Source organism: Solanum verrucosum, unplaced genomic scaffold (genome assembly GCF_900185275.1).
Source record: "Solanum verrucosum unplaced genomic scaffold, falcon-dt-bn FXZP01000063.1, whole genome shotgun sequence".
NCBI classification, from domain to species: Eukaryota; Viridiplantae; Streptophyta; class Magnoliopsida; order Solanales; family Solanaceae; genus Solanum; species Solanum verrucosum.
This window is the reverse complement of record NW_026020137.1, coordinates 460,299-532,387: the sequence shown is the minus strand read 5'-3', so window position 1 is coordinate 532,387 and position 72,089 is coordinate 460,299. Positions and strand designations below refer to the sequence as shown.

At 37.1% G+C, this 72,089-nt stretch overlaps 2 protein-coding genes across 2 annotated transcripts; one reads left to right on the top strand and one right to left on the bottom strand.

Annotated features, from left to right (window-relative positions):
* Positions 1-17,857: 17,857 nt before the first annotated feature.
* LOC125827509 (uncharacterized) lies at positions 17,858-52,776 on the top strand. The gene is made up of 11 exons (XM_049506805.1): positions 17,858-18,042; positions 18,635-18,711; positions 21,653-21,761; positions 27,492-27,559; positions 28,544-28,621; positions 33,536-33,600; positions 40,203-40,269; positions 40,402-40,584; positions 42,546-42,602; positions 43,068-43,163; positions 52,344-52,776. The coding sequence occupies exons 1-11, from the start codon at positions 17,886-17,888 to the stop codon at positions 52,476-52,478; spliced, it is 1,092 nt and encodes a 363-aa protein (XP_049362762.1). The 5' UTR covers positions 17,858-17,885; the 3' UTR covers positions 52,479-52,776.
* Positions 52,777-61,400: 8,624 nt separating this feature from the next.
* Positions 61,401-62,243, bottom strand: LOC125827504 (uncharacterized). The gene is made up of 2 exons (XM_049506802.1): positions 61,831-62,243; positions 61,401-61,521 (listed from the first exon to the last, which is right to left on the bottom strand). The coding sequence occupies exons 1-2, from the start codon at positions 62,241-62,243 to the stop codon at positions 61,401-61,403; spliced, it is 534 nt and encodes a 177-aa protein (XP_049362759.1).
* Positions 62,244-72,089: the final 9,846 nt, after the last annotated feature.

The window sequence follows — 72,089 nt, the reverse complement described above, 5'->3', positions numbered from 1 at the left end:
CCCGAATCAATCTGGAGCTCACCAATAGCCGTTGGATGTCCTGTTCACTTACTGGAGAGATCTACTCACTCCTATATCTGCAGTAAGAATTGTAGGTCCCCCAAGAGAGACGTCAGTACGGGAAAATGTATTGAGTATGTAAGGCATAAAGTACTGTACGTGAAATAAGAACTCAAATGAAATCATACACCAATGTAAGGATACAAGACCACCTTTTCTCATATTATGGAATCAGGTACTTTACATTCTTTTCTTTACCTTATCATTCTTTACTTTAGATTTTGTGCACAACACATAATACAAATGACCAGCAGATCAGTGGTAGACAAATAAATCGGGATCGACGCATGCTAGGCTTTTCTTTAACCCCTGGGATACCACTCGTAATATTGGGATCGATCCATGCTAGGTGATTCTTCCACCCTTGGGATACCACCCATTAATAAACAAATTTATTTAATATCTTTCCATTAAAATTTGAGATGATTCTTTTGGTGGTCATAGCATTTTGAGTTGTGGGACTATGTAGTCAACAAGTGACGTGTAATAATCATATAATGCAGGAACAACAACGTAGAGAGTAGTTACACAATTAATGAAATGCATAAGAGCTGAAATAATATATGGACCTTATTTAGTTAAAAGGAGAACTCATACAGGGTATTCAACGTATATGTACATATTTGACAATGAACATGTATTGGAACGTGCAGACATGTTAAATAGTGAGAACAAGGTCATAAGTCGTGTTGGAGCTGGTAGGCTGCCTCTATGTGTCGAGGACGAGGCTAGATTTCATGTCAATTAGTAGGAAATCGAAAAGTCTTACATACCTTGTTGTACCACCTTGTAGTTACCTTGAAGTACCTTCCTTTCTTTTCAAATACTTATCTACAATAGAGTAGGTGATAAACTAGTATTAGTAGTTACTAAACATGCTTAGGCAATCCAATCTCACTCAACAATAATGCTCGAGCAGAAAACCCGTAATTACCAAACTAAGGGTGTTTTTTCAATCCCCGTCTTCTTTTATTGCATTTGTACACTACACATCTATATTTCAATATCAACAATTTACACCCTTTCCGTACATCAACCAAGTTGTCCCCAATATGTTTACACATCAACCTGTCCCAAAACTATCCTAACAATCCAACATACAATAGATGACGTGAAACCATAGTTTCCCATTATTATCCCACGAGTTCTTATCAACAGTATACTTAAAATATCATACTTAGACTCGTGTTTAAGGAAGACAAAGTTAGGGCAGTCACTTTATCTTAATTATTATAATTCATTTTCTTTTAACTTTAACTCTTCAATAACTTGAGCTTCCCTTGCAAGGGCTTGGGTTTATCCAAGAACCTTAGGAAACTTGTGGCTACTGCTATGCTTTGAAAGAGAGAGGAGAAGCTTAGAGAGAAATCTGATTTTTTTTATCTATTCTTAAAAGTGAGGAAATGGCCAGCAACTTGGGGATTATAAAGGTCTTATTTTTCCCCACCTCTTAAGTTTTAATATCAGCCACTAATTTGTCAAAGTGGTCCAAGTAGGTGATCCATCTGCTTGGAATTATATATACACAAAATGGGCCATTTATGTACTCATCTTGGGCTGCAATCTTTCCCCTTTCTAGTATTAAGCCACGGGCTAGAATTATACCCTTAATTTGGGCCTTAATCTTTATTGGTCTCAAGTAGTTGGACTTGGACAAATTGGTGTGAGGCCTCATCTCCATTCCTTTTTCCTTTTTATTTAATTTGGGCCTCAAGTAAGCCCACTAATGCATGAACTAATCTTCCCCATCTACCTAACCCATTTGGGCTAAGAAAGTAGGTGACACCTACTAGCTTTATAAAGTCCAACAAGCACCTCAATTTTTTTATTCGTTTTCCAAGTGTAATCTCCTTAGTTTAACTCAAAACTTATATACACTTGATCACCATAACTTTTAGACTTACATATATCCCTTCGATCCAGAATTTAAATACTTCTAAAATTTAACGTTCACTCGATCGTGCAATATTGCAATGTACAGGAGTTACCCTTATAGCTTCTTTATTGTCACCATGCATCTAGGAAATCAAGTTCATTACTTATACCACCAAGCCAAATCAAGTTCCATATGTGTAGAACTTGTACAAGTAAAATACGGGGTGTTACATCCTCCCCCTTAGGAATATTCGTCCTCGAATGCTAGCATAATCAGATAGCTTAAATAAGTTCAAACCTTAGTTTCAATCAATTGTTAACCACATAATAAATACCCTTTCATGCGTACCTATTAATGCCCCCATTCTGCATCTTGGAGTTCCCCTTTAGGTTCAAATAAATAAGGTTACTTGGATTTCATCGCTTCCTCAGCTTCCCACGTTACTTCTTCTACCTGTTGGTTTCTCCAAAGCACCTTTACTGAAGCCATTTCTTTATTCCTTAGCCTTTTAACCTGACGATCCAGAATAGAAATAGGTACTTCTTCATAGGTGAGATCCCATGTAACTTGTACATCTTCAATAAGAGTGATATAGGATGGGTCACATACGGACTTCCGAAGCATTGAGACATGAAACACCGAATGAACTGTTGAAAGCTCCTGAGGTAGCTCTAACTCATATGCAACTTGGCCAACTCTTCAAATAATCTTATATGGCCCTATGTAGCGTGGACTCAACTTTCCCTTTTTACCAAATCTCATTACCCCTTTCATTGGCGATACTTTCAAGAACACCCAATCTCCTATAGAAAACTCTAATCCTATTCTTCTAACATCTACATATGATTTGTGTCAGCTTTGAGCTGTTGCTAGCCGTTGTTGTATCACCTTAACTTTTTCCATAACTTGAAGAACAAGGTCTGGTCCAAATAAAGCAGTTTCGCCTACTTCAAACCAACCAATTGGTGATCTGCACTTCCTTCCATATAAAGCTTCATAAGGTGCCATTTTGATACTAGAATGATCACTATTATTGTAGGCAAACTCAATAAGTGGCAAATGATCATCCCAGCTACCTTTGAAGTCTAAGACACAAGCTCGAATCATATCCTCAAGTGTTTGGATTGTGCGTTCTGCTTAACCATCCATTTGAGGGTGGAAGGTTGTACTTAAATTCACTTGTGTTCCCAAACTCTTTTGGAATGATTTCGAAAACTTTGCAGTGAATTGAGCTCCTCGATCAGATATAATAGAGATTGGAACCCCGTGTAGCCGAACTATCTCTTTAATATATAACCTTGCATACTCTTCAACTGTATAATCAGTCTTAATTGGCAAGAAATGTGCTGACTTGGTGAGTCTATCAACTATTACCCATATGGAGTCAAACTTACGAAACGAGCGAGGCAAACCAGTGACAAAATCCATGTTCATCATGTCCCACTTCCAAGTTGGAAGCTCCATACACTGCATATAACCTCCCGGCTTTTGGTGCTCTACTTTGACTCGCTGGTAGTTTGGACATTGAGCCACAAATTCTGCAATGTCCTTCTTCATGTCCCTCCACCAATACACTCCTTTCAAATTATGGTACATTTTAGTTGATCCCGAATGGATGGAATATCTTGAATGATGTGCTTCTGTCATTATCCTCCTTCTTAGCCCATTAACATTAGGTACACACAATCTGGTTTGACAACAAAGTACTCCATCTTGGTAAGCTCAAATCCCTTTGTTGTACCTTGATTTACCTTCTCCTGAGTCGTTGTAGATTAAGATCTTTGAACTGCTTCTCTTTCACCTCAACTACTAATGAAGATTCTGCCGCATTATGCACTACAATTCCTTCTTTTAGGGTTTCAAGAAGACGAACTCCCAAACTAGTTAGTTGACGTAGATCCTTCGCCATCCCTTCTTTTTCCACGGTCTATTCATAACTTGATATTGTTTTGCAACTGAAAACATCGGCTACTACGTTTGCTTTCCCTTTATGGTATAGTATATCAACGTCATAATCTTTTATTAACTCTAACCATCTTCGCTTCCTCAAATTCAGATACTTCTGCTTGAAGATGTATTGCACACTTTTATGATATGTATATATGTCAATGTGAACCCCATATAAATAGTGATGCCATATCATTAAAGCAAATACAGCCGCTGCTAGTTCAAGATCATGTGTTGGGTAATTTCGCTCATATGGTTGCAGTTGTCTTGAGGCATAAGCTATTACTTTACCATGCTGCATGAGTACACATCCTAAACCAACCCCTGAAGCATCAAAATATATTGTATACCCCTCTGTGCCTTCCGGAAGTACTAATACAGGTGCGGAAGTTGGCCTACTTTTCAACTCTTGTAAGCTTAATTCACATGCATCATTCCACTGAAACTTAGTTGCATTGTGTGTTAGCTTAGTTAAAGGTGTAGAAATAGAAGAAAATCCTTCAACGAACCTTTAATAATAACCTGCCAACCCTAGGAAGCTACGAACCTCTGTGGGTGTTGTTGGTCTTGGCCAATCTTTCACGGCCTCTATCTTTTGTGAATCAACCCTTATTCCTTCCTCAAATACAATATGACCCAAGAACGCCACTGATTTTAACCAAAATTCACACTTGGAGAACTTGGCATACAATCGTCAATCACGAAGAACTTGTAATACCTGTCGTAAGTGATTTGCATGGTCCTCTTCTGATCTTGAATACACCAAGATATCATCTATAAATACAATCACAAATACATCCAAGAATGGCTTGAACACCCTATTCATCAAATCCATAAAAATTGTCGGTGCATTTGTTAGCCCAAATGACATAACGAGAAATTCGAAATGACCATACCGTGTTCGAAAAGCTGTCTTGGGTATATCCTTCTTCTTCACCCTCACTTGGTGATAACCTGTTCTCAAGTCAATTTTTGAAAAACACTTGGCACCTTGTAACTGATCAAACAAATCATCAATTCTGGGGAGGGGGTATTTATTCTTAATTGTCACTCTATTCAATTGTCGGTAGTTAATACACATTCTCAATGTGTCGTCCTTCTTACGTACAAATAACACTGGTGCACCTCGGCCTTATAAACCCATTTTCTAACAAGTCATTTAATTGTTCCTTTAATTCACGTAATTCTGACGGGGCCATTCTATACGGAGGAATAGAGATAGGTTGAGTGCCTGGAATTAAATTGATACCAAACTCTACTTCTCGTTCTGGGGGTAAACCTGGAAGCTCTTCAGGAAACACATCAATAAATTCATTTACTACCGGAACAGATCGAAGAGTCGGTGGTTCTGCCTCCAAATCTCTCACTCTAACTAGATGACATATATACCCTTTTGACATCATCTTCCTTGCCTTCAAATAAGAAATAAACTTACCCCTTGGCGCTGCAACATTGCCTTCCCATTCAAGGACTGCCTCATTTGGAAAGTGAAAGTGCACTATCTTAGTTCGGCAATCCACCGTGGCATAACAAGAAGCAAACCAATCCATACCCATTATAACATCAAATTCAACCATTTCTAGTTCAATTAGGTCAGCTAATGTATCACGATAACAAACAGTTACTATGTAGTTACGATAGACCATTCTTGCTATAATAGACTCACTTGTTGGTGTAGACCCAGCAACTAGTGTAGTGATATACGATAGTGTGAAACCAGGATCAATTAACGCATATACATTATGTGAAAAGATGAACAATGTACATGTTACTACGTCAGGCGAAGCCTCCAAGTTCTGTTGACTCCCTAGAGCATATGTGCGATTTTGGACTCCACTAGAACTAGCTGCTCCTCTAACACCTCTACCACGACCTATAGGAACCTGTTGACCTCTACCTAAAGGAGGCACCGATGATGACGATGCAACAGCTGATCCAATAGGTTATGATATATCACTCATGCGCCTTTTAGGGCAATCTTTCATTAGGTGCCCTGGCATACCACACCAATAACAGGCATCTGTTCCAATATGACATATACCTAAATGACTCCTCCCACATTGTTTACAAGGTTGTCTAGGAGGCATTGATTGGCTTGTACTGCCCTGCTCTGGATATCCCAATGTCCGTGAACCTTGGCTCTCACTCTTTTGCCTAAACTGATTGCCTCTCGGCCATTGAAATTGGGGTGGAGTGCTAGCTGTAGAGTAGGCAAATGATGGCCTAGCTGGTCTATTAGAAAACCGAGGCTTAAACTCACCTTGGGGTGGTGCAAACTGCCCGGTAGACCTAGCCCTCTTGGACTAACCCCTTTCTGTCTCTTGTGCCCTTCTTCTCTACTTTTGATCCTCCAATTTATGTGCAAAGCTTGCATCCTTGCTATATCCATGTCTTTATTTAAAGAAGCAATAGTACAATCTCTAACCAGATACGAATCCAATCTATCCACATATCGATGAACTCTATCCTCTATAGTAGCAACTACATTGGGAGCATACCCTGACAAGGAATTAAATTGGAGACTGTACTCTCTCACACTCATACCCTTTTGGTGAAAATTTAAGAACTGATCTGCGCGGGCCTCTCGAATCTCCAATGGCAAATAATGATCAAGAAACGCCTTTTAAATTCTTTCTAAGTAGTTGGAGGTGCATCTGTACTCTTAGATTGCTTCCAAGTTTTATACCATAATATAGCCACACCCTTTAATCTATATGTTGGTAGCTCAACAGCTTCTTTACCACTCACGTGCATAACATCCAAAGTTCGTTGGGTTTGATCAATACAGTCTAGCGGATCTTCATTAGGATCTGACCCGGTGAATGATGGAGGGTCCAAATTAAGGAAATCACGTATCCGCGTGCTAGCTACCCTATCTGCACCACCAATACCCTCAACTGGGCCTTCTTGCCTTTGACCTTGGCCAGCAACTATACGAGTCAATAATTGAACCGCATTCCTCAAATCTTGCTCGGTAGCATTAATAGTGGGTTCTTGAGGTACAGCCTCCCTCCTTAGATCTTCTGGATAAGGAGGGGTCGGGAAGTCTGTGATAGAGACTCATCTTGAGCCTCACTTTGAACAGCTTGATTAAGTGGTGGTTGGTTGGTCCCTTCTTGGGTAGCCACATCTACTCGCTTACATGTACTTTTACTCCTCATAACTGGCATCTTTGCTATAATAAAGCACTTCAGAAGTTAGATAAGATTCTCCTACAACTTTGGTTCTATCGCACGATCTAAGAAATTAAAGAAAAGAAACAATTCTGACATGTCTCATAGCTTCCTGTTTATAAATGTGGTGCACAACACATCCATAAGAAAGACTCTACACAGACACGGCTTTATAGACTCCCTAGGATGACCTGCTCTGATACCACTTTTGTCACGCCCAAAATTCCATTAAGGCGAACCGGCACCCATTGCCGAGAAGGCTCGGGAGAACCAACCTGTAATCATGCTCTATCTATGAACATTTAAAGGTGTTGCCATAGTGGATAACATGTTTTCATGAAAGTAGACAGTATTAACAAGCCAAAAAAAAGTGCACATGACTTGGTCGTTGGGACCATGACGTCTAAGACACGAGGCACAACCACATTTCACTATACATGGTCTACAAAGCCTCTAAGTGATAAAACATTATGGGGTTAAGGTCGGGATAGGCCCCACCTTACACTCAGCTACTATACAATACCAAAATACATGTTATAGACTCAAAAAGCCCCGAATCAACCTAGAGCTCACCAATAGCTGTTGGATGTCCTGTTCTCTGACTAGAGAGATCTACTAGCTCCTATACCTGCAGCATGAATTGTAGGTCCCCCGAGAGAGAGGCCAGTACGGGAGAATGTACTGAGTATGTAAGGCATAAAGTATTGTATGTGAAATAAGAACTCAAATGAAATCATATACCAATGTAAGGATAAAAGACCACCTTTTCTCATATTATAGAATCAGGTACTTTACATTCTTTTCTTTACTTTATCATTTTTTACTTTACACTCTGTGCACAACATATAATACAAATGACCAGCTGATCAGTGGTAGACAAATAAATCGGGATCGACCCAAGCTAGGATTTCCTTTAACCCCTGGGATACCACCCATCAATATACAGAATCATTTAATAACTTTCCATTAACATTTGAGATGATTCTTTTGGTGGTCATAGCATTTTGAGTTGTGGGACTATGTAGTCAACAAGTGACGTGTAATAATCATATAATGCAGGAACAACAACGTAGAGAGTAGTTACACAATTAATGAAATGCATAGGAGCTGAAATAATATATGGACCTTATTTAGTTAAAAGGAGAACTCATACAGGGTATTCAACGTATATGTACAGATTTGACAATGAACATGTATTGGAACGTGCAGACATGTTAAAGAGTGAGAACAAGGTCATAAGTCGTGTTGGAGCTGGTAGGTTGCCTCTATGTGTCGAGGACGAGTCTAGATTTCATGTCAATTAGTCGGAAATCGAAAAGCTTTACATACCTTGCTATACCACCTTGTAGTTACCTTGAAGTACCTTCTTTTCTTTTCAAATACTTATCTACAATAGAGTAGGTGATAAACTAGTATTAGTAGCTACTAAACATGCTTAGGCAGTCCAATCTCACTCAATAATAATGCTCGGGCAGCAAACCCGTAATTACCAAAATAAGGGTGTTCTTTCAATCCCTGCCTTCTTTTATTGCATTTGTACACTACACATCTATATTTCAATATCAACAATTTACACCCTTTCGAGACAACAACCAAGTTGTCCCCAATATGTTTACACATCAACCTGTCCCAAAACAGTCCTAAAAATCCAACATACAATAGAGGACGTGTTTCCCATCATCATTCCACGAGTTCTTATCAACATTATACTTAAAATATCATACTTAGACTCGTGTTTAAGGAAGACAAAGATAGGGCAGTCACTTTACCTTAATTCTTATAACTCGTTTTCTTTTAACTTTAACTCTTCAATAACTTGAGCTTCCCTTGCAAGGGCTTGGGTTTATCCAAGAACCCTAGGAAACTTGTGGCTGCTGCTATGCTTTGAAAGAGAGAGGAGAAGCTTAGAGAGAAATCTGATTTTTTATCTATTCTTAAAAGTGAGGAAATGGCCAGCAACTTGGGGATTATAAAGGTCTTATTTTTTCCCACCTCTTAAGTTTTAATATCAGCCACTAATTTGTCAAAGTGGTCCAAGTAGGTGATGCATCTGCTTGGAATTATATATACACAAAATGGGCCTTTTATGTACTCATCTTGGGCTGCAATCTTTCCCCTTTCCAATATTAAGCCATGGGCAAGAATTATACCCTTAATTTGGGACTTAATCTTTATTGGGCTCAAGTAGTTGGACTTGGACAGATTGGTGTGAGGCCTCATCTCCATTCCCTTTTCCTTTTTATTTAATTTGGGCCTCAAGTGAGCCCACTAATGCATGAACTAATCTTCCCCATCTACCTAACCCATTTGAGCTAAGCAAGTAGGTGACACTTGCTAGCTTTATAAAGTCCAACAAGCACCTTAATTCTTTTATTCATTTTCCGAGTGTAATCTCCTTAGTTTAACTCAAAACTTATATACACTTGATCACCTTAACTTTTAGACTTACATATATCCCTTCGATCCAGAATTTAAATACTTCTAAAATTTTACGTTCACTCGATCGTGCAATATTGCAATGTACGGGAGTTACCCTTATAGCTTCTGTATTGTCACCATTCATCTAGGAAATCAAGTTCATTACTTATACCACCAAGCTAAATTAAGTTCCATATGTGTAGAACTTGTACACGTAAAATACGAGGAGTTACAATGGGTCAATGTTTGGAGAGCCGATCTAATCTCCACATTAGTCATAGTCCCTTCATCTTGAGGATCTTGGGGAGGAACTCCCTTATTAGCAATCTCCATTTCCACTCATCTTGCGGTCGCTCTTCTTGTAATCATATTCCTATATGCACAAGAAAAGGGTTAGGAAAGGACTTCGTAGAGATAAAACAATAAGGCACGACTAAAGAGTAATCAAAGAAGTGAGAGTTCTTAAACATCTTATAGCCCCTCATTCATAAGTATGGTTCATGAGACATCACCCTAAATATCATCTCATAACCTTATGCTCTAATACCAAGTATGTCACGACCCAGGGGTACCCCCTAGACGTAACATGGCGTACTTGACTCTGAAGGAGTCTCATACAAGCCCTTAGCATAATCATAACATAAAGACATGGTAATGATACGGAAAATTTAAAACTTTTACAATAGAAGTCAAGCTTCATTTTCATAAAGGAAAATCATAAGAGTCTAGACCTTGTCTCATTCCCCATCTAAAACATTTAGAATATAAAGTTTGGGACTTATCCCTTTACATCAATATACGAAATACAATAGAAACTAAGAAATGGATAATCCGTCCTCAAACTTGAGGACTCACCAAGCTTAGGGAATAGTCAACCCAAGCTTCACTTGAAATGAGATAGTGCCTCAATGACCGGAACCTACACTTATAAGAAAATGTAGAGAAAATGGGTTAGCACAATTAATTGTAGTAAGTATGGAAGCATGCATAAAATCCTTAAATCATGCAAAAAGGGTCATTTAGTTGAAATCATGCCTTTATCAAGTTAAAAGCCATTATGCACATTTAGAGTAACCACCAAGTCAAATAATACCATAAGCCACCTTAGGCTACCATAGTCATGCATAACTTACCTTAACCTCATCCAAGCCAACAATCATAGACAAGGAAAACATCATGTTCATAGATCATAATAAGAAAGTCATTCTTAACACCAACTCATATCATGCATACATGGATTCATACATATTCATGTCATAAGTAAACCACACCATAACCCCTTCATAGGTCTACTTGTGTAATGTACAAGTGAAGTCCCATACCCCCACTCATACTAAGCAAAGCCTACTAAGAAGTCATAGATATAGCTCATGTTCATGTTCATATTCATGGTTCATGTTCATATTCATGGTTCATGTCCATACATAGCATACATTAACTTCATAAAGCATCATGTTATCAAGCACATACCACAATCACTCTCCAAGCTCACTTGTGCAATGTATAAGTGAAGTCTCATACCCCCACTCATACTAAGTAAGACCCTCAAGCAATCATCGCACATGACTTATGTTTGTGCTTTTAGTTCATGTTCTTATTCATGTCATGTCATGGATCTTGGTCTTATCATGTAGGGAAGTATAGCCTTAACCGACATAGACCATATGAGCTACATGGAATTCAGTGTCATGAACCCACACTGAAAAAAGGTATTCTACTTGCCTAAGGTAGAACTAACATGCTTAGCTTATATGTGGATCCACTAGCTAAGAGACCAATGTGGGCACATAGTTATGAGATAGGGAGATTGCTACTAGAAACCCGGACTAACTGAGGTAAAAGGTTTCCATCTCTTGTTCCTATCCACTCGGTGCTAAGCCTAATTCCCCTTTAATAATCATGTTAAGTCTTTGCTTTATAATCATATTCATGGAAGAATGCCTAACACTCAACTATCATTGTATCATGGTAGCTCATAGATTCTTTAGGTGAGAATAACTTTTCACCCTTAGAACCCTTAGTATGTGAGTAAGTCTTTTACATCATGTTCATGAGAGTGCCCTTTTCAATCAACACAACATTAATATCATAATCATAGTCCTTTCATGCATATATAAGTGTAAGGGTGTAAGGAAGAGGGTCTTGCATCAATACCACCAATACACTATAACCATAAGATCATTCCTACATAGGTGAACCATAAGTTCATATACAATCTTCATCACCCTACACAAACCCTAGCAATTTACCCCCACTTAAGGGTCATGAATCATGTCTCACAATTACACCTAAATATACTACAATAGGCATGAATAAAACAAGATTCAATAACTAGATTAACATAGATACAATTCATAGTAATCATCTTGCATCAATACACCCATCACAATTCATGAAATTGGGGTCATGGGGGAGTACATGGGTTCATGGGGAATTTTACAATAAAAATCACCATTAAACATCAAATCATCCATAATATAAGACAATTAACATAATGAAATCGTTTTTAGGAATAACCCACAGCTAGAATGAAAACCCTAGTTTGATGAGTTTGAAATCAAAGAGTTGAAGGGATTCATGGAGAAAAGTGCTCCATGAATCAAGTCTCCCATACCTTGATTGATGATTTCCTCATGAATATTGAGTGAAAAGCATGGATCTTGAACCCCTATCTTGATCTTCTTCTTTGTTCTTCAATGGAGTCTAGAGAGAGAATATTTTGAGAGGGAAGTGGGTTTGAGTTTGGGTATTGTGAGTTATGAGGAGTTAAGTGAAATTAAATGACTTAAAACTATTTATATGGGTCTAAAATAACTTATAATAGCCGTCCCCCACCCTTACTTGATTAATTAGGATTTATTAAAAGAGTTGACCCTTGGCCGAGATTCCTTGACAACATTGCGGACCTCAACCACGAGCCCCCATCTATGGGGCGTAAAATGATCCACGGACCGTACTGGTCACTCGTGGATTGGTATGAGGCTGGTCTCTTGGCCTTGGTCTAGGACTGATCCACGAGGCCCCATCTACGGGGCGTGGTATGGTCCACAGACCGTATTGTGCAAACGTGGTTTGGGACTAAGACTAGGAGATTTTGGGGAGGTTTGGGGGAGCTAAGTCTTGACTCACGACTCCCATCTACGGGGCGTGAGTCAATCCACGCCTCGTGGTTCCCCTTTCGGGGATGAAACTGTTTTTGGACAGTTTTTGAGTAGCCCCTTGGCCCTTATCAAGGACCCTTGAAGGGTCCTTAGGGGGGGGGGCATGCCTTGACGTTTAGGGACAAAAACACTATTGCTATCCTAGGGAAGTCATTTTATGACTCTTATCTTGACGTTTACCCTTTTTAAGACTCTAGACTACATGTTAGGCTCTAGCTTAGGTCATTAGATTTCCGGGATGTTACAGTCCAACTTGGGCCAATGGAAAAATCACTCATTTCGATAAGATAATAAGATAATATATTTTCGAAAGACCCTTATATAAATATATGGTCCCATTAATATGATAAATTAATTATTCTTTAAGAGTACAAATATATCTAAGATAATTTAGTGAAATATGATTCTATTATGTTTTTTTTTTGTCAAAATTTAAATCTAGTTGAAGCTCATCCCTAACTTTTCTTATTGCATCGAAAAGTTTCAGTGTTGTCTTTTCGAACTGTACCATAAAATTGTGAAGAGTTCTAGATGTGATAAGTGCTTCTTTACGCGTAACTGGTTCCAAATGTATTGTATCATCTTCAACTTTATCATCAACATTGTTTTTTCCAGTGATATCCACAATTTGTTCTAAGTTGTGGACCTCTAAACATGTATCATTTTCACCATCCAATACGTTATTAATGTCCATTTCATTGCGGTAATCGAGATCATTAATCATGACCTCAAGTTCAATGATATTTTTACAAGTGGGTTCATTCAAATTCTTTGAGATTTCATCCCCGAATAAATTTTGTGGTGTCGAAACACTCTTAAAATTAATAAATATTAATTTATTTATCAAATAATACCTTTATAAAATAATAATATTTCATTATTCCACCTATATTAATTTAGTGAGGTTTTACTGTATTTAAATTGTCCATTAATTTGTATATTATATAATAATTGCTTGCAATTTTGTATTTTAATCAATTTATATAATTTTCATGTGATATAAATTTTATTTTATTTTTCAAAATTCTTTATTTTTCCAAATGACATATATTGCAATAAAATATTATATAAACATATTAATGGACAACTCAAATAAAAGTGAAATTATTAATAAAATACAATCATATAAACATTACATAAAACTCAACTTTTAAGATTATTACATTGCTTTTATAAATGCTCTATTAATGCGTTATGAAGTTCAAATGGAATTTTTTTTGCTCTCTTGTATTTAAATTATTATGTTATGTATTGCATTTTTAAATTAAAAATTTCATCTTATCATTTAAATTTTGTGCATTCTTCATAGTGAAATAATAATAATAATAATAATAATAATAATAATAATAATTATTATTATTATTATTATTATTTTAAATTATACAATTTAAAGTGATGAAATATTTTTAAAAATGGAAATATTATTAATTCGGAATAAAAGTAGTATATATTAAATTTTTTAAAATTTTATATTATATTAAAAAGAACTACGAATGTTAGAGATTTAATTAATGGTCTTATATGATTTATAATATGATAATTACAAATATTATATAATAGAAATAATAATGGTCTTATATGATTTATAATATGATAATTACAAATATTATATAATAGAAATGATAAAAAAGTGAAACATAAAGTATTAATAGTAGTTCATTAAATTTGGAAAAGTTTTATTCAAATGTGGAAAATAAAGAGTGAAATGAAGATGCCATTAACTATTTTAGTCTCGAAATATAGAGCATATAAACTAAAATAGAATGGCGTAAGGGGGAAAGAGAAAATATAGAGTTTAACAAATTAAATAATATTAAAAACATATATATTGGAAAGAAATGTAAGTAAATCAAAATCAGTGTTTTAAAAAACTTTGTTGGGACTCGCCTCGGGGCTCAGCCTAGGGCGGGGCTCTAGCAAAACGCCCCGAGACTCAAGTGTGTGGCTTAGTTCTGTAAGACTTATGCCCTAAGCGTCCAACTGTACGTCCTAAGCATGCCCAACGCTCGGGGCTCGTTTAACAGATCTTATACAAATTATGGGTGTGTTTGGTATGAAGGAAAATGTTTTCCTCGAAAACAAGTAGATTTTTTACTTATTTTCTCATGTTTGGTTGGTGAGTAGAAAATATTTTCCGAAATTTTTTTTTACTGTTTCATTTATAAATGAAAAATATTTTTGAGAAATATCTTTTATTTTTACTGGAGTAGAAAATAATTTTTGAAATTGAACATATTATTTAAAAACAAACTTAAATTTTTTTTTGGGGGGGGTGGAATAAAACTTTGAAGTTGAAAATATTTTTAAAAAACAAACTTAAATTTTTTTTTCGGGGGGGGGGGGGGGGGGGTTGGGGGGCTGGTAAGGGGTTGGGAGGGCTGGTTGGGGGGATCGAGGGTAAGGGTGAAAAAAAGGAAATTTTGAAGTTGAAAGTATTTTTCAAAAACAAACTCAAATTTTTTTGGTGGGTGGGGGTTGGCCGAGGGCTGGGGGGAGTCGAGGATCGGGGTGAAAAAATAAAATTTTGAAGTTGAAACTATTTTTAAAAAATAAACTTAGCTTTTTTTTTGGGAGGGTGGGGGGCTGGTAGGCGGTTGGCGGGGGATGTCGAGGGTAGGGGTGAAAAAATAAAAATTTGAAGTAGAAAATATTTTTTACAAACAAACTTAAATATTTCTTTGAAGGGGGTGGGGGGCTGATGGGGGGTGAGGTGGGGGTGGGTGGGTAAAAAAATAAAAAAATTGAAATTAGAAATATCTTTTAAAAACACCTTTTAATATTTTTTTGGAGGGGGTGGTGGTAGGGGGCTGGGGGTAGGGGTGAGGGTGGGGTAAAAAAATTGAAGTTAAAAACATTTTTTAAAAACAAGCTTTAAATTCTTTTTTTTCGGGGGGGGGGGGGAGGGGGTGGTTTGGGGGGCTGATTTGAGGGTAAGGACAAAATAAATTGATTTTTTCAACAAAGAAAAAATTGTAATTTGAAGTTGGAAGACATTTTTGGAAAATGTTTTCCTTAAGGTTTGTTTGGAAAGCCACCTGGTAATTGAAATTGGTGTAATTACTAGGGTAGTAATTACTGGCCTAGTAATTACACAATCTAGTAATTACACTGATCTGTTTGGTTGCCACGGTGTAATTACATTGTAATTACACATGTTATGTTTGAATGCACAATTGCAATCATAAAATTATATTAAATATTTTAAAAATAAAAATTAATTATTTAAAATTTATACTAGACAAATAATAAACTTTATAAATGATTTAAATTAAATATTTAAGATATATATTATTTTTTGAAAATATATTAATTAATAAACATACGTTCTTAACTAATATTATGAAAAACTAATTGATTTATATTTTTTAAAATTTATATATTTCAATTGAATTGATCATAAAAAACTAAAAGTATAAAATTTCTACGAACATCGTGAAATGCATATTTGATAAAAAAATTAATATATAAATAAAATGTCATAAGTTATTAAAACGTTTGACAAAAAAGATAATCTATCAAGTCTAATTAAAAGATGACTTGCAATGTAAATTCAATATTACTTAAACAAATGAAACGGAAAATATAAATAAGTTATCAGTTTCAAAAAGAAGTTTAAACATAATACTCATATCACAAATTTCAACATAGCATACATAAATATGATTTGTTTTTATTTTATTTTTAAAAAGAAAACACAAGTCTATAACCTTATTTAACAATAAATTCTATATTAATTTAAAAATTAGAATACTAATAAAATTATGCTAATGAGAAAATAAGCATGGCATAAAGAAATAGATAATACGAAAAATTGCATAGAATCACATGAAGTAAGATTGAGAATGAAAAGAAAATGAAATATAATAATAACAATTAAAAAATAGATAATTTTTAGAATAATAAAAAAAACTTAAACTAATAGAAGTAAAAAAAAATTAAAACATAAAAATAAAAATAGAAATAATAAAAAAGAAATTAAAAAGTAATCAACTGGTAATTACATCATGTAATTACCAGCAATTCACAACCCCTGCTTGTGAATTGGAGAGTGTAATTACCCCCGGTTAATTACACCAATTACATGCTGACCAAGTAATTACCTGTCCAACCAAACATGACAGACAATGTAATTACACCTAATTACACCAAATCCAATTACCAGGGTATCCTTCCAAACAGAACATAAGTTTTGAAGGGAAGTCATTTTCCTTAAATTTGAGGAAAATGAGTTGAGTTGGAAACATTTTCCAAAACATTTAACCCAACCAAACATGAGAAAATTGAAAAATATTTTCTGGAAAATGTTTTCCTTCATACCAAACACACCCTATGTGTTAAAATCTTTAGTTAGCATTGTAGACCCTCATAATTCTTAAATAAGTGAATGATACTTAATAGTTTTTTTAATGTATAGAGATACGAAGATTGAGAGTAACTCAAATAACAAGTTGTAGTTTCACATCTTTACTATTTTTTTTGATAAAAATGTGAATTATATATTACGTAACATTTCTTGTAAAAATACATGTGAAATTTTACTTTTCACTTATCATCATTGGTCTTCATGATTTTGTCTTATTTCTCAAAATTATCATATTTTATTTAGCTATTTGAAAGTAATTTTATTTTTATTCACGATGGAGTATTTTTTTTTTATAATACTAGTAAGTTTTATTAATTATTTTCTTTTAGAGGGTAAATTGTATCGTATGATAAAAAAATATTTTTAGAAATAATGATTTTCTTGTTAATAGAAAGTTAAGATATTAGATTATTTATATTTATATAATCATGTTAGAAATTTTATTTCATATGAGTTTTCTTAATCATGTTTATAATTATTTTAAAGTATTGATGTATTTTTATAATTTTGTGTTATTATATTGTATTATAAATTAAAATAAAAAATTGAAAGATCTATAGGCTACCCTTACGTCTCGAGGCACTGAGTAAACCCCGCCTGACGCCCCCCCTTTAAAACACGATCAAAATAGTGTGAAATGTTGAAGACGAAACCCGGTAGATAAATGGAAGGAGCCGCCATTTGTGTTTGTCGTCATCGTCATCGTCATCGTCATCGTCATCATCATCATCATCAGTAATATAAGTGTCAGCTTGAACCCTGTTGTAGCCAGACCTCTCCTCTTCCTCTCTGACACTTACTAGGGCATTTACTCTTAACATAACATATTTGTGTGTGTTTTCCCCATTAAACCCCCTTTCTGAAAATCTGTATTTGTGTTCAACAAGATGGAAACTGAGAACCCTGCCGCAGATCAGCTTCCAGAGGCAGAATCGTTGCCAGATGGTTTCAGCTCAACCACTGACCCACTGCCACCCCCACCTCACCACTTAAATGCATCTCACCATACCAACTCTAAGAAATTACATCCCAACATGGAGGACTGTAAGTATCTTTCTCTCTTATTTTCTGCGTTTACAGTTACATTATCTGTTATTAGAGTGTTACATGGAAACATTAAATCCATTCTTCACTTTAAAATGGATCATGTTTGTCAATATATATAGTTAATGGGATGGGAATTTGTTGAGATAAGACAGAAATGGAGAATTGGAAGGGAACATTTAGAAGCAGTTCAAAAACATTGGAAGATAATAAACCATTTGCTGTTCCGTTTGCTTGAATAATAAAACGCTGGAGCTTCAAAAGCATGTTATGTTTTTCAGAAATTATCCTTTCATATGTCAAGTAAACTGACCTGAACTTCATATGATCATATTAGTGTTAGGTTAAGTGGTAAATTCTATCTTCCAAAGAGATATACATTAGAAATGAAAAATGGCTGATAACATTTTAAATCATGATGTTCATTGCTTCAAAGAAATGTCTGATGCAGTTTCTTTTGTGGTTGTATATCTGAATGGCTATAGGCTTGCATGTAGCTCTTTACTTCTTCATGATGTTTCTACTTGCAGCATTGTTTCATCTTAGGTTATTTAAAATCAGCCTGCTCTAAGTAATACTTCTTTTCCCGCAGCTGGAGGAGACCCGAGCCAAACTAATTCAGCTCTCAAGGAGACATCATTACCAGGGAGTGTTGAAAACAAAAAAGTAGTCAGTAAACATCAATATCAATTTCCTTATGTTATATATGTTCGTTAGCTATCAATTTCCTGCTTTTTGATCTAATCTAGTCATGTTTCTGCATAAACATAGTAGACTCTTCATTTCTCAAATTGGATCCTTTGGTTTTTACAACATGGAATAAAATGGCTATTTCTCTCGTTTTGGGATATGTGCACTGCCAGTTCTATCCTCTTTTGTGACCACCTTTTTGACAAATTGATTCTCCTGCTATATTAATTCTCTTCCCCATGTTACAGCTTAATCTTTTGTATGCCTCTTAGTTTTTATGGTAGACCAGTTCCATCAGTTCTTTCTTTCCACTCTCTACAGGTCTGTTGTTCTTTCTTTCATTTCTGTCCTAATCTGCGCCAACGGACTCTGTGAACCACAATTTGATTTACAAAGTAACTTTTGCTTAGGTTATGTCAATGAGAGGAAATCCGTGTCAGTAATTTGTTTTGATCAGTTAACCATGTTTATGTGATCAACACAAAATGGAAATGAAAGGAAAACTTTCTCTTGGCAGAAACTAAATCATATGAATTAAGGGATAGGTAGTAATGTTTTAGGGAGGTATGTGTTAAAATTTTTTGATGAAGTAATAAGAAATTTCATTGCTGGCATCAAGAAGATGCAGAATAGTACAAAAGTTAGGAAGATGACAATTTCATTAGCTTAATTACAAAAAAGACTAAACTACTACCAGCGAGCTAACAAAGTTCAAAAAGTACTCAGGAGAATATATGGGTGAAAGATTATGCCAACTATATAGATACAAATGCTATCCCTAAGGGAGTGATATGGAGTTGATAAACCTTCAAAACACCCGTTGTTCTCTTCTGACCATACACACCAAATGATACTAGTAGATATCATCTTCCAGATTGGCTTGATGACCTTATCAACTCTCCAATTGGACCAGCATTCAAAGGCCTCTTTGGTGCTATGTGGCATTACCCAATTCATACCAAATTAAGACAAAACATACTCCATAAGTCAGTAGTGACTGTACAATGTAAAAATAGATAGTTGTTGGGATTTCAGGTATTGTAGTCGTATTAAGGTTGAGGAAGTGAAGCGTGCTATTAGTAGAATGGGTAACAAAAAAGCGGCAGGACCAAATGAGACCCCAATGGAGTTCTCAAAGAGCACGGATAGAGCAGGTTTGGAGTGGCTAAGATATGCGAGAAATGAAGGTGGAGTACAATGGTTCCGTTGTACAAGAACCAAGCTGATATACAAAATTGCAACAACTACAAGGGTATTAAGTTGTTAAGTCACACTATAAAAGTTTGGGAGAAAGTGGTGAAGATAAGAGTGAGAAGGGGTGTGTCTATTTTTGAGAATCAATTTGGATTCATGCCCTGGAGATCGACCACAAAATCTATCCATCTTGTGAGGAGACGGATGAAAAATATCGGGAAAGAAAGAGGGACTTATATATGGTGTCCATTAACCTTGAGAAGGCATTTGATAAAGTCTTGTGGCGATGCTAGACGACAAGAGGTGTATCGGTGGCCTACATTAGGGAGATAAAGGACATGTATGAAAGAGCTAAGGTAAGAATGGTGGGAGGAGACTTGGAGCACTTTCCTGTGGAGATGGGGTTACACCAGGGGTCAACTCTTAGCCCATTTTGTTTTGCCTTGGTGATGGATGTATTAACGTGAGACATTCAAGATGAGGTGCCATGGTGTTTGTTATTTGCGAATGACATAGTCCTGATTGATGAGACACGCAATGGAGTGAACGCTAAGTTGGAGGTGTGGAGACAAACTTTGGAGGTAATTTCTTCACATTGGCATAAGTTGGTGAATAGAGTTATTCGGTATCTGTGTTGGTGGCAAGTAGAAAGTATCCGGTGAAATAATCGAGTAGTGCACAAACTTACTTGGATACCATCGTCAAACAAAAAAGTAGTACAAACTCTCACTCTGGTGCTGCTATCAACACATTCCAGCATGAAAAACAGAAGAGATATCTAAAGCATGTTTGAATCAAGATCCTACTGCATCCTTGCTTATATTCAGGTAGAAGAATATCTTCAAAGGAGTAAGAACTTTGTAGAATCACTTTTAAGATTCAATATTCTTAAGTGTCTTGCAAGTGCCTCAGACTTGCATCCGAAAGGGAAAATATGCGGAAGATGGAGGACTGTAGAACTTACATTGTCCTATTATATTTTTCAAAACTTCAACATTCTGAGGTATGCTAGGATTGTTTCTATCAAAGGTAAGAAGGACGTCATGATCATTCCTGTAATCACGGAGGATGTGGGATGGGTTGATATTGCAAATAAAATTAAGAAATTCGTTGACAAAGCAAACTCAAATATCATCTATCGTAGTACTGATCAAAGAATATGTAACGATTCTCAAGTGAAGGAAATCAAGAGATGGTTCTTGGAGAATGTAGAAATGCTGCAGTAAGAGATGCTATAAATGAGATCTTAGTATACAAATAATCCTTCAAAAATCCAGAGTTCACTACTTAAACATGCATAATTAGTGTCACTATAGATAGTAATCATGTTCACTACTCTTATATTACATACTTACTATTTCAATATGTTGCAAGTATTAGTGTCACTATAGGCACCAGGCTTGCCTAGTGCGGGTTACCTCTCCTATGTGGTTTGCGAGCTATTGCATAGGAGCGAGGGTTTTACCCTGTGCGCATCCAAAGGGTAGCGGCTGCGGGTTTCCCTTGTCATAAAAAAAAGAAGTATTAGTGTCACTATAGGGTGCTTCTTTGTTGCTTTTTCTTTTTTATTTCCCCATTACTAACAAAAAAAATGAGGTTTGTGTTTTCTGTTTCTTTTCTTGCTATCAAATTTTAGGATGTTGTTTCTTATATCAAGCTATATGCAGGTTCCATTCTTTTCTGAATGTTTTGTAACTTCACTCTTTTGGTTATATTCATGTGTTAGGAAGCCTCTGAAACCAAACGGAAGACGGTAAAACGTACCTTTAAGTCTGAAAAAGAGTTTTTGGAATTCACTTTGAAGTATCAGCAGGTTCTTGCAGAAAGAGATTCAGGTGTCCTGTTATAATCCTAATTTTGCTATTTTTTCTGTTTCAGGCTTCCTGTCTTTCATAATTCGTTTTCCCCATTTCCTCTGGATATGGATAATTTTATATTTTTTTCACAAGCGATGATAATTTGTCAGGTTTTAATGTCACATGTTGAGGCTAAATGCACTCACAAGTATACATGGTCAACAATGATGAAATTATTGTCCCACAAAAACTTGTTATCAACTATTGTTTAAATTAAACTAATGCTAATTATTTTATTCAAGTGACTTCCCGGAAGTGATGTTGATTAACTAAAAAGACTAGGAAACTAGAAATGGGAAAGCATCAAATATGCCCCTGTACTGTTAGAATAGTTTAAATATACCTCTCGTTATACTTTTGAGCTAAATATACCCTCCTGTAATACTTTAGGTTCAAATATACCCTCGAGTTATACTTTTATACTAATTTCCCTTATTTTTGATAGAGACATGTGACGAGTTTAGAAACAAATGACCCATCCCCAATTTTAAATACTCGATTGACTTTACAAAACCACCCTTTAACTCATCCCCGACCCATTCTTTTCTATTTTTTGGAAACTGGTAACCTTTTGTATTCCTAAGCATTAATGGTTATGCGGATTACAAGAAAGGAAAAATACAAAAATACTTACAAAGATCCTATCAAGTCCACTAATTGGATCTCCTTTTCTATATCTTCTATATCCTATTCTTTACACCAAAAGCCTAGAATTGTAATTACTTTCCATTTGATCTTCTGTATTGTACACTCCTTTCCTTCAAAAATTCTTTGATTCCTTTCCTTCCATATAGTCCACCAAATACACGCTGGATTTTGTATTCATTCAGCATTAAGGCTATGCTGGCCACCTCTAAAAAGTTTACAAAAAAGAAAAGAGAGATACTTACAAAGAGCCTATAAAATCCACTAGTTGGATTTCCTCTTCTATACTCTGGTCTTTACACCAAAAACCTAGTGAAGTAATAACTTTCCACTTAATCTTCAAAATAAAGGATTCTTTTCCTTCAAAGATCCTCTGGTTCCTCTCCTTCCAAATGGTCCACCAGATGCAGGCTGGGACTGTCCTCCACCATCTTTTTTGGCTTTTGCTTCCTCCTCTTCTGATCCAACAGCTAAGCAAGTCTGCAGTATGTTCAGGCATGATCCAGTTGATTCCAGCAATGGAAGTGAACATAGCCCCAAACTTGTGTCGTTACTTTGCAATGCATGAAAAGGTGTTTGTTGGTTTCTAGTGCCTCCTTGCAGAGGAGGCATCTAGATGCTATGATGGACCCCCTTTTTTTGCAATGCCTCATGTGTCAAGCATGCTTTCCTAGCTACTAGCCAAGTGAAGCATTTCACTTTATTAGGAGCCACACTCTTCCATATAGTATTCCAAGGTCCAGTTGACCTGCCTGCAGCAACACTCAGTCCCCTTTTGTATACTCTGTTAACAGTGAAATTCCATCATTGTGGTGCCTCCAAATGAGTTTGTCTGAATCTGTATTAGTGCTCGGGAAGTTTCCTATTAGGTTTAGAAAATCTACTACCCATGGTATTTCCCAATCATTTAGGGGTCTTCTGAAAGTCAGGTTCCACCCTTGAGGGGACCACATTTCTTGTATACTGCATCCAGTATTCAAGCTTATTGAGAACAATCCAGGAAAAAGGGAGTGAAGTGTGCCATGACCACTCCAGTCCTCTTCCCAAAAAAGTATCTTGTCTCCCCTACCAACTCTAACTTTAGTGTTTAGTTTGAGAGTTATCTATAGATTCCTGATAGATTTCCAAACCCCGACCCCATATGTATTAGTCACTTTATTAGTGCACCACTACCCCTCCGGACCATACTTATGAAGGATAATATCCCTTCACAAGGACTGATTTTCTTGAGTAAATCTCCATAGCCATTTGATAAGTAAACTCTTATTATGAAGCTTTAGGTTCCTTACTCCTAGACCTCCAAAACTCTTGCTTTACTGAACTGTGCTCCATTTTACCAGGTTGAAACTTTTTTCAATCTTGCTTCCTTGCCATAAGAAATCCCTCCTCAACTTGTCTAAGATTTTCACCACCTCACCGGGGATGGGAAATAAAGACATTACATATGTTGGCAGAGAATCTAGGACTGCATTGATCAAAACAACTCTACCTCCCAGGGAAAGGTATTGTGATTTCCAAAGTGCTAGTCTTTTTTCTGTTTTCTCTATTATTCCATCCCATATATTCACAACTTTGTGATTAGCACCCAATGACATTCCCAAATAAATTGTGGGCAACTCCTCTATCCTGCACCTCAAAATATCTGCCAGAGACGGAATTTGCTGCACTTCTTTCACCGGAAAAATATTGCTTTCCTCCAGTTAATCTTCAACCCAGAGCAAGCTTCAAAGATCACTAGTATCACCCTTAGGTAGCAAATTTGTTCTTGTTCAGCTTCGCAGAAAACCAGAGTGTCATCAGCATATAATTAGTGAGTCACCTCCAGGATTTCATTGTTCCTGTTCATAATGCTGAAGCCTTTTATCCAGTTGTTTGTTGCAGCCCTTCTCTTCAGACTGCCTAGCCCTTCCATAGCTATAAGAAACAGGAAAGGGGACAAGGGATCCCCTTGTCTGAGACCTCTTTCAGCTGGAAAAGAACCTGCAGGTTCTCCATTATCAGAATGGAGAACCTGGTAGTTTTGATACAGAATTCTATCCACTTAATCCACCTTCTCCCGAATCCCATTTGCCTGAGAGTGTTCAACAAGAAACTCCAGTTCAAGTGGTCAAAGGCCTTTTCAATAACTAATTTGCACATAACTCCAGGCACATCTCCTCTAATCCTGGTGTCAATGCATTCACTAGCAATAAGAGCATCATCCATTATTTGTCTCCCTTTGATGAAAGCCATCTGATGAACGCTGGAAATGTTTTCCACCTTCTTTTCTGACTCTTATGACCTCCTCTTTTGATCCAACAACTTCAGAGGTCAGAAGTGTGTTCTGGCATAGTCCAGTATTCATTGACTATGCTAGTAAACAGATCCCACACCTGAGCAGTAACCTTACAGTGCATGAATATGTGCTTGTTAAGTCTCCAGAGCCTCTTTTCAAAGGAGGCGTCTAGATGCTATGTTGATGCCTCTCTTCTGCATTGCATCACGAGTCAGGCAACTCTTCCTAGCAACCAGCCAAGTGAAGCACTTCACCTTGGTAGGGGCCACTTGTTTCCATATTGTACGCCAAGGTCTTGTGGATCTTCCTGCACTTCCTCTAAGTCCCCAATTTTATAATCTGTTCACAGAAAACATCCCATCATTGTGATGTCTCCATGTTAATTTGTCTGGCTCTAGAGTAGTTCCATGTAATCCACCAATCAAAAGCTCACGAGCTCCACCACTCTATCAATCTCCCAATCATTAAACATCCTTTTGAATACTAGGTTCCAACCTTGTGGAGAGCACATCTCCTCTATCCTGCTATTAGGGTTTGTGCATATTGAGAGAAGACCAGGGAACAAGTCCCTTAGAATCCCATTGCCACACCAATCATCTGTCCAGAACTTAGTTTTATGTCCTCTGCCCACAATAATATTTAAGCTGCTTTTGAGAGTCATCCATAAGTTCCTGATGGTCCTCCACATCCTAACACCATAAGTGTCAATAACTTCACTAGTACACCAGTGATGCTGCTGCCCTATTTGTGATGTGTTTACTCTTTCCACAGACCTGGGTGCGGAGTCGCCTTTGTTAGGAGTGCTTTACCGCTCAATGTGGGACTTCCCAGCGCGAGTTCTGATTTAGTTGGGCTCCAATGTGGGTACCGGACACCGGGTGGGAAACCCAAAAAAAAATTTCTTTCCACAAAGCCCACTCTTCCTGAACATACCTCCACAACCATTTTGAAAGTAGGCTCTTGTTATGAAGCTTTAAGTTCCTAACTCCCAGTCCCCCACTTTTCCTACTTTGTTGTGCTTTAGGCCATTTAACCAAGTGCCCTTTTCTATCTTATTTCGTTCCCAAAGGAAATTTCTTCTTAGAGCATCTATAGACTTGACAACCTTACTAGGAATAGGGAAAAGGGACATCACATATGTGGGTAGAGAGTCCAGTACTGAGTTGATTTTTTTTTTTGAAACTGGTAAGGTTGAATTCTTCAGGATTAAGGGTATGCTGGCTACCTCCAAAAAGGGATAATCCAATACTGAGTTGATTAGTTTAACTTTTCCTCCTAGAGATAAATATTGAGACTTCCATATAGCCAATTTCTTCTCAGATTTCTCAATTTTGCCATCCCAAATTTTTCCTGCTTTGTGGTTGGAGCCCAAAGGCATGCCTAGGTAGACTGTAGGCAACTCTTCTGTCTTGCACTTCAAATATTTGCCAGAGTCGCAATCTGTTGCACCTCCTTTATTGGAAAAATATTACTCTTGAATGAATTAACTTTGAGTCCCGAGCAAGCTTCAAAAACCACCAAGATCACTCTTTAGTAGCAAATTTGTTCCTGCTCTGCTTCACAGAATACCACTGTGTCATCTGCATACAATAAATGTATCAGTTCCATTGTATCATTCACCCTGTTTTGATGGAGAAGCCCCTTATCCATTTATTCTGAGTAGCAACTCTCATTAAACTGTCCAGACCTTCCATAGCCAAGATAGAGAGGAAAGGGGACAGAGGGTCTCCTTATCTTAAGCCTCTCTCTCCCCAACCCATTCTGTTTACAAAGAAATTTGATAGCAACAAAGGTATGAATGACCAGAATTATATATGTGAAATTGTGAATGTAATTAAGCACATCACTAGGAGTAGTTATTAATGTTGCAGTACTCTTTTAATAAGAAGCAGCATTACAATATATCAAAGCATAAAAAAAGCTCCCAAGCACATCCCCCGCGACATTTCTCTCTCCTACTTCCTAGTAGGGGAATCATCCTTCTCCGGTGAAATTTCCCAGAGATTGTACCCATCTTTCTTCTTCACCTAGCTGTCACCTTCTGTGACAGCCACCTTTCCTTTTCTTAACCAGTTTTTGTGAAGTACCATATCAGACCAAGAATGAAGGAGAATATAATATATTTTAATGCTGGCTTGAAGTCATTCAATATCACTTGATGGCATCTGGGAATTCTGAATGGTATTAATGGGAAGAAGGAATCGTAGGATGATGAGAAGATCAACTATGCCCAGAAAGGTGATGGAATGGATTGCTAATTCTCGAAAAATATCTGGTTCCTTTCTGCCCAAATAGACCACCAAATACAATCCGTGACAATTTTCCATCTCTCCTCCTTCTTGGCTGAATTTCCATCTCTATTCCAGCATTTTAAGACATCTTTAATGCTTCTTGGCATTATTAATCTATTTTACCTTAGGTTGATAAAGATTTTCTACAGTTGATCTGCCCATTTACAATGTAATTAAAAATGGCTAATTGTCTCTGCCTGTTCACCACAGAGGTAACACAGGGAGCATAATTGATTCTTTCGTTCGTTTAATTTAGCTATCATGCAGATACATAGTCTGTAGACTAAAAGTTTTTTCTATTTTGCAATTCAATAGAAATCCTTTTTTTCTTGGTTTCACAATTTATGGTTTATTTCACATTTGGGAGGCTTGTTTGGTGCTCTAAAGTGAATATGTTTTGAAGAACATGTACCTTGTTGGAGGCAAAACCATCCCACCAAGGCGCCTGCTTATGAACTGGCATAAGAACTACTCACATCTTTCGTTCGTTTAATTCAGCTATTGCTGTTCGGGATAAATTGGAGTCATTGTGCCGTGAGTTGCAGCGCCAAAACAAAGTATTAATGGTAAGGTCTATTGCATATTTAATAAAGTTTCTGTATATTCTTAGGCGAGGAATTGCTGCACCCAAACCTCACGTCCAGCCTTAGTAGTACAAGAGGAATCTCTTCTTAGATGTCTATACACCATTTACTTGGTGGATCTTAGTTCTAGTAATTTAGTAATTGCCAAGAGCATCAATGACTTGCTCTTTTACTTGGCATATACAATTCCTTTGGCACATACTCTGACATTAGTTCGTCATCTTAAAGTCTCTGTTACCTTTTTTCTCCTTAACAACTTGCTGTCTAGAAGCCCAAGTCCAAAGAGATTTTCCAAGTTGTTATTTGTAACAGTGAATACTAGTAACTATACAGCCCAATGTCAGACTGCTTTCCTGAATTAGGTTGAGATGATAAATATAGTTCAACAGGGTTATTGTCATTAATTGATCGTCTCTCTTCTTGTCATAGTTAGTGTCCCCAATTTTCATTTAACAGTAAGTGCGCTAATTGACTGTTATCTAGATTATCATCATTTAATTATTAGATGACATTAGAGATGGCCAGTCCTTTTTTCATACTTTTTTTTTCAAAGTTTGTAACTTGTTTGATTTCCAGTTCTCAAGGTTGTTATCATTTACATTTTGAAATTCTTAAATGCTCATTATAACTCCCTTTTTCCATAAGGATGTCCTTTTTCTCAATTTTCATACTTTGATGGATAAAATCTGTGTCAAGTAGAGTGGCAGTTGTATTATCGTGCCATTTATTCTGGGATAAAGTCATGGCTTTTCGTGAGGCGTGCTTATTGGTTGTTTATATGTTTCATTGCTATGCCACCTACTTTACATACCAGGCTATTGCTATATTGTCTTTTTACACTTTTTGCTTCGATATAGGTGATCAATTAATAATATTTTGTTACTCTCCAGTTTATGTTGTTTCTGTGTATTGCCCTTGATTATAAGTTTCTATGACTTTAAGTTGTCTGTTTTCTGTAATTTGCAGGAAGAATGCAAACGGGTGTCATCCGAGGGTCAAAATCTGAGGCTGGATCTTTCGAACAAGTTTCAAGATGCAATTAAGGTCTGAAAATTTTACTGTTCTGAGATCTTCTGAAGGGTTGGCAAGTATTTGTAGATGTGTCCTTCGCTTTCAAGTCGACAGTGGTCATTTGCTCTTAGCCTTATCCTATGCATTATATTATTTTGTGTAATTTGTGGACACCAATGAAGAAAATCTGAGTAAATTTTGTATGTTTTAAGGATTTCCCTAGAAACACACAGAGTAAAAGGTTGAAAAGGCCTTGTCTTTTATCTATCATCGTCAGGCAATTTCCTCTAACTTTGTGTTTTTGGCTTGGTAGGAGATGTTAGGTTTCTCTTACAGAGTCTTCCTGTATTGTTTGATGAAGGTTCTATTGTTCTGCTTGTCACATAGTTCCTCTTCTAATGTTCTTCGTCTGCCTCCAGCTGGCTTAACTACTAGGTACCATCATAGCTTTTCTTTCATGTGAAAAGAAGACAATTATGATAGGATAAGCTGAAAATGCGACTAGATCTTTGATATAAAATCAAATATTCATGCAAAATTTTGCATTTAACCTCCCGTAGTGCATCTCTAAGTTGAATCGATGCAGATACAGATACAGGAGTTGTATTAGACATGTATATGGGAACACATATTAAACTTTCAAAGTTAGGTGGAGATTACGAATTGGACACAATTGCAAAAGATAACTTTAAACCAAAACACACATTCCACAAACCATAAGTACTAATAAAACATCCAAGATACTGTCAGATATCAAATGTCAACATAGCACCGCCTAAGCCAACATAATGTCTAACACCAAAATTTCTGCAAATCTATAACTATATTTTTTTGATAAGGTAAATAATTTTATTAATGAAGGGGAAACCTACAAGCTGTATGCCATAAAGTGGAGAACCTATACCAAAATATGGTTCTCCAACAAAGAAACTCAATGTTCTCCATATAAATGGGAACCTCATGGGTACGCCAAAAGAAACTAAAAACAAGAGGCTACTTTGCAAAATTACAAAATCCTAGACAACTTCTTCCAATGCTCCCCCATTTCTTTCTTTTCATCTCACTCACATGATAACTAATGAAGAAACACCCCATTCCATTTGACTTTCTTTCCCTCTTGTTAGAATAGAAATATGTATATACAATCCTACTTAGAATAGGACTAGGAATAGTAGTAGGAATAGAAATAGGAATATAATATATAGTTTCCTTACTTGTCAAGGAATGTATTGTAGTGACTGTAAATAAGGTCTCTATGTAAATATGTAGATACACAATTCAATAATATTCTTCTCTCATATTTCTCATATGGTATCAGAGCCTCTATGATCTTGTGTAAAGAATAAAAGAACTTCCAGTGTGGCTATTACGTATATATGCCGCCCGTCTGACCAATAATTATGTTAGCAAAAGTTCTTCATCAAAAAAATTATGTTAGCAAAAGTTCGGTCACCGTGTATCTTTTCGGTGACTATTTTCTCATATCTAATTTGGGTAGTATCTCACGCCATTTTTTCTCGGTGACTACTTTCTTATATTCGATTTGCATAGTACTCTCAAATTGCGTAGCACCGTGCATCTTTTCAATGACTACTTTCTCATATTTGATTTGCATAGCACCGTACATCTCCATGAGCTACTTCTCATATTTAATGTGCGGTACCGTTGATTTTTTCGAACTACTTTCTCATAACTGTGTTGCATAGCATCGTGTGCCTTTCCGGTGACTCCTCAAATTTGATTTGCGTAGTTCCATTCGTCTTTTTAATGACTCCTCAAATCTGATTTGCGTAAGGCCGTGCCATCATTCCGACCCTACCTGTATAATTTCTCCTTTTTAGTAGGGTTGTGTCGTCAATCCGGCTCTACTCATACTGGACACACTAGTTTGACGAGTGTCCATACGCCCATAATTTCCAACTCCATTGCAGAATGTAGCAGATGCTCTCTCTGAGTGCTAATATTCTCCATGTGGAATTGGGTATGCTGCCTGACTGCCTGAATGCAGGTGCATCAAGGAAACCATTTGTCCAGGTATTTAGGGTGTTAAAAGTTTCATTTAGTGGAAATCAGTCGGTACACAGGGAGAGATGGAAGATTGTCCCAGCCTTCATTTGGTGGACTATTTGGTTGGAAAGGAATCAGAGTTGTTTTGAGAACAAGAGCTGCTCTATGGAGAAGATGAAGCTGAATTGTTTAGCTCTTTTCTATTTTTGGTTTAAACATGAATATCCTCATGAACAGGAGGATACCCCTAGTATCTTAGACTTTTTAAGGAGTTCATAGGAAAAGAGCAACACTTCTATATTTCTGATTGTAAGTATTACTGGAATACGTCCTGCGTATTCCTTTGTTTATAATACAAGTTACCTTTTCTCAAAAACAAAGTTTCATTTAGCGTAAGGTCATCACTCTGAATAGTTTTCTGACCTTGCCGAGCAAATAGTTTGAGGCTAGTGCTTGGCTTTCTCTTTTGCCAGGTCCACCTTATTTAGGGTTTAGAATGGTGACATGCCCAGTCCAATAGGTTGCCTTGATTTTGTTGTGCATGCGGGCGTTGACATCCTATACTTGATCTGATTGAACAATCTTTTGGGACCAGGTGGGAAAAAAGGTGTGTTGATGTAGGGGAAGTGATAAGCAGTTCTACCTTCTTGCACCTGGATTTTGACTACTTGACATGTGTTTTCTCGCAAATAGTGATGAACTATCATGATTAAGAAGGTTAAACTTCTTAGATAGTAGCATCACTAACCTAGTTGTGAATTCCTGCTGAGTTTTCAGTTGAAGTGGTAATCTTTTTTTTTTTTTTTTGATGACCGAAAAGTGCTAATCTAATTGTAGAATTATATTCTTTAATGCCTTAAAGGCATTTTTGTGACTCACTTAAAAAGTGAAGTTGAGTGCAGCATAGGTTGGTAGCCTTACTTTGCTTATGCAGCACTTAAGTGCAGGCACAAGAAGCTAATGCATGGACCTAACTACTGTTTAAAAACAAAACTATATTAAATTATGAGGCCAGCACTCTTATCTGAATTTGGTGGCATCACATATGATATATAGATGGGAAACACTATATTAAATTATTAATCATTAAGATGATGTCATGGATGCATCTGTTAGTGTAGGAATTGATTAGATGGTATATAAAACCTAGTCACTAAATCTGAAACGGAAATTTGAAATTATGTTTTAATTTACGAATCAGAAATCCTAAATGTTTGTTTAAACTTGATCAACATGATTTTTACTTAAAAATTAAATTAGTTGTTCTTGCAGTTTAACGTGTTTTCTCCTTGATGACACTGTATAGAATGGCTTGGGTGTCATGTTCTTTTCTACCAAGTCTTGATGAACAGTTTGAGACTTTGAGGTCACAAGCCCTTCACTTTGGTGTTCTATATCATTGTTTTTTTGTGGGTTGGTGGCGGGAGGGGGAGGGGGAGGGGAGCAGTGAGCAGTGGTTTTATAGGCCAGGTTTCCGTTTTTGATTGATATAGTTACCTAGCCTATTAATAAAGCTCAGCTCTTATGTATGAACAAGGATTGATTTTACTTCTCCACCTAGCTACTCTAGGTTAACTTACTACCTTGGCCTCTCTTAAATGCTTTTCCCCAAACTGCCTTCATGATCCCACAATTTTTTCAAGAATAAAGTTGTATTTGACTTTTTAACCATTATCTAAATTTAGTCAAAAGTATTCTTTGAATCCCGTTTCAATTTGTTTGTCTTAGAGACCATTTGGATTGGCTTAAAAAAAGTTGCTTTTAAGTCATAAAAAGTCAAACTTAAATGAATTTCAAGTCAAAAATAAAAAGTAGGGGGAGACCTACTTTTGATTTTTGACTTATTTTAAGTCATTTTAAACTTATTTAAGTCATTTTTTACCTTGTCAAACACTTCCTAACTTATTTTAAGTTATTTTTTGTGTGTCAAACTCTTCCAGAAGTCAAAAACTGACTTAAAAGTAGGTTTGACCAACTTTTAAGCAAATCGAAACACCCTCTTACTTTGTAGTCATTCAAAGGAATGTTTCTTTTTTGACAACTCTTTAATTCTAACTTTCCATGTGACATGTTTAAGACCACAAGATTAGAGGACATTTTAGTACATTCTACATATCTTTAGCTTAAGATCACAAGATTCAAAAGTTTTCTTTACTTTTTTAAACTCCGTGGTTGAGCCAAGTCAAAACCAAATAAACAAATCGAAACAAAGGGAGTACTAGTTTGCAAAAATCTTATATTGTAAACTAATAATCATCTTCACAAGAACATGCAAATGCGCCACCACTGCTTGCTGATGGAAATTATTGCTTAGCTTTGTGTAAACACTTCGTTTTTCTTTTAGATGTTTTTGCCAATTTACGTTTGATGTTTGTCATAGTATTTCTCTCTTCATTGTTATTACGCTGACTAGTTAAGAAGTGACATCATGAGTCCTTTTTGCTAAGCTACTACTTTTGTAACTATTAGGCGTCTCCTTGATGCTAGCAGTGAAACCAATTACTTCACAAAAAAAGAAGAAGGTGACATCATGAGCATTGTGCAAACATCTGAGTTTTGGTTATCTTTGTGCACAGAGCCTCATTCTCTTCGTTATTCTGTTCTGATCTTTCTTGGAGTAATGTTGTGCTGCATACTGACAATGTCTTGTATTGTTTATCCCTCCTTGAATAAAAAAACATTTGTTTCTTTACCAACGCCATGCTTCCTACCCGTACACTGAATCCTAAAACAAGGAAGAAAAAGAAATTAGGGAACACAAAGATAAAGGCTGTTAGCTCATTTCATAAACAAGGATTGACCTTTGTATGATTAGCATGGCTTTGGAAAATATACACTTCTTGAAACTGAAATTCGTAATATGTTTGTTTTTTGCCTCTTAAGGGTGGATCAGCTTGAATTGTAGCATAACAGTTCTTTCCTCATTTTCTTCCTACTTAGGACGTAAGCAACAAGCTGGAAGAGCAAAAAGATGAATGTCTATTGCAGTTGAAGGAGAATGAGATGTAAGATTTCAGTATTTATTTATCATGTTGTAGTAACCCTTTAATGTCATGTTTTTGGTTATATCCTGCAATGATAAATATGAGGCACACCATAAAAAGAATGGTGCAGAATAAAGCATATGGCTCGACATGGATGGGGAATTAGAATAGTATTAGATTGTCTGATAGAAATTATGGATGATTTGATCATAAAGGGATTAGGACGGGTTGTAACTAAGGCATTTTGAGAGCATTTAATCAATTTAGATGCCATATTTAGTGGATTTGGAGGATGACTTGTAATTCAAAACTTAAAATTTAAAAGAAACCGTTGGAAGTTTGTGGATAGCCATGTAAGGCAATCATTTAAAGATTGGATGGATTGACGCACATATTTGGAGGGATAGGACAGTCGTGGGAGTGAGGATCTTTGGATTAACCTGGTTCGTCTTCCACAACCAAACGTCGACATATCCAAGTCCTGCTTTTTAAGTCTAAGTCAACTGAGAAATCACATTATGAAAGCGGGATATGTCATTTGTGTATACTGTATAGCTCACAAGCCTTTTCCCAAACTAAGAAGCAAGTTTGGAATGGTCGAAACAATGGCATCAAATTTGAATCAATAGATTTCCATAACAGACTACACAATTGAGCATCATCAATCTTCTCCCATTCGACCCTATCTTTTTTAGTATTATCTTTAGCCTGCGTAACCAAGCGATCCTGAACACCTTGTCCCTAGCACCATAACCAATGTTTTGGGAAGCGAGAAGCGGGAAAAAGTGACACGGGCTTGCTTCACAGAAGCGAGAAGTCTGAAGCGAAGCACAAACTTTTTTCAAATAAAGCGGTATTTAGTATAAAAATAAAAAATATTAAATAACTAAATAGAGGTAACATATTTCTAGATTAAAAGGTAAATTGGTAGTCAATACTCCTCACAAGTTATAACATATAAAGCAAATACATGGCCAAATCACAAAGGATCAAACTCCTATTCTTCATTGTGACATTGAATAAGAAAATACAACTTACTACAAGCAAAATAGAAGAGTAACTCAGTAACAGAGTACAATGGTTGAAACATGGAAACAAATATCCAGGGTACAATGGTTGAAACATGGAGACAAGAATACAAATTTTTTCCACAGAATCGCCACCTCTCATAAGAGGTTCAATACTATGGAACAACTTGATATAGAAGGTAACATTGTGAAAGATCCAGCTATGATCAAGGAGGCTGTCCAAAATTTCTACATAAATTTATACAAGGAAACTGAACACTGGAGGCCTGATCTGAACATTCAAGATGTTAATATGATAACTGGAGAGGAACAAGTATGGTTGCAAAGACCTTTTGAGGAAGAAGAAATCCTAGAAAGTATTAGGATGTGTGCTAAGGAGAAGGCTCCTGGACCGGATGGCTTACCAATGATTTTCTTCGAGACTTTTTGGGAGGTTTTGAAGAAGGACATAATTAACACTCTATCACATTTCCACTCCAATCAGAATTTTGAGAAAAGTTTCAATGCAACATTCATTGCTCTAATTCCTAAAAAGGCTGGATCTTCAGAATTAAAAGATTATAGGCCAATCAGTCTGATAGGAGGGGTCTACAAAATCATTGCTAAATTACTGGCAGAAAGACTTAAGAGGGTGGTGAGCAAATTGGTCAATAAAAATCAGATGGCTTTCATAAAAGGGAGACAGATCATGGATGCTGCATTGATAGCTAGTGAGTGCATAGATTCAAGGATGAAAGGTGGTGTTGCGGGTTTATTATGCAAGTTAGACATCCAGAAAGCATATGACCGCTCTTTTCCGGTGCAGATGAATAAACCGGTATTTTCTCTTTCAGTTGCTGCTCGGGGGAAAGAAGTTTAATTTGCTTTGGTAATGTAAATTGGGCATTTTTATTGAATGTTTTGAGACAAATGGGCTTTGGCAGTAAGTGGCTAAAATGGATAGAAGTGTGCATTAAAACAGTCAGGTTCTCAATACCAGTAAATGGTGAACCTGTTGACTTCTTTGCATCAGAAAGGGGGCTGCGACAAGGTGATCCACTGCTACCTTTTCTTTTTATTCTAGCAATGGAAGGTTTTGACAGTATGATGAGAATAGCTACACAGAACAGGTGGATCAAGAGTTTCCAAATAGGAGACAGAATAGGGAATGGAAAGGAGATTAGCCATTTGCTATACGCAGATGATACTACCATTCTTTGCGAGCCAGAAGCCGAACAGCTGAACTACATTAGATTGATTCTGATCTTATTTGAAGCAGTATCAGGGCTAAGGGTTAATTGGGGGAAAAGCAGCTTGATTGCAGTCAAGGAGGTGCCTCAGATTCAAGGATTGGCAAGCATTCTAGGGTGTAAAGTAGAGAAATTACCGACAACATACTTGGGAATGCCACTAGGGAACAAACATAAAGCTTTGGGGATATGGGATGGAATTCTGGAAAAAGCAGAAAAAAATTTATCAAGATGGAAGGCTCAATATCTATCCTTGGGGGGTAGAGTGATCTTGATAAACTCTGTTTTAGATTCATTGCCTACTTATGTTATGTCGTTATTTCCAATTCCTCCAATAGTTATCAAAAAGCTGGACAGACTGAGAAGAAACTTCCTCTGGAAAAAAGGCAAAGAGTGAGAAGGCAAGGGTTACTATTTAGTGAAATGGAACACTGTGATGCTAAGCAAAGAAAGAAGGGGATTGGGTATTAGAAATTTGAGAATCCAAAACAAGAGCCTTTTGATGAAGTGGTTGTGGAGATATACTAGTGAGGAAGGAACCCTATGGAAGGAGGTGATAGTGGCAAAGTATGGGGAATTGAACCCATGGTGTACAGAGATAGTGTCAGAACCCTATGGATGGGGAGTATGGAGGACAATCAGAGCTTTATGGAACTCTATGGAAGAAAATGTGTTTCTCAAAGTTGGAAATGGCAACAAGATCAAGTTTTGGAGAGATGGATGGATTGATCAAATTCCTCTAAGTGAGTCATTCCCAGATCTTTTCTCAATCTGCAACAATCCTAAAGCCAGAGTATGTGAATGCTGGACAACTCAATGCTGGGACCGATCTTTCAGAAGGCTATTGAATGATTGGGAAGTAGATAGAGTGGCTTCTTTCCTGGGAAAATTGGGGGGAACCAATCTAGTAACAATGCACCAGATAGAGTTATTTGGAAGCACAACAAGGATGGCAAATTCACAGTAAACAGTGCTTACAAGAAAGGCATACAAGTTGGGGTTAGAGGCTACCATCATCACTGGAAGAGTTTGGAGAGGACTGATCCCCACTAAAGTGAAATGCTTCACTTGGTTAGTCATCAAAAGAGCCTGCTTAACTCAAGAAGTGCTGCAGAAGAAAGGAAAGCAACTAGTCCCTAGGTATTTCCTATGCAATTTGACTGGGGAAACAAACAAACACCTATTTTTACATTGCAAATTCACTACACAGATCTGGGAGATGTTCCTCAACATCACATGCTATATGCCAGAACACACCTCTGATCTTTTTAAATGTTGGATCAGAAGGGGGGGTAGCAAGACTCAAAAGAAGTGGTGGAAGCTAATACCATCATGCATATGGTGGTCAGTGTGGAAGGAAAGAAATGGGAGATGTTTTGAAGATAAATCTAATTCCATTCACAAAGTAAAATGGAATTGTTGGGTATCTTTACTTTTTTGGTGTAAACAGCTCTGTATAGAAGATGTAGATCAAATTATAGAATTAATAGGGAGCTTGTAATTTTGGTTAGGGCTGTAATTTTTGAAGGTGGCCAGCATTTCCTTAATGCTGAAGAATACAACTTTACCAATGTTCAAAAAAAAAAACTCAGTAACAGAGTAGCAAAAAAACTAAGGAAAAGAAATATAGAGACAGAACAGAGCAGCAACGAGCAAAACAAAAAAAGAATGAAGACCAGAGGATACTATTACAAACAGAGCAACAGTAACTCGGTCACAGAACAACAATAAAACAAAGGAAAAAAAATATAGAGACAAAACATAGCAGCAACCAGCAAAACAAAAAAAAGAAAAAAACAGAGCAGCAGTGACCAAAGAGAAGAGAAAAAAACAGAGCAGCAGTCGACCAAAGAGAAGAAGAGAATTAACCTATAGAGTGGAGCAGCAGTCCCTCAAAGAGGGAAAATAATTGGAAAGATGTTGCCCAAGTATACTAAAAAAATTAAAGAAAAAAACTAACAGAAATTTTTGAAAAAACCCTAACTAGCGCTTATCTCATTTTTTTTTTTTCTTTTTGATAAAGGTAAAATTGTATTCCTCAGCAATGAGGGTACGCTGGCAACCATCAAAAAGATTTACATCAGTGACCCAAAAAAGACCAACTCAAGAAATTGCTACTAAACTTATAAAGAAGAGAAAATTTAAAATCTGTCCAGCATCCTCTATACTCTCCTCTTTACACCAAAAACAGAAAGTCTTCATACAACGCCATTTGATCTTTTGCACTGATTCTACAGTATTTTCCATACACCTCTTGTTTCTTTCTCTCCAAATAGTCCACCATATACAAGAGGGTATCATGCTCCACCATTTCTTCTGGCTCGTACTCCCCCCTCTTCTCACCCAACAACTATGAAGATCTGCAATATGTTCTGGCATTGTCCAGTTTGTGTATCTTGCTTAGAAAACTAGCCCATAATTGAGTAGTGACTTTGCAATAGAGGAATAGATGGCTATTAGTCTCATTTGTCTCATTACAGTAAACACCAGGAAGCTATTTCAAAGCCTCTTCTTTGTAGCTTCGCATGAGTTAGGCATGCCCTTTTAGCCACTAGCCATGAGAAACACCTCACTTTAGTTGGCACTTTATTTTTCCATACCTTACTACATGGTCCAGAGATTTCCCCGGGAAGTTCCTTCACTTTCCTATTGTACAATCTACTGACTGACAACATACCATCATAATTGTGTTTCCAAATCATTACATCAACTTCCAGATTTGTGCCCTTGAAATCATCTAGTGTTTGTAGCATCTCGACTACTCTCCCTATCTCCCAGTCATTTAGTAACCTTCTGAAGCTGAAACTCCACCCTTGTTCAGACCATACCTCATTTACCATTGCATCTGGAGAAGTGCTGAGGATATATATATCTGGATAGGAAGACATCAAGGAGTCCTGACAAATCCAGTGATATTTCCAAAAAAGAACCTTGGTCCCATTCCCCTCTTTGTATCTAATATTGTGTTGTAGTTGACTCCATAAATTTCTGATAGTTCTCCACACCGAGACACCATACGGGATATTCACCATATCGAAAACCCATGGGCTATTCTGGCCGTACTTGTTACTAATAACTTCCTTCCAAAGTGCTTGATCCTCTCTTCCGAACCTCCACAACCATTTTGCCAACAAGCACTTGTTTTGTACCCCCAAGTTTCTGATCCCTAACCCCCCTGAGCTTCTACTTAGCAAAACAGTTTGCCATTTGACAAGATGTATTCTTTTACCTTCCTTGATTCCCAACCAAAGAAAGTCCCTCCTTAATTTATCAAGTCTTTCTTCCACTTTGGCCAGCATAGGGAATAGGGACATCACATTGGTAGGTAAGGAGTCTAGTACAAAGTTTATCAGAATGGTTCTCCCAAAGAAGGATAGATATTGAGATTTCCAATTTGCAAGCTTCTTCTCAGTTTTTTCAATTATACCATCCCATATCACTAGCTCTTTATGGTTGTTTCCAAGTGGCATACCTAGGTAAACAGTTGGGAGTTTTTCAATTCTGCACCCCAAAATGTTTGTTAAGGCCTGGATCTGTGTAACCTCTTTGATGAGATATATACAATTCTTCCTCCAATTGACTGCCAAGCCTGAGACCGCCTCAAAGACTACCAATATCATTCTGACAATTCTAATTTGTTCCTCCTTAGCTTCACAAAATATGACAGTGTCGTCAGCATAAAGCAAGTGACAAATCTGCATATCGACCCCTGAGAAACTGCCTACTTTTAATCCTTGCAACAATGAGTTTTGCGTAGTCACCCTCATCATACTATCGAATCCTTCCATGCTATGATAAAAAGGAAAGGGGACAAAGGGTCTCCCTGAGGGAAAAAAACCAGTAGGTTCTCCATTTATCAGAATGGAGAACCTAATAGTTTTTATACATACCTCAATCCATCTCAACCATCTCTCCCCAAACCCCATTTGTTTTAACATATTGAGCAAAAATTCCAATTGACATGATCATATGCCTTTTCAATGTCTAGCTTGCACATAACTCTAGAGTCAGCCCCTCTAAGTCTAGTATCTACACATTTGCTAGCAATAAGGTTAGCATCCATGATCTGTCTGCCTTTTGTGAATGCCATCTGATGTTCTGTCATGAGTTGGCTTCTCAAGTCTAATGAGATTTCCCTGTCAAAACAAGGTGCTTTTATCCTGCTTTATTCATATATATTCCATCGCCACCCTCCTTTGGACTGGCCTGTGATACTTTCTGGCAAGAATTTTGCTGTTAGTTGGGATTAGTTGTGGAAATTAACCATTTTTTATGAATTGCTTGAACATAAAATTGGGGTCATTTTAGTGCAAGTTCATTTTAAGATTAGCTTTTGAATACTTTTGTTTTCCTTTAATAACTGCAGGTTAAAGAGCAAGTTGAATCAACTTGCAGATCAGTATACTCTCTCTGAACAGCAATTTGCAAACAAGGTGATTCACATTTGCTCTTATTCAATTTCCTAGTATTATTGAGATCATAAAACATCTTTGTGGATTTTAATATTTTTCTCCAAGGCTTTTCCTTTTTGATTAAGGGCCTGATGAATATCTTTCTCTTTGCAGATGAAGCAAAAGAGTCTTGAACTTCAGCTTGCTGATTTGAAAATTAAGCAACACGAGGAGAAATCACAGCAGGAACAGTCCCAAATGAAAATTTATGCTGACCAAGTGTCACAATTACTGGCAACGGAGAAGAACTTGCGGTTGCAATTGACAGCCGATGGAGAAAAGTTCCAGCAGTTCCAGGTTAGCCTGTTAGTCTTACTTACAATACTATGATGTGTCAAACTGAAAGTCACTACACCAAACATACAGTTGTGAGATAACTTTCACGAAGTTTGTGCTTGTGATATTGGTTTGCAGTTTCTATTGGTATAGGAATTCTTCAAGATAATTTGTACTGCCTCAAAGATTTTGCCTCTCTATAAAGAGGTTTTTGATAAGGCGAATGATCACATATCTCTGGTTGAATTGCTTAGATCATTAGCTTTAGATATTGATCTTGGTGAATTGTATAGGTGACAAAATATAAAGAAGTTCAAGAAACTTGAAGCAATCTAATATCTTCTTTATGTCATCACCACAAGTTTTCATTCCTAGTTATCTTACCTCTCAAGTGGAATTCACAACCTTTTAGTATAAGAGTAGATATGATACCAGAGAACTGCACACGTTAGTGAATAGCACTTCTGATATTTGGATCAGAGAAGTGGTCCTTTATTTTGTCTAATGTGATTGGATGGTATGCCCAGGATCATTGCTTCCTTTGTTTTGGTGGAGTTGAAAGTTAAGGATTTTAGGTAGCTTTCACTTCGGGACTTTTTCCTTTCTGTTTTGTTTAGTACTCTCCCTGTACTACTGGGAACTTTTCCTCTTTTATCTGTTGGAGAAAGATCAGTTCTTTCTCTACTTTGAGACTAGATAATTTTTACATTCCCATTGCAATTGACATGGCTTCTTGTTGTCCCCACAGGATACAAAACAAATTGTTCAGTATAATGGTAGTTCTGCCATTTAATAAAATATGTAGTTTATATGTCAGAAGTCTTTCTTACTTTCTTACAACACTGCATCCTATCAAACTATGCCAAATAAATTGGGACAAAGGGAGCAACTTATTGGGAAATGGTTGTCCTTTTCTATCAAGCATTTTAGACTTGTTTAGAGGAGTTGAAATGCATGAAAAAACTAACCCGATTTGGTAATATTATTATAGACAAGAAATTAATAGAAAATTTTGAATGAAATGCCTTCTTGACTTCTGATAGCCAATTGATCATAGGTAATAAACCTGAAGAAGATTTTTTTTTTACTATTTCCACATTCATCTTGAAGCCGCTTAAGTGAGGCTAGATGGTAGCACAATAGGCTGTGCCTTTGCCACAAACCTCAAGGATCTCCATGCTGTCCCTTTCCCATCCCTATGCCTCTTTGCTGAATTCCTTTTTTCTGTTGGATTTGCTAATGGGTTTTTACTCTTCCCTCACAAAACTTTGGTTCTAATGAATAAATGTTGGGGGCTTACGATGGCTTAGCATGGACTAAAAGTAGTGGTATGATTCCAGTCTGTCACAGTGTATGACTGTAGAGTTCTGCTGTCTGTCCTATGAACAGATGACGTATCAAAGCAAAAGCAAGTTGAATCTACGAATGACAATCATCTTTGGGGATTAAAAACTATTTGCTCTTGTTTATTTTAGGAGAAAACTTGTGTGAAAATTGCATTTTAAAGTTTTCCCTTTAATGTTCGTTTGTCAATCCTGAATCCTGTTGTGTGCATTCGTCGAGTCTTTCATTCCACGAGTTTCAGTGACCTGCTATTTTACTTATTAACCAAATTATGGTGAAATACCATTATCACACCTCCCCTCCCCGCTACCCACCCAAAGGAAAAAACACTTGTTTAGTTCCAGTCCTCTTAGGCTTCCTCTTTTCACCATTTCAAACACAAGGTCAGAGCAAGGTAATATGCACTTGCCTAGTGCTTGATAAAGCAGGAGCTTTGTTGTAATGCTTATTTACATGGTTCTTCTTAGAGGTATCAAATTACTGCAATAATGGGACAAAGCAATAATTCAAAATCAGGATGGGAAGGATCTTTTGTTTTATCTCATGTTATGTTTCTAAACTAGCTGCTTGTGGTTTTAGTGTCATGAAAAGTTGGAACATAAAACTTAAAAAATAATTCTTCTGTGCTATTCTTGCAGGAAGCTTTGCTGAAGAGCAATGAGGTTTTTGAAACGTTTAAGCAAGATATTGAGAAGGTTTACTTCCATTTATCTGTTAAACTTCTTTTTCCAATTTCCCAGTGTTCTGTACTCTGTCCTGGTAAACTAGATGTAGGTTAGCGTGCACAATTAGACTATTGTTTCAATCGATTAGTAGTGTTCAAGTTCCGTAGTGAAGTGATCAAAATATTGGTTAAAAATAAAAAATGAAGAAGTGGAATCATCAGGTAACATGTTAAATCAAAGTTGAGATTATGTAAAGTAGTATTAGTTTGTATTAGTTTATATTAGTCTGAAATGTTGAAGGAAGGGAAATTTTCCATTTTGGAAAAGAGATCAAATATTTTGAGATGGACCAAAGGGGAAAGGGGGTTAGGTTTATTGTGGCAGAAGGAGTAGTTCGCCTTCATGCTGTGGTTATTCTAACAAGTCAAGTACTATTTCTTTTAGACCTACACTCACAATGTTATCCTTTTTGATGTTACATGGTTCTGATTTTAGATGGCAAAATCAATAAAAGAACTCAAGAAGGAGAATGCTTTCTTGAAGGCCAAATGTGACAAGTCAGATGTTTCTCTTATAGAACTTGCTGAAGAGGTAATCCTGTCTCTAATCAATTTAACTCTTTGATGGAAGGAAATTATTCAATTTCTCTTTAGTTGCATATTCTCTTTTTAATTGTTTACTCGTGATGCCGCAAACAGGTGCCGCAGACAGATACACTGAACTGCAAAGAACATAAGACATGCAGGATAGACCAGATTTCCTATGAATATTAAGTTTTATACCAACTTAAGAAAATAAGCTGTTGTTGTCTTTCTATGTCACAATTCTGGTTATCAAACTCAATATTCCTTAACTTTAATGCTCCAAATAAAGCAATCTATGATAAGTTTCCTAAAATACACATGTTTTAATCAAAATACTTTAATAACTAAAGTAACATTCTGAAACATGGAAAAGTTTTATAGGAAAGTCATGATCAGGATATCGAACCAAAAGTAAAGACGACAGGGAGTCATTAAGGTTTGAGTTGTTGAGTTGAGGTCTGAGTTGTTGTTCTGCATATATCTGAATTTACTCCATATGCTTTGAAATTAAGTTCTGAATTGATGTTCTGAAGATATCTAATTTAATTGTATCCATGGATAGTACTTCTACCTTTGAGTGCTGCCCCCCCCCCCTCCCCCCTACCCCCAAAAAAAAAGAAGGTACTTAATGACTCTAATCAGTTATATTGTATTGCCTTCTTTAATTTCTTACTCGGAAAAGGGCCTAAAATACCCTCGAAATATTGAAAATGGTACACAACTACCCCTCATCCACCCATTGGCTCCAAAATACCCTTCCCATCCATCCATTGGCTCACAAATAGGCCCCATCCACCTTTGGGTCCAATTTTAGCCACTTCATTAACAGAGCACCATTTAAAATAATTAAATAATCCTTTTAATTACGTGGCGCTCAACCATTGGTTGCAATTTAATTATTTAATATAATTTTAAACCTACCCATTACCCACCCATTTTAACTAAACCCGCCCCAATACTTATTAAACCCACCCTAAAATATTGAGCATCAAGTCATGAATGAACATCAAAATGTATTTTTGATGTCATGACATTAGAAACATCTTTCTAATGTCATGAATGAGCGTCAAGAAATCTCCTAGAAGAGCAAATTCAATAAATAAGCTTAAGCTTTATTAATTAATATAAGTTATAAAAACATACATTATATACATGACAAAATATATTTTTTGGTTCCTGTGGAGTCAAATACGAGTTGCTAACATAATGTATGTACAGTTCACATTTGTTGATTATCTGGAATTATTTTTTTGTAATGGTGATACAATTGTAGTCATATAAATCAAACATGCAATCACTACGACATATGAAGAATTTAACGATAATAATAAAATTTTCGTTATATTATATTTTTTTACGGCAATAATATATGTATATTCATAGCCAACATTTTATATAAATAACGCTAAAGACTTTAGCAACTTTGAATGCAATAACATTAACTCAATTTCCACTAAAAAAAATCTATTGTCAGTAAAATATCTTTTTTTTTGTGGTGAACGAAGTCAGAGGTGAATTCAGCTAAACTCAATAGCTTTAGATTTACATTTCGAATTTTTAATATAAATTTCTAACTCAGTATCTATACAATTTGTCCCTCTAAAAGAATCTTGGATTTTCTTTGTGATCTGATTATTTTAGATTAATATAATGGTCACACTATGGTACATTTTAATACTTATTAAACCCGCCCGACCCAATACAAAAAGAACCCATGGGTTCGATCGAGCGGGAAGTGGGTGGGTTTAATATTATATTTTATGGCGGGATTAATAAGTATTGGGGCGGGTTTAGTTAAAAATGGGTGGGTAATGGGTGGGTTTAAAATTATATTAAATAATTAAATTGCAACCAATGGTTGAGCACCACGTAATTAAAAAGATTATTTAATTATTTTAAATGGTGCTCCATTAATGAAGTGGCTAAAATTGGACCCAAAGGTGGATGGGGAGGGTATTTGTGAGCCAATAGGTAGATGAGGAGGGTATTTTGGAGCCAATAGGTGGATGAGGGGTAGTTGTGTACCATTTTCAATACTTCGATGGTATTTTAGGCCCTTTTCCGTTTCTTATTTTATAAAGTAACATTTGTATATTGACCAAAACAGAACATAGGTTGTGCTGAAACCATTTTTACAAGGCATAAGGAAGAAAAACTGATCAAAACTTCTCAGAAACGACTCAGTATCTTCTATGAAGGTTTGTCTACACCAAAAATAGAGAAGTCTAATGCAAATCAATTTGATTTTCTGTACTGAACTGCTAGTGTCTTCAAAAGATCTGGAATTTCTTTCTTTCCAGATTGCCCACCATATACAAGCCGGAGACAATCCTCCATCTATTCTTTTTTTTTGAATAAGTAACATTTGTATTATAACTCAGCACTTAGGTAGAGCTAAACCCCTTTACAACAAGTCAAAGTATAGCAATATATCAAAGGACTCCCAATCCTAGCATGATTCTAACACATCTAGGATATTCTCTGCATCTATAGGGGAGTTCCTTGTACACCAAAAACACAAAAGCAAAATACAATCTGTTTTGATTTTTTGTACTGTTCTACTCCTATCTTCGAAACACCTAGCATTTCTCTCCTTCCAGATGGTCCACCATATACAAAATGGTATGGTTCTCTAGTAGCTCCTGTTTTTTGCTCCCTTCCCAGCTTCTTCCCAACTAGATAGAGTGTCAACAATCTTGCTAGGCATTGTCCATTGTATGCCTGTGAGATTAATGAAAATCTTCCATAGTTGGTCAGTGATTCTACAATGCAAAAACAAATGTCCCAGTCTCAGCTGCCTCACCACATAAACAACAGTGCATGACTAAGATAATGTTCCTCTTTCTTAGGTTTTCATGTGTCAAGACAACTTCTTTTGCTAGCAGCCATGAGAAACATGCCACCTTCAAAGGTGCTTTGGTTCTCCAGATTTGTTTCCATGGCCATATGGAGTTCTGTGCCACTGTCGAGTTCAGAAGTTTGTACCCTGAACTTACTTTGTATGCCCCTTTGTTGTGCCCATTCCACCATAGTCTGTCCACCCCATTCTTCAGACCTTGAAAAGCTTCAAGGATTTTGAAGAACTCAATCAGTCTAGGAATTTCCCAATCATTCAAGTTTCTTCTAAAATTTAAGTCCCAGCCTTGGAGCGCCCACATGTCAGCTATTGTTCTGTCCTGATGGATAGCTAAATCAAACAGATCAGGGAACTTCTCTGCAAGGCTCCAATTACCTAACCACCTATCTTTCCAGAAGGTGGTTTTATTACCATCACCTACACTAATGGTAGTTTGGTTACGTAAAATAGTCCACTAGTTTCTGATAGATCTCCAAACAGTGACCCATAAGGATTGTTTGCTTCTTCAGTCATCCACCCATCCAATTCTCCATACTTTGATGTAATCACCCTTTTCCATAGAGAGTGTGTCTCATGGGTATATCTCCATAACCACTTCATTTTCAAAGCTTTACTTTGGTTCTTCAGATTTTTGATACCAAGGCCCCCCTGTTTCTTGCTTGAGATTAGTTCCTTCCACTTGACTAAGTGATAACCTTTCTTGGTATTATTTCCTTGCCAAAAGAAGCTTCTCCTGATCTGGTCTAGCCTCTGTACTGCCCCTGGTTGGATGGGGAAAAGGGTAAGCATGTAGGTTGGGAGAGCATCTAACACAACATTAATCAAAGTGAGTCTACCCCAGACAAGTATTGGGATTTCCATCTTGATAATTTCCTCTCACATCTTTCCAGGACATTGTCCCAAATTCCCTTGGACCTTGATTGGGCCCCCAATGGCATCCCTAGATATATAGAGGGTAGGGTTCCGACTTCTCCTCCCAGAATTGAGGCCTAGAGGTTAATGTTTGGTACATTGTATATGGGATAAATGTGACTCTTCTCCCAATTAATGTGCAACTGACATGCCTTCAAAGAGTACTAGGATCACTCTCAAGTATCTTAATTGTTCCTCTTTTGCACCACAGAAAATCAATGTATCATCTGCGTATTGTAGATGTGTCACCTCTAGACTTTCTCCACTGTTTTTAGCCACTTCAAAACCAGATAACCAGCCATTGACCTTTGCTGTCTTAATCATATTATTGAGACCCTCCATGGCTAGGATGAACAGAAAAGGGGACAGAGGGTCCCCTTGTCTTATTCCCCTTTGGGCTGCAAAAAAAACCTTCCGGTGATCCATTTATCACTACTGAGAATTTTACAGTTGAGATGCAGAATCTGATCCACTTGATCCACTTCTCCCCAAATCCCATTCTCTTGAGTGTGTTGATTAGAAACCCCCAATTCACATGATCATAAACTTTTTCTATATCCAATTTGCATAGGATTCCAGGCATCTTTTGTGATATTCTTGAGTCTACTGCTTCATTAGCTATCAATACTGCATCCATAATTTGTCTGCCCTGAATGAAAGCCATTTGCTGTGAGTCTACCAATTTATCCATCACCTTTTTGATCCTTTCAGTCAACACTTTAGACAAAAGCTTGTAGAAACTGCCTACCAAGCTATTTGGTCTAAAATCTTTTAACTCCTTTGCCCCTTTCTTTTTGGGAATCAGTGCAATATATGTTGCATTGAAGCTCTTTTCAAATATCTCAAGTTCATAGAAGTTGTGGAAGCCATTCATAATGTCATGTTTTAGAACTTCCCAGTATATGATGAAAAAGCCCATTGTGTATCCATCAGGTCCAGGGGCCTTATCTATAGCACACTTTTTCAGGCAGCTGAGCACCTCCTCCTCCTCAAATTTGGCTTGTAATTGTACTTTTTCTGCTTCTGAGATTGTAGGACAATTTATCATGTTTCCTGCTGGTCTCCATCTCTCTGTTTCTGTGTACAACTTCTTATAGAACTGTATGATCTCCTTTTTCACTTTGTCTGGCTCCTTCACTGTCTCACCTTGTAATTCCAGTTGGTCAATACAGTTACTCCTTTTATGTGCATTGGCTGAATTGTGAAAGAACTTAGTGTTATTGTCACCTTCTTTTAGCCACAAAACTCTGAATCTTTGCCTCCATGCTGTCTCTTCGTTCCTGAGTAGTTCTTCATACTCCAGGAAAGTAGTTACCTTTAATGCAGCCTCTTCCTCTGTTAGTGCTCTATTATCAATAATGGAGTCCAGAGTTGCCATCTTGTTTAACAGGATGGATCTTTGCAAAAGCAAATTTCCTTTTTCTTCCTTACTCCACTCCTTGAGCTTACCCTTCAGTGCTTTCAATTTGCATGCTAAAATGTAGTCTGGTTTCCCTGTATATGCAAAAGAATTCCACCAAGACATCTATAAATCCCTCTGTGTTCAGCCACCAATTTTCAAACTTGAAATAAGATTTGTTCAGATCCCATGGTCCACAGTGTAAAGCTATAGGCACATGGTCTGATGTTAGTCTTTGTAGAGCAACCTGCTTCATTTTACTAAAATGTTCACTCCACTCGGTTGTGAATAGGATTCTACCTATCCTTGATGCAACATTGTTTGTATCTCCCCTGAACCAAGTATGTGTTCCTCCTTCAAGTGGCAAGTCAATAAGCTCCAGGTCTTCTATGAAGTCTGAGAATTCTACAATGGTTGTAGATCTCCTTTGACAGTTTCTCTTCTCTGTGGAGAACCTGCATACATTGAAGTCCCCACAAGTAACCCAAGGGCCCTCCATTAAACCAGAAATTAGTGAAGAGAGTGAGGAGATCAAAACTGAAATTCTCAGTTTCTACCAAGACATGTACACTGAAAATGAGAATTGGAGGCCCGGAGTATCTTTTGATGGTTTAGCCAGCATATCACTGATAGAGAAAGCTTGGTTAGAAAGACCATTTGAAGAGGAAGAGGTGTGAGCTGCTTTGATGTCTTGTGCACCGGGCAAAAGCCCCCCTGATGGATTTACTATGGCATTCTACCAAAAAGCATGGGAGATAATCAAACCTGACTTAATGGGGGCTATCTCTCATTTCCATCAACAATGTCACATGGTAAAGTCTTGCAATGCCTCTTTTATTGCCCTTATCCCAAAGAAGAAAGGTGCAATAGAACTCAAAGACTTCAGACCCATAAGTCCCATAGGTAGTATCTACAAGATTATTGCTAAAGTCCTAGCGGAGAGGCTGAAGACAGTCATGGGGAAGCTAGTATCAGGAGAACAAAATGCTTTCTTAAAAAACAGGCAAATTACTGATGCAGCCTTACTGATCCCAGAATTCCTCAATTTGTTGTTCTAGATTGGGTTGGGCTTGTGAGGTATTTAATTTTTGTTGGAGTGGTTTTTGGTTTTGGGCCGGCTCATGACTCAAATTATTCATCTCCTTCCTTGGAGACCTCACGTGTTCCTCACATGGAATTAAATTTGAATTATTTCCACTCCTCACGTGTGCCATCCAATCAACAACTGTCAATCTGGCTACTTGCTTGATGACTTCAAAAGATGCTTTTAATCTCTGGGTATTACCCGTCCTCTTCATTGGACATGCAGCAGACCTCCGTGCAAAGCCCTCATCTAGGGTTTCCCCAGTTTTCGCAGTCTCCGCCATGGAAATTTGATTTTCCATGTTTTTTCCCGATGCCTTCTCAAAGGTCATAACTTCCTCGATCCAGATCGGAATCCTGAAGGTGTATCCTTGTTTGGTTATGGCGACCTCTCTGGGTATTTTCTGCCCTTCATTCTTAACCTCAATACGGGCCCATCTGAGATGGTTTCTCAATTCTGTTTCCTCCGTTCTGTACCATCCTCCACATTTATCGCCTATTTCTTTAAAGACTTCTTTGGACCACAAGTGCAGGGGTACTCCTATTGCTCTGATCCAGATCTTTTCCTGTCTTTGCTGTGATGCTACGAGCCAACTAGTGGGTTCCACCATTCCAGTTTCACCTTCATGTTCTTCCAATTCCATTCTCCTTGCAGAATTTGCTCTGCCATGTGCTTGTTTGGGAATTCAAAAAGGAAGATGTGCCCTGCCATCTCATAGATGTTAACTCCAAATGCTTTCTTCCAGGTCGAGGAGGCCCATTTTCTTACATCAATCAGAGTGGGTCTCTCAGATCCTCCTAATAATCTCGTAATACTTCTCCCCAGTGGGCCTTCTATGCTAGCACTGGCTTCTTTGTGACTTTGTTGTTGCCATTTACTTCTCTCAACTACCCTAGCATACGAAATGGTTGGCTTTGAATGCTGTTTGACTATACATTGTGGAGTGGTGTTAATGAAGCCTTCAATCTTGAATGCTATGTTTCTCCATCCCGCATTAATGCCAAGTTCAGGAACAATAATAACTTCTCTGGTTTCTCCTATGAGGGCCAAAAGACTCATGTACCTTCCATGTACGTTGTACTTTCTGGTGCCGTAAAATTCTGAAATTTGTTCTTTTGTCCTCCATCTTCTAACCAGATTCTTATTGTCGTTGGAGGCTTCCTTGAGGATATAACAAATCCATTCCATTATCTTTCTGCTCAGCGTTATCCTTTGCATTCTTTTTCTACTTCTCTCTACCCAGTCAAACCAGGTTGTGTTGCCAGAACTCCATCTTGTGATGTCGAAGGACTTGAAGCCTGCGTTAAAATAGATTCTGTTGTCTGCCATAGTAAATACCTGATCTGTGGAGCGAACGAAAAAAGAAAAAAGGTTGAAGCAATTCTCACAGTGGGTGAGTATTGATTGGCTGAGAAAGAAAGGTCTGTTGATGGTGGTCTACACCGGCGTGAGCCTTCTGCTATCCTAGGAAGTAGGAGAGAGAAGGTCCTTGGTTACCGTGCCTGGGAGCATCAAATTCAAGCAATATTTTGGACCTTCCCTCCTCCATCTATTCTTGTCTGCAATTCCCGTTCCTGCCACAACCCAGCAAAAAAGAACCTCAGTTATCTTCCGGGGCATTGTCTATGCTATGACTCTGAGCTTGGTAGACATCCTCCATAGCTGATCTGTAACCTTGCAATGTAAGAATAGGTGGCTGACTGTCTTAATTTCTTTCCCACAAAGAAAACCATCTTGAACAAAGGGGGATCCTTCTCCTGCTAGATTATCTTGGGTCAAAACAGCTTCATGTGCTAATAACCACGTGAAACCAAGAAACCTTGAAGGGTATCTTCGCTTTCCAAAGAGCTATCTGTTAATGTAAGCTACGCTAACTTCAATGAGTTCCCTACTGTCTTCTTTCCAGCATAGACAATCTGCACCCTCCTGTTAACCTTTGAAATCTTCTAGCACTTTTAAAAGCTCAGTCAATGTATCCACTTTCCAGTCATTGAAATTCCTTCTGAGTTGTATGTTCCACCCCTGCGAGGACCATGCATATGCTACTATCATCTGATGTTGCATAGACAGTACATAAATACCAGGATATATATATCTTCCAGACACCCCCTACTTAACAGTTATCTTCCCAAAATGATGTTCTGTACCCATTGTTCACCTTTATGGAGCTGTGATTCCTCATAGAAGGCCACAATGCTCTTATAGACCACGCAGACCAACTCCATAAGGAGAGTGCAATTCATTAGTCATCCAACTGTTGTCTTCCCCATATTTTGCTATGATAATATCACTCAAATAGGATAAGGTCTCTTGTGAATATCTTTGTTAGAATCCTGTGAATATTCTATAGCATATGTAAATATAGTAGGTAGATTGATTTACTCCTATTTCAATTAGGTATTGATTTGTATTGATATCCTTAACTTTTTCTGGACATGTCTATGTTTCTGTTCTGGTACACATGGTATCAGAGTCTCGTTAAGGCCCCAAATATTTTTCTTGGCTGTCCGGAAAAATCTCTATTTTCAGAGGTGTTGATCAAACCAACACCACCGCGAGACTTGGACCACTGACGCGAGCAAAGCCCAGTCAGCTCTGCCACCACCAGCCAACCCATTTGCATATCATCATAAAATAATAACAAATATCATGACCTTTTTCTCTTTTGTAATATGCTTCTGACATCTATCTTCTGTCTATCTTATGTGGGTTGTGTGGCATCGAAACCATGAAGCTTGTCGTTGTTGCCCAGGTCGATATTTGTTGTAGCACTTTGTGCATTGGATAACTTGAATGATACTTTAGTTTCTCCAAAGCTTTTTCTTATAAATAAAGACTGTCTATGTTGTTTTATCGCTTGATGCTCAAGTTATGCTTGCGTAATAGGACTTGTTTTTCTCAATAGGAACCTTAAAATATGTTGTTTTCTCTGCAGCGTGAATTCTTGAAGAAACAGTTGGAGAAAACAAGGAACCAGAAAGAGAAGCTTGAAGCATTGTGTAGATCGCTTCAAGCAGAAAGGAAAGCACATTCAATAGCTTCCAGCAACTCAGATTCAGTTAAAACTTGAAGATTTCTGTATATTAAATCACAGCATGAAGGTTTTGGCTGCACATATTGAATCAAGAAACGATCCGTCAGATTCACTCTTTTGTTCTATTCTTGCTACTATTTCTATTTTTGTTGCAGGGAAGGAAGCATTTTCAATTTGTTACCACTAACTTGGTACCAAGTGACAATAGATTACCCAGAACCATCTTGTAGGGGAGAATGTTGTTTTCCTTGATTTACCAAGCGTATGTTGAATGAATCCATTTAATCTCTTTGCTCATTTCTTTTAATTTTCAAGTTTGAGCGATCCTATTATTCCTACCTTCTTTCCATTGTTCAATGCTCATGCGCCCCTTTCTTCTGCTCTTTTAAAGCTTTCAATAAAGCATTCTTAGCTGTGAAAAATTAGCAACAATCTGTTTGTTGGAAAGTTCCTACAAAAATAAGCTTTTCCGGGGATGTGATGTTCAACTCGAGTTTCTTTATTGTCCTTTCCTAGATATCCCTTTTAACTTTACTAATTTCCGGAGAAAGAAAGAAAAATTGAATGTCCTTTCAAGAGCCTAATCTTGTCGTCTCGGCATCCTCAATGGCAAAGCTAGACAGTTCAACATGAAGAATGGATGATATTGGGATTTCCTTGATCCATTCTCAAGATCATAGGCCCTTACCAACTTGCTCACACATAAGCATCGACTCATTTGAATAGGATGTAGTGTAACCACATAAAAACAAGTCATTATTGTGTTTTAGGTGGTGTTGAGTAAACTGCAAAAAATAATTACTGCCTGTTTCGATTGGTTTTAAAAAATAGTTATAATTAAAAAGTTAAATGACTTTTAAGTCAAAGTAGGGAGAGGTCTACTTTTGCTTTTTAACGTATTTTAAACTTTGTCAGATACTTTCTAACCTATTTTAAGTAATTTTGGACTTATTTGAAGTTATTTTAATGTTTGTCAAAAATTGGCTTAAAATTTGGTTTGACCAACTTTTAAGTCTATTCAAACAAATCACCGACAAAATATTGAGAGTCGAATGTAAATGATATGTATTATGTGAAGATTCAAAAGCGATTCTATACTTCTTGATTGAATGAACATGATATGAATGTTATTCTAGTAAAAATAGAGGCTAAAATACTCTTTGGAGAAGGCATCTGGATGAGAATATGTCTTTCTATAAGTTGATGAGATTTATTAAACCTATGGCGCTGGAATTTACTAGAGGGATATTTGGTGGACCTATAATTCAAACAAAAAATCTCATTTTGTTTTATTAAATAATTATGATTAATCAATGAAAAGAATGTTATTCGTGAAGCAGGATCCTATTAACCATCTTTAAAAAATTGTATATTTAAATTGGTAATGTTGTTTTATGCTGGACGGTAATGTTCAAATATCAATTTTGTTAGTAGTAGTATATATGTCTAAGAAATCACTTGATGTGACTTTTTTTATTTTAAGTATCTATTTCTACAATTTTTATTTGAAGTATTTATTTCTACAATCTTTACATGGGTCATGCTCATTAGGTGATCCACCTTTCTCGTTTGACGATCAACAATGTATAGTCTGCACTTCTTTTTGTATTTTTGGCCATTCTTTGAAACATCAATCCTTGCCTTGTCCATTTTCAAACATCAACAATGTATATCCTTTCATTTGATATCTTATGGGCCACCTAACTCATCTTGTACTGAAAGTTATTATCGTTTGAAGTCGACCCAAAATTTGTGGTTAGCATGACTTGCCAAAATTTCCAAATTTACTCTTTCAAAAAATAGTTCATTCTAATTCTAGCTCTTTCAAATACCGAGGTGTTACAATATTTCCCCCTTGGGAACATTCGTCCTCGAATAAGATTACTCTAAGTAGACTATGGGTGGTAAAATCAACACCCAACTCAAACACTTGATATGCAAAGTAACACAACATTTCAACTAAAATACGTGCCAAGAAAAATAATTAGTACCTTAATTTGGAATTTCTCCAGACTCAAAGAGATGTGGGTATCTCTTCTTCATATCCTCCTCAGCCTCCCAAGTAGCTTTCTCAACAAACTGATTTCTCCATAAGACCTTGAATGATGCTACCTCCTTGGTTCTCAATTTGCGAACCTGACGGTCTAGAATCTGAACGAGAATCTCCTTGTAAGATAAGCTATCATTAATACCAATATCTTCGGTAGGTATAATAAGTGAAGGATCGCCCATACACTTTTTTAACATTGAAATGTGAAACTATCACGACCCAGGGGTACCCCCTAGATGTAACATGGCGTATAGAACCCCAAAGGACTCTACAAGCCACTTATGATATCATAACATAAGCAATATAGAACAATAAGAGTAAAAAGGCATTTCAAGTCTAAAATTTTCATAAAAGCAAAAGCGGAAGTCTAGACTCTAAGTCTCAATATAGCCATCTATTACAATATTCGAAATGATAAAGGGACATAGCCCATACAATATAGTCCAAAAAGGGAATACAAGGAATGAACTACAATGAGATAATATCCGGCCTCGAATCATGGGGTCTCACCAACAAGCTAAGAGAATAAGCAAGTCCAAGCTTTAGCCACAACGATGATCACCTTGAGAACCGGACCCTACACTTGGGAAAAATGTAGGAAAAGTAGGCCTTAGTACAAAAATGCACGTAGTATGATAGCCATGGATAAAAACATTGAAAACATGCTAAAAGGGACATTTCATTTTAAAGCATGCAATTTACCAAGTTAAAACATCATTATGGAGATAGTGAAAAAGCATAAGTCATAAGCATAGTCAATACATTGATCATCATATCATAGGAGAAACACTTCATAAATACCCTCAAAGCATACTTGTGGAATGCATGAATAAGACCTCATAAATCTCACCCATGCTAAGTAAAGCTTCTTGAGTAACCATAGTTCATAATTCATATTCTTGTTCATATTGTTGTTGTGGGAATAAACCTTAACCGACATAGAGCATGTGAACTTAACATGAAATTTGGTGTTACCCACACCGAAAGGGGTTGTCCTACTTGCCTAAGGTAGAACCATACTTTTAGCTTAGATGGATCCAATAGCTAAATAACCTATGGGGGGACATAGTTTATGGGATAAAGGGGATTGCTACTAGAAATCCGGCCTCTACTATCGTGAGGGCTTCCATCCCAAAAGATTGCTCCTAGAAACACGACCTCAACTAACGTGAGGGATTCCATCACATATCAATATCCACTCGGTGCTAAGCATTAATTCCCACGGAGTACTTATTAAGTCTTGACTTGATTTCATATTTATGGAAGAATGTCTTACCACTCAATCGAACATAATTCATAGGATAGCTCTTAGATTATGAGTGAGAATAACCTTTCATTGTCCAAGTCTACATATAGATTCAATAGGTGAGAAAGCCTTTCAACCTTAGAATCATCATATTGTGAGAAAACCTTTCACATCATATCATATTCATGTATAAGTGTGTATATGAGAATTACCTTTCAACAACACAACGACTAGATCATAATCATAGACACTTCACTCTCAAAGTGTTCTTAAAGCATACACAAAGACTTCATAAACATGCATAATATCATAATTTTCCCTTTCAAGGATCAAAGATCATATCAAATCAACACATCTAGAATTCACTACATTAGACATGAATATTAACATAATTCAAGTAACTCAACTACTACAAGCATAATCTCATAATATTCTTCTTTCATCAACACACCCACATCACAAGATCATAATTTGGAAATATGGGGATTTCATGGGTTCTTAGGGATTTCAACATAAAAACCATAATAAATCATCAATTCAATCATAATATAAAGTAATTCAAGCATTAGAATCATATTTTTAAAGGAACCCATGACTTTGGAATCAAACCCTAGCGTTTAGGGATTTCTATCTTTGAAATTGGGGTTTTGAAGGGGCTCCATGGATGAATTCTATCCATGGATGAAGAGTACCACACCTTAGCAATGAAACCCAATGAATTTGAGTAGAAGACCTTGCTCCTTGAACCCTAGCTCCAATTCCTTCTTCTTCTTCTTCCTTGAAGTTCTAGAGAGAGAATATTTGGAGAGGAGATGGACTTTGGGAATTATTTGGGTGTTTGGAAAATATGACTTAATTTAGGTGAATTTGACTTAAAAATGACTTATATAGTGACCCTAAACTCACCCAAAACGACTTCACTTTAATTGTCTCAAACCAGAATTTCCCAAAACACTCCTCACTTTAAGTGAGCTGCCCAGGTGCCACGAGGGGCTCCACGAGCCGTGGTCATGACCACGAGCCGTGTTCCCCTTCGTGGATTTGAGGCAGTGGCTAGGCAACTTGTGCCTTTAGCCCACAAGCCCAAGGCAACTTCACGAGGGGCTCCACGAGCTGTGGTGCTTGCCACGAGCCGTGGTCCCTCTCGTGGGCCATGAGGCAATGGCTTGACACTTATTTTCCACCCTCACACAGACAAATCTCCTCCACGAGCCTTCCCATGAGCTGTGGTCTTCACAACGAGCCGTGAAGTGGCTCGTGAAGAGGAGCTTGCTTTTGGGCAGATTTTGGGGAGCTTACTACCTAGTCCACCACGAACCATACCGTGTGCCATGGTCCCTACCACGAGTCGTGGTCACTAGGGGAGTGTCTAGGGGAGAGTGGACTGCCTTAGTCCTCTCCCTTGGCCCTTGCTAACTTCTTTGACTCTAACCCTCACGTTTTAGCTCTAGTTTAGCCTACTAGTTTCCGGGGTGTTACAATATCTCCCCCTTGGGAACATTCGTCCTCGCATGATGATCTAGACACCTTACAGAAGTAAAGACTAGCAGCCCATCATGTATGAAACATCAAAACAATGCACCATTCAAAGGAGGAAACATCAACTGCATCTCAAACATAATGAATGCATCACAATGAAGAAGGAACTATATCTAACAACCCATTATGCATGTAAACTCAACATTTCTCATATTCATAGGAGGAACTACCTTCTCCAAGCTTTAAAGCATGCTCAACACAATCTTATGAAACCATTAGGCCATTTACTCAAGAAAAACATATACATATAGAGCATGTTCATCAATTCATCTCATGAAGTCAAATATGCAGCTCATACTCAATGCACAACAACATGAGGAAAATCAATCATAAAACTCACTTTCTTACTAAACATGAATTTCTTAAGAACATGCATAGTATAAGGAAATCATGGAAAAACACATATAACACTCATGACTTCCAAAACAAGGAAAAGTCAAGAGGAACTACTTACTTCAAGCTTGAATAAGAGTAGTAGGAAAGAAATAAGGATATCGGGACTTCATATAGACCTTGGCCTCCCAAGTATCACCCTCAACTAAGTGTTTTATCCACAAAACCTTTACGAAAGCTATTTCCTTATTTCTCAACCTCTTAACTTGCCGATCTAGAATCTCTACCGGAACTTCCTCATATGAAAGATTTTTGTCAACTCCCAACCCTTCTAAGTGGATAATGGATGCCGGATATCCAATACACTTCTTAAGCATGGATACATGAAACACCGGGTGAATCGGAGCCAACTCATTTGGCAAATCCAACTCATAGGAAACCTTCCCAATACATTTCAAAATTTGGTATGGGCCTACATACCGGGGACTAAGTTTTCCTTTCTTGCCAAATCTCATCACACCCTTCATGGGTGAGATTTTAAAATAGACCCAATCATTAACTTCAAATTCTAGATCCCTTCTTCTCATTTGGCATAAGACTTTTGTCTACTTTGAGTCGTTCTCAACCTCTCTCTAATGAGCCGAACTTTCTCAATGGCTTCATAAACTAGCTCAGGACCTATCAAAGAAACTTCACCCACCTCAAACCAACCAACTGGAGACCTACATCTCCTACCATAAAAGGCTTCAAAAGGAGCCATACCGATACTTGAGTGATAACTATTATAGTAGGCAAACTCTATTAATGGTAAGTGATCATCCCAATTACCCTTGAAATTTATAACACATGCCCTTAACATATCTTCTAATGTTTGGATGGTACGCTCCGCTTGCCCATCTGTTTGGGGATGAAAAGCCGCGCTAAGCTTAACCTTAGTGCCAAGACCTTTTTGGAATGACTTCCAAAAGTGTGAAGTGAATTGGGTACCACGATCGGAAATAATAGATAAAGGAACCCCATGAAACTTCACTATCTCTCTTATGTATATCTTGGCATAGTCTTGTACCGAAAAAGAAACCTTGATGGGAATAAAGTGAGCTGATTTTGTTATCCAATCTACAATGACCGAAATAGAATCATGTTATCTCCGGGTGGGTAAACCAGAAATAAAGTCCATGTTTACATCTTCCCACTTCCAAGTGGGAATACCTATGTCTTGGGATAAGCCTCTCGGCCTTTGATGCTCAACCTTAACTTGTTGACAATTAGGATATTTGGCCATAAATCCCGCAATATCTTTCTTCATCCCATTCCACCAATAGACTTCCCGTAGATCACGGTACATCTTGGTGGCTCCCGGGTGAATAGAATACCGAGAACTATCAGCTTCCTCTAAAATTTGTTCCCTCAAACCATCAACATTCGAAACACATAACCGACCTTAGTACATAAGTACCCCATCTCCCCCTTGGGAGAAAACCTCAATGGACTTCTTACGTACCACCTCTTTCAACTCAACTAATATAGGATCGAGACCTTGTGTAGACTTCACATCCATCACAAAGGACGATTTGGAACCATTATGGACCGTGACACCACCCGTGGTGGAATCCACTAGTTGAACACCCAGTCGGGCCAACCTATGCACATCACAAACCAATTCTTTCTTTTCATCCTCTACATGAGCCACAATACCCATGGACAATCTACTAAGAGCATCCACTACCACATTAGCTTTACCGAGGGTGATAAAATACACTCATATCATAATCCTTCAAGAGTTCTAGCCACTTTCTTTGGTGAAGATTCAAGTCCTTTTGACTAAACTCATATTGGAGACTCTTATGATCGGTGAAAACATCCACATGACCCCATACAAATAATGCCTCCATATTGTTTTAAGGCAAACACAACCGCCGCTAACTCAAGGTCATGGGTAGGATAATTCTTCTCTTGGATCTTAAGTTACCTTACCATTTTGCATAAGCACACATCCCAACCCAAATCTAGAGGCATCACAATACACCACAAAACCATCTATACCTTCCGGTAAGGTCAACACCATAGCGGAGGTAAGTCTGTCTTTCAACTCTGGAAACTTTTCTCACGATCTTTCGACCACACAAACTTAGCCTTCTTTTGAGTCAAAGCCGTCAAAGGAGAAAGAATGGAAGAAATCCCTCCACAAACCTTCTATAGTAACCGGCCAAACCCAAAAAGATTCTAATGTCGGAAGGAGTTAGAGGTCTAGGCCAACTCTTGACCGCATCCGTCTTCTTAGGATCTACCTCAATCCCCTTGCTTAACACAATATGACCAAGGAAAGCTATGGACCTTAACCAAAATTCACATTAGCTAAACTTTGGAAAAAGTTTTTGGTCCTTATGAACTTGCAACACAATTCTCAAATGGCCCACATGTTCATTCTCACTCTTTGAATAGATCAAAATATCATCGATAAATACAATCACAAACATATCAAGGTATTGTCCAAACACCCTATTCATCAAGTCCATAAACGCCACCGGAGCATTAGTCAAACCAAACAACATCACTAGGAATTCATAATGACCATACCGAGCTCGAAAAGCCGTCTTGGGAATATTAACCCCTCTCACCCTCAATTGGTGATAACCCGGACGAAGATCAATCTTGGAGAAATAACTAGTCCCTCGAAGTTGATCAAACAAGTCATCAATTCTTGGAAGAGGATACTTGTTCTTAATGGTCACTTTATTCAATTGACAATAATCAATGCACATTCTAAGGGACCCATCCTTCTTTCTAACAAACAACATGGGAGCACCCCATGGAGAGATACTCGTTCGGATGAAACCCTTATCTAACAAATCCTTTAGTTGCTCTTTAAACTCTTTTAACTCTGCTGGAGCCATTCTATAAGGATGAATTGAGATAGGTTGCGTATTTGGTAAAAGGTCAATACCAAAATCTATTTCCCGCTCGGGAGGAATATCGGGTAAATCATCGGGAAAAACTTTTGGGAATTCATTAACTATCGAAACCTACTCTAGAGAAGGGGTTTGGGAATCCATATCTCTTACATTTAAGACAAGAGACAAATTGACCTCTAGCCATTTAATTTCCCCTTTTCCACTCTAGGATAGGCTCATTCGGAAATTAGAATCTAACCACCCGAGTTCTATAATTGATATAGGCATAACATGCATGCAACCAATCCATACCAAGAATCACATCAAAGTCTAACATGTCAAGCTCTACCAAGTCAACAAGAGTAACTCTATGGGACAACAAAACAAAACATCTTAGACACCACATAATCACCAATCGGGGTAGAGACTGAAAAAGGTTCTAATAACACTTAGGGGAGCATATAAAACTTCATGGACACATAAGGTGTCACAGAGGACAAAGCAGCACCGGGATCTACAAGGAAAAACTTTAAACATACCTGTCACTATATCTGGGGAGCTCTCTTAGTCAACTCGGGTTTGGAGAGCATAGAAGCAGTTTTGCTTAGGAGCGTTGGAGTTTGAACTTCTAAGCGGAGCTTGCTTGACTTCCCTCCCCTTGACCATGAGCATCGGGCAATCTCTCATCTTGTGACAAATCTTTCCACAACCAAAGCAACTATCCGTGCCAACTAGGCACTTACCATCATGTTTCCTTCCACACTTTGCACAAATAGGCAGTCACATAAGAGCCACTACTATTACCTCCTTGAGGTTTAGGGTTATAAAAACCTATCCTTGTTTACCCTTGGGGGAGAACTAGAGGAATCTTGGTTGGAAAACCTTTGTCTAAACCTTGGTCAACCTTGTCCATCAGATCTAGCATTGGAGAAGTTCCCATCACCGGTTCTAGCTCTTTCCACCTTCCTATTCTTTTCCTTGAGTTTTGAATCCTCAATTTGTTGAGCGTACACTATAAGCCTTGAGATAGATGTCATGATGGAGCATTGTCGTATGACATTCTTTTTCTACCAAGTCAGACACGCCCGTCAAAAACCTACTCATCTCATCCCTCAAATCCACCACCATAGTTGGAGCATACTTGGACAATTGAGTGAAATTTAGGACATACTCCTTCACGCTCATACTTACTTGATGAAGGTTAATGAACTTTTCTACCTTAGCTTCCCTCAACTCTCGGGGAAAAATCTATCAAGAAACTCTGATTTAAACACTTCCCACTCTATGGGATTCGCTCCTACCGGCCTACTCTTCTTCCATTGATTATACCACACTTGAGAAACACCTTCCAATTGGTAAGCGGCTAATTCCACCTTTTCTACCGAAGTTACCCCCATAATAAGAAGTACCTTATAGACCTCTTCGATAAATTCTTGAGGATCTTCCTCAACTTTGGAGCCATAAAATTTTGAGGGGTTCATTCTTCCAAAATCTCTCACTCTTGAAGCCTCCGAATTCACATTAGGATGCATGGGAGCTACAACCTCTCTATTGGCTTGGACGTCACCAGCTTGGGCTTGAGCCGTCACATCTTGAGCCAAAACTTGAAGAATCTCCCTAAACTCCACATGAGTAACATTCTCGATCATAGGATCAACTGGAGCTTGTTCAGCTTGAGGAGGAGCTCCTTGTTCCACATTGTCACCCTCCGTCCTTCTAGCATTAGCCCTTATAGTATTCATTTCTTGAATAACATAGGGCAAGGATTAAGGGAGAGACTTTATAGAGTTAAACTCTACGGCACGACTTAGAGTAATGAATGAAGTTTAGTTTCCTAATCATCTTGTAGCCTCTCATTCATAAATGTGACATGCTTCACACTTATGAACAAGACTCCACTAGACATGGCTTATGAGACATCATCCTAGAATCATTCTAAACCTTGTGCTCTGATACCAAGTTTGTCACGACCCAGGGGTACCTCCTAGATGTAACATGACATATAGAACCCCGAAGGACTCCATACAAGCCACTTAGCATATCATAACATAAGCAATAGAATAATAAGAGTAAAAACGCATTTCAAGTCTAAAATTTTCATAAAAGCAAAAGCGGAAGTCTAGACTCTAAGTCTCAACATAGCCATCTATTACAATATTCAAAATGAGAATGGGACATAGCCCATACAACATAGTCCAAAAAGGGAATACAAGGAATGAACTACAATGAGATAACTGATGTTAGGCCAAAAATACATATTTTAATCATTATTTGCCTCACATTTAATATTTATATTTGTCCATTTTGAGCATAAATTTAATGTTTTGTGCTAAATAGTGTATTTTATTTGTAGGAGTAAATTGGTGTAAAGTTGAAGAAGTTTGGAGCTAAAACAAATTAAAGATGGAAGATTATAGAAGGAAATGAAGCAGACATCTTAATGAATTAAATTGAATATAATAATATATAAATATATGAAGTGCGAAAGGAAGAATTACAATTTCAATTGAACCTTACCTGGATTACTACCACGTGGCAGCATGAAGGCATCTCCAAGTGGCGGAAGTCAAAGCGCAAGGCGATTACTATTCACACGTACAACTTATAAAATTCAATTCCTTTTTGGTTTCCCGGTTTGTTTTGGATTCAGTTATTTTATTTAGGGTTTTTACATCTATAAATAGTCCATGGAAATAATTATTGGAGAACATCAATTATTGGGGGGAATTATAGGGCATCAAGTAGAAAGTCGTCAATATTTTTTAGGTTCTTTTCTTTTCTTCCTTTCTTAGAGATTAGTGGCAAAGCGCCATTGATTTGGGGTTGTAGCTATGAATATAATGTTGAATATTTAAGGTTTATGAATTAAATCTTGGTTGTCATCATAAGTTACTTCTATATTCTTGTTTTAGTATTTTATGCTTGCGCACCATAAAATAAATCTATTGTCTATTCTTAAAATCGAGAGAGGAGAGAGGGTAGATAGACCAGAGAATATAGAAAGCTCAATCATCCATTACAAGTTGATTTGTGTTTAGGAGTGATTCCCGGATGAACAACTTGCTTGGTTACGAAACATGATGATGTAGTTAGACATCTAACTAGAGTAGGTGACTAGAGGTCGAGAGACCCGACTCATACAATTAACCTTATAAACCAGTAACTTGATAACTGAAATTAGTCCATTGCCTGAAATACGATACATGAAATTCGATATATGTTGCAACCCTGGTCCAAATCACTATAAGTAATTTTATTATGTTATTCCTGCATTCTTTTCTTTTGGCACTCTTAAATAAAGAATTAGACCAGTATAATTTAGTAAAAATAGTCAATTGACAAGTCCTTTGGGTTTGATAATCTGGTTCTTTTAAGAGTCACTATATTACTTACGCGACCACGTACACTTGTGTGTGCAATTAGGAGCAACAAGTTTTTGGCGCCGCTGTCGGGGACTTAGAAATTAACTATTCTTCTAGGTTATATTTTTTCTTTTCATTTATTTATTTTTTTTGCTTTTTTTAATTAGTTGTTTTTCCAACAATCAATTTTTTTTCTTTCTTTGAATAATTTGGTGCTCTTATTAATATGGATGATTGGGATAAATCGTGGTTAGTGATGAATGTCCTTTATGTCATATATGTGGTCGTCAATATATTCATTGGAATGGTTATGCAAAATCTTATTCCCTTCCCCCAACCCCCTATTATGATTCTTCTGTTATTTGTGATGTTGGCAGGGGCGATGAATTGGAGAATGCAAAAAAAGAGGCGCACAATATGAATTCACTTATGAAATGTACAGACATGTTGGACAAAGTAAATTCAAAATTCATGGAACAAATATTTGAATACGGGGAAGAGCACAAAAAAGTCATGAAACTACTGGATGAGCTTGATGCTATTCAATTAGAAATTATAGTCCAAACTGAATTAGAAGAGATTGAAGCCCAACAAGGAGAAAGTTATGGCGAAACAGAGATAGTGAGCCAATTTTGGATACAAGGAGAAACTCAACTTCTAAAGCTTGAAGGGTTTATCCGTGATGGTCTCACATACATGACAACTCAACTGATTGAAGGAAGAGTTGAGCTCACACAAGAAATAGATCATTTTGGCTCAGATATTCATGACTTAGAGGCGTCTGAAGTTCAATTACCAATTGTCGTGGATGATGACAAACTAGTGGAGTAAAAAGAGGAATTCCAACAATTCAACTACACCTTATTCCTTAATATCGATGTTGAGAAATAGTACAAAAGTGAGAATGGTGTAAAAAATGTTGCTTTGGAGTTGAGGCAACTTGTATCTCATTCAAAACACTTTTCTATAAAATATGAACTAATGGATGAGGGTATAGATGAGGAACAAGGCCCCTACATTCTAAAGTTTTTTAGTCCACGTAGACAAAACGATGTTCCTCACCTAAGGGCCAAGAAGTGCAAGATGCGACATATATTACTTGGTTCCTTTATCTTTATACCACCCCCACCCCCCGAGAGGAGAAGAAAAATAGATGCAAAGTTAGGGGTACCATTCATAAGTTCAAAGTGGAAAGAAAAGTAGAGAATTTACTTGTGTAGTGCCGCGATGTTAAATTAGGCGCTTATTGGGAGGCAACCCAATTTATAGTGTAACTTCTTATTTTTTTAAAATCTTGTCATTTTTTGTGTTGTTTTTACAAGTTTAGGAGAAGTCTGAGTAGCTGAAATTTGGAGCTAAGGAGCACGTTTGAGCTTAAGTGTGGGGTGATGACCCTTGATGAAAATTGGGAGAACATGTTACTAGCTAGGCCTAAAGGCATCGAGGAGTTTTTCTAACCCTTATTTTAAATTTTATTTGATGCTTTGGGGACATAACATATTTCTAAGTGTGGGGTGGAGGAATGAATTCCTAGTTTTTACTGTTTATTGAGTCTTTTCTTTTTTAGGATGGGTTCCTTGGCTTTTGTTTTCGGTTCTTTTCCGAGGATAGTCCCTTTGAACCGAGTGTCTTTTATTTTTTTAGGAATAATTTTTGTTTTAATTTTTTTTTAGAGAAAAGAAAAGACCCTTTTGAGTGGTGTGATACTTACTATTTAGGCCTAATTTTTGAGTAGTACTTTCTTATAACTGCTTGATTGATAAGGAAATTGTAGACTCTTTAACAAATAAGCTCATGGTTGTGACTTCGTATATAACTTATTTTATTTTGTAGTTTGTTATGATCTTGTCTCTCTTAGAAGTAGAATTGATCCATCTTGATTGATACTTGTGCCATGTGTGGTGAGAATTTGTTTATTCCATGTTTCACATCTTAGTCTAGAACTTGCTCTGCATGTTATTGAAGCGAAATAAAAAATGTTGCTTTGTTTAGGAGATGATAATAGGATTTCTTTGATTTGTCTAGTAATTTTAGCCTTTTCAGATATTATATCACTAGTTTGCCCTTTTGAGCTTGTAGCCTTTTGTTGGTAGCCATATTTTTCCCTTGACTATTTTGTTGAATTCCTAGTTTTTGCACCTTGGTTCCTTGAGCATTATAGCATAGACTTATTCTAACTTATTCTAATTATCAATTTTGAAAAAAGGGATGGTTGAGTAAAAAGGTAATCAATGATAGCTACAAAAGGCTTATAAAGCCCTCTTTGAAAGAATGTGATGTGAAAAAAAAGAGATCAATAAAAGAATGTGACATGAAAAAAAAGATCTTTTGAATTAAAAAAATAGAGAGAAAGAAAATGATTGACACATTCTTGAGATGATGAGAATTACTTGTGAAATAATTGTTGAAGAGAGAGGTGAAAATAAAAAGAAGAAAATAATGGGTAATGAAGTCTAAAAAGTGCAAAGTGCTTAAGGAAGTGTAAGTCACTATTACATAGTTTTCCTACGCGTCCCCTAGACTACATTACAACCCGTTAAAGTCCTATTTAATTCTATTCAAGCATGCTTAATTAGTGGAGATGTACATAATGGGCAAGCCTATGGTTCTTTGTGCATACATGTGAATTTTATTTGTGAGTGTGATAGTTGTTCTTGATATGAAGTTCTTAATTTATATTCAATCTTTTGAATTGAGTGTGTGGACTATTCCTTTTTGTGAGGGCACTTGTTTCAGCATAGATAGGTGATTTTATTAACTTTCTTTGATGAGAGTAGGTGAGCAAACTTAAATTTGATTAGTTCAAAGTCCTTCCTTGAGGTTAGGAGGTTACATGTTTATTGCTTATTTGGATGTCTTGCTTAATGATTGAGAAGTCTACTTGATGTTTTGAAATTGGTATATGGCCTAATGTTTGTATTAACCAAAGTGATGACAAACCTAGTATGATTTTTTTGAGATGAGCTTTAATGCTTACTCTAGGACTAGCAAAAGTTTAAGTGTGAGGTGTTGATGTGAGGCCAAAAATACATAATTTTAATCATTATTTGCCTCACATTTATTATTTATATTTGTCCTTTTTGAGCATGAATTTTATGGATTGTACTAAATACTGTATTTTATTTGTAGGGTTAAATTGGTGTAAAGTTGAAAAAGTTTGGAGCTAAAACAAATTAAAGATGGAAGATTATAGAAGGAAATCAACCAGGTTGCTTAATGGATTAAATTGCAAATAATAATATATAAAATATATGAAGTGCGAAAGGAAGAATTACAATGGCAATTGAACCTTACCTGGATTACTGCCATGTGGCAACATGAAGGCATCTCCAAGCGGCAGAAGCCAAAGCTCAAGGCGGTTAATGTTCACGCGTACAACTTAGAAATTCAATTCCTTTTTGGTTTTGGTTTCCCAATTTATTTTGGATTCAATTGTTTTATTTAGAGTTTTCTACGTCTATAAATAGTCCATGGAAATAATTATTGGAGAACATTAATTATTGGGGGGGAATTGTAGGGCATCAAGTATAAAGTCGTCAATATTTTTTAGGTTCTTTTCTTTTCTTATTTTCTTAGAGATTAGTGGCTAAACGCCCTTGTTCTGGGGCTGTTGCTACGAATCAAATGTTGAATATTTAAGTTTTATGAATTAATTCTTGGTTGTCATCATAAGTTACTTCTATAGTCTTCTTTTAGTATTTTATGCTTGCGCACCATAAGATAAATCTATTGTCTATTCTTAAAATCGACAGAGGAGAGAGTAGATAGACCAGAGAATATAGAATGCTCGATCATCCATTACGAGTTGATTTGTGTTTAGGAGTAACACCCGGACGAACAACTTGGTTGGTTACGAAATATGATGAAATATAAATGCTCGCCAGTTAGTCCTGTTTATGCCCGCTCAACGATGTAGTTAGACAACTAACTGGAGTAGGCGACTAGAGGTTGAGAGACCCGACTCATACAATTAACTCTGTAAACTAGTAACTTGATAATCAAAATTAGTCATTGCCTGAAATATGATACATGAAATTCGATATATATTGCAACCCTGAAATTTTCCAAATCACTGTAAGTAATTTTATTATTTTATTCTGGCATTCTTTTCTTTTGCACTCTTAAATAAATAATTAGACTAGTATAATTTAGTAAAAATAGTTAATTGACACTTGGGTGACCACGTACTTGCGCGACCACGTACACTTGAGTGTGCAATTAGGAGCAACAATAACATCTGTCCTCGAATCATGAGGACTCACCAACAAGCTAGGAGAAAAAGCAAGTCCAAGCTTTAGCTACAACGATGATCACCTTGAGAACCAGACCCTACACTTGGGGAAAATGTATGAAAAGTAGCCGTTAGTACAAAAATGCACTAAGTATGATAACCATGCATACAAACATTGAAAACATGCTAAAAGGTACATTTCATTTGAAAGCATGCAATTTACTAAGTTAAAATATCATTATAGAGACAGTGGAAAAGCATAAGTCATAAGTTTAGACAGTGAAATTTTATTGATAAATCCATACAAAATTTGGATTTAATCTTAAATTCATGATACGTTGACCAAATCAAATTACTGGTTAATAAAGTTGGATTAATATTTAAGTCAAAATTATATGACTTAAATCAAGTCCAAATTACATTTAGGCCAGTCCATTAAGTTGACAAGATGAGCTCAACTTATGTTTTTTAGGCCCAAGGGTCAAAATTGCTCGCTCAAGCCTACATAAAGAGGTCTTCATAAGACAAGAAGACACACACACATAGACACATACATACAACGAAATACATTGAACATCCTTGCTCTTCAGTGGTGATCTGCAAGTCTTCCGCATACAAAGAAGTCTTCGCTCCAAGTGTTGAGCCGCAAGTACAAAGACGCCTTCGCTCCAAAAGTTGAGCCACAAGTATTCCATCAAATGAAGAACATCCGTAAAAAGAAGAATCAGAGGATTACATATCTTTTATTAAAGATTTTATAAAGATTGTAACCTTTATAAATTCAAATACAAATACTGTTGTTTGCTTCCTATTTTCTTTTCATGTTTGCTATATTTCAGGGACGAAACTTTAGACACTTACAATAAGTATAGTCAATACATTGATCATCATATCGTAGGATAAACACTTCATAAATACCCTCAAAGCATACTTGTGCAATGCATGAATAAGACCCCATAAATCTCACCCATGCTAAATAAAACTTCTTCAGTAACCATAGTTCATAATTCATATTCTTGTTCATATTGTTGTTGTGGGAATAAACCTTAACCGACATAGACCATGTGAGCTTAACATGGAATCTGGTGTTACCCACACCGAAAAGGGTTGTCCTAGTTGCTTAAAGTAGAACCACACTTTTAGATTAGGTGGATCCAAAAGCTAAATAACCTATGGGGGCACATAGTTTATGGGATAAAAGGAATGATACTAGAAACCTGACCTCTACTATCATTTGGGCTTCCATCCCAAGAGATTACTCCTAGAAACTTGGCCTCAACTAACATGAGGGCTTCCATGTCATATCAATAACCACTCGGTGCTAAGAATTAATTCCCATGGAGTACTTATTAAATCTTGACTTGTGTTCATATTTATGGAAGAATGTGTTGACACTCAATCCAACATAATTCATAGGATAGCTCTTAGATCATGTGTGAGAATAACCTTTCACTGTCCATGTCTATATATAGATTCAATAAGTGAGAAAGCCTTTCAACCTTAGAATCATCATATTGTGAGAAAACATTTCACATCATATCATATTCATGCATAAGTATGTATATGAGAATAACCTTTCAACAACACAACAAGTACATCATAATCATAGACACTTCACTCTGAAAGTGTTCTTAAAGCATATACAAAGACTTCATAAATATGCATAATATCATAATTTTCCCTTTCAAGGATCAAAGCTCATATCAAATCAACACATCAAGAATTCACTACATTAGACATGGATATTGACATAATTCAAGTAACCCAACTACTACAAGTATAATATCATAATATCCTTCTTTTATCAACACACCTACATCACAAGACCATAATTTGGGAATATGGGGATTTCATGGTTTCTTGGGGATTTCAACATAAAACCCATAATTTCCCAAAACACCCCTCCCTTTAAGTGAGCTACCCAGGTGCCACGAGGGGCTCCATGAGCCGTGGTCCCCTTTTTGGACTTGATGCAGTGGCTAGGTAACCTGTGCCTTTTAGCCCATAAGGCCAAGGCAATTTCACGAGGGGCTCCACGAGCCGTGGTGCTTTCCACGAGCCGTGGTCCCTCTCGTGAGCATTGAGGCAGTGGCTTGCCACTTTTTTTCCACCCTCACACACCCAAATTTCCTCCATGAGCCTTCCCACAAGCCGTGGTCTTCACCACAAGCCGTCACATGGCTCGTGAAGAGGAGCTTGTTTTGGGCAGAGTTTGGGGAGCTCACTGCGTAGTCCACCACGGACCATACCATGTGTCGTGGTCCGTACCACGACTTGTGATGGTGGTCTGGGTCACTAGTGTAGTTTCTAGGGGAGAGTGGACTGGATTAGTCCTCTCCCTTGGCCCTTGCCCACCTCTTTGACTCTAACCCTCACGTTTTAGCTCTAGTTTAGCCTAGTAGTTTCCGGGGAGTTACAGAAACACCAGATGGACTGTTTCTAGTTCTTGCGATAGCTATTACTCATAAGCTACATTGTCGATCCTCTTGGATATTCTTTAAGGACCAATATATCGGGGACTAAGCTTCCCTTTCTTGCCAAACCTCATAGGGTGACACCTTTAAGTAAACCCAATCATCTACTTCGAACTCTAAGTCTCTTTTTCTAACATCTGTATAGGAATTCTGAATCTGCGCTGTTTTCAACCTCTCTTGAATAAACTTCACTTTCTCCATAGCTTGATGAACCATGTCTGGTCCAATCAACCTAGCTTCACCAACCTCAAACCATCAAATAAGAAATCTGCATCTTTTCCCATAGAGAGCTTCATTTGGATGCTAGAGTGGTAACTATTGTTGTAAGCAAACTTGATGAGAGGTAAGTGATCATCCCAATTACCCTTGAAATCGATCACACACGCCCTCAATATTTCCTCTAAAGTCTGAATGGTGAGCTCTACTTGACCATCTATATGTGGATGATAAATAGTACTAAGGCTCACCTTGGAACCTAAACCTTTTTGGAAAGACTTCAAATATTGTGCGGTGAATTGTGCACCTCTATCTGAAATAATAGATACCAGAACTCCATAAAGTCTGACTACCTCTTGAATATTTAACTTAACATCTACTGAAAAAGTAGTCTTTACTAGTAAGAAATGGGCTGATTTAGTCATTCGATCTACAATCACCCAAATCGAATCATGCTGCCTGTGAGACCGTGGTAAATTAGTAATAAAATCTATATTGATCATCTTCTACTTCCATTCCGGAAGTTGTATGTTGTGAGCCATACCACCGGGCCTCTGGTGCTCTACTTTAACTTGTTGACAATTCGAACACTTAGCAACGAACTCAACACTACCTTTTTTCATGCAACTCCACCAATAGACTTCTCTCAAGTCACGATAAATCTTTGTGGAACCCGAATGGATAGAATATCTGGAGCTATGAGCTTCCTCCATGATCCTCTCTTGAAGTTCATCCACCCTTGGCATACACAATCTACCTTGATACCTCAATACACCATCTCCCCTTTGTTCAAAAGTCATCACTTTTTGCTTATGAACATTTGACTTTAATTCAAGAAAAATTGGATCTGGGCCTTGTTTCTTTTCACTTCGGACACTAATGATGATTCAGCCCCATTCATCACCATTACTCCTCCTTCATTGGAATCCATTAACCGAACTCCCAATCGTGCAAGTCTGTGCACATCTTTTGCTAAAACTTTCTTGTCTTCCTAAACATGGGAAGTACTACCCATAGATAACCTGCTCAAAGCATCAGCAACACTATTAGCCTTACCTGGGTGAAAGAGAATACTCATGTCATAATCCTTGAGTAACTCTAGCCACCTCCTCTGTCTGAGATTAAGCTCTTTCTGACTGAAGACTCTTGTGATCGGTGAGCATATCTATATGAACACCATAAAGATAGTGACACCATATTTCCAAAGCGAACACCACAACAACCAACTTAGATAATGGGTTGGGTAATTCCTCTTGTGAATCTTAAGCTGTCTGGAGGGATAAGCTATAACTTTTCCATTCTGCA

Excerpts from the sequence above, each read along its gene's own strand:
- LOC125827509 (XM_049506805.1), top strand. The coding sequence starts at position 17,886 with ATGGAAACTGAGAACCCTGCCGCAGATCAGCTTCCAGAGGCAGAATCG. Across the intron at positions 18,712-21,652 it reads GTGTTGAAAACAAAAAAGTA|GAAGCCTCTGAAACCAAACG; the intron begins GTCAGTAAACAT and ends TTCATGTGTTAG. Across the intron at positions 33,601-40,202 it reads CAGTTGAAGGAGAATGAGAT|GTTAAAGAGCAAGTTGAATC; the intron begins GTAAGATTTCAG and ends TAATAACTGCAG.
- LOC125827504 (XM_049506802.1), bottom strand. The coding sequence starts at position 62,243 with ATGAATACTATAAGGGCTAATGCTAGAAGGACGGAGGGTGACAATGTG. Across the intron at positions 61,522-61,830 it reads GAAGGTGTTTCTCAAGTGTG|GCTTATAGTGTACGCTCAAC; the intron begins GTATAATCAATG and ends ATCTATCTCAAG.